This window comes from Cupressus sempervirens, chromosome 11, assembly GCF_028749045.1.
Source record: "Cupressus sempervirens isolate cs-2001-9-10 chromosome 11, ASM2874904v1, whole genome shotgun sequence".
Taxonomy (NCBI): domain Eukaryota; kingdom Viridiplantae; phylum Streptophyta; class Pinopsida; order Cupressales; family Cupressaceae; genus Cupressus; species Cupressus sempervirens.
Window position 1 is genome coordinate 301,816,989 of NC_143128.1, and position 72,089 is coordinate 301,889,077.

The 72,089-nt window shown below is 34.5% G+C and overlaps 1 protein-coding gene across 2 annotated transcripts; it reads right to left on the minus strand.

The window, feature by feature from the left end:
* Positions 1 to 316: 316 nt before the first annotated feature.
* LOC149529326 (ALA-interacting subunit 3-like) lies at positions 317 to 38,858 on the minus strand. Of its 2 annotated transcripts, XM_089809703.1 has the most exons (9): positions 38,785 to 38,858; positions 38,449 to 38,683; positions 11,824 to 11,882; positions 11,549 to 11,623; positions 11,280 to 11,402; positions 11,036 to 11,106; positions 1,905 to 2,205; positions 1,362 to 1,651; positions 317 to 846 (listed from the first exon to the last, which is right to left on the minus strand). In XM_089809703.1, exons 2-9 carry the CDS (start codon positions 38,534 to 38,536, stop codon positions 783 to 785), a joined length of 1,071 nt encoding a protein of 356 aa, XP_089665829.1. In that variant the 5' UTR covers positions 38,537 to 38,683; positions 38,785 to 38,858; the 3' UTR covers positions 317 to 782. The 2 variants fall into 2 exon arrangements, with proteins under 2 accessions (XP_089665829.1, XP_089665828.1); XM_089809702.1 differs by lacking the exon at positions 38,785 to 38,858 and having other exon boundaries at positions 38,449 to 38,737.
* Positions 38,859 to 72,089: the final 33,231 nt, after the last annotated feature.

Here is a 72,089-nt window from a genome sequence, read left to right on the forward strand (position 1 = left end):
TTACGACAACTGTGAAGGAAAACTGTCTATTTCATTATCATTAACGTTGCAAGTTTTGTCACGAAGGTTAAAAGTATACTTCTTATCACGAAATTTATTTGTTGCCCATTTTGACATACCATGCAAACATTAGTTGACCACATCATGTTGCTATTGCATATTCCTCCGCTCAACATTTCTTAACCTTGATTAAATGTTCATAAAAAGGCAACAAACAAACAAAAGAATTATTTCAAAACACTAATTACTAAAGGGAAAGAAAATACAAATTTATATGAGAAAAAACAGCATCACTCCAAAACATCTGGCCCAAATATAGTCCAAAACCAAGTAATTATAGTGTGATTTCAAAATGAAATTTCTACAACAAATAGAGCCAGGAATAACACATGTATACAATAGGGAGGGAAATAGTCTCTTGAAGCCAAAATGAAAACTTGATCCACTAAAGGCCAAGTGCAAAAGAAACAGAGCTACAAAAATCATAACAATACGAATTTTAAGAAGATTGCCCTCCTCACCACCATATTGTTAAAATGCTAGAAGCACATTACTGTATACTTCCCCTAAGCAGTTTCAACAAAGGCAGCCTCAAGGAATGTCTTTCCTTGTATAATGGAGTTCTTTTGATATGTATGAATTGAATAATAAATTTCAAGTTAACAATTAAGTGAATTCTTTTTCATAAATTGAACAGCTTCAACAAGCTTCATTATCTACAGTCATTCAGAACCCTGACCAAGATGAGAAAAAGTAGATAACAACGACTGGAAATATCCTGGTTAGCCTGACCGTGGCTCTGGGGGGTTCCTGTTCCACGATAGATATGCGGGATCGCCCAGTGGCCTGCAACCAACATGAATCAACTTGAGACTTATGATATGCCAATATTGTGCAATAGAATTACAATAAATTTGGTGGTCTTATTTTGAATTGGTGCTTGGCATCAGATTTAAGCATTGATGTTCAGTCAATTTCAATCCTCAAGCAATATGGTAAGAACAGGGCAATTGGTAGATTTGCTTGTGAAAGACAATTTACACATGGATGAAACATTTTACTAATCAATACAAACGCTACAAGCTCCAGGAGAATAAATCTTACTTCCTGTAATAGAGCTACATCAAATTAATTGAAAAAGTAACACTTAAGATAGTAGTGTGGATCATAATGATTTGCTGAATTTGATACTCTAGTGTCAGCTCAAAATTGAGACGGACGATTAAGTATATCAAGTAAATCTACTCTGCCACTAGAACAAAATAAATCATCTCAGATGCACACCACTCAGTAATGGGTATGAGGTGCTAAGAAAAAATTTATATGGGATTGCAAAAAAATTATGTGGGACTGCACATTACCTTGGTTTTATAATATGCACCAGAAAGAAGACCATCGCCAAAAAGAAGCACAAACCTCCAACAGTTAGGTAAGCTATCCCTAGAAAGTTGTTCTTCCCACCAAGGAAACTTGTGGTAGAAAGCACTAGCTTTTTCTTTCCACTAAAACTGTAGGTATTGTAGTTATTGGCCAGGTTGACTTCAATGGTGTCATTTGTATTCAGCTCAACCTCAATCTTTCCATACAGTTTTCTAAAGGTTGGAAGTGCCGCTGTTCGCATCCACACAATAAGATCCTCTTGCTCGCTTAACTGCATTGTTCAGCAAACGAGGAATAATCAGCATAAGAGCTAATTATATTCTATCTTTTATAATCAACAGAAAAGACCAAACAAAACAAAGACTAAAATAACCCATATGGATACCGCAAAGATCCACAATAATGGCTGCAGCAAAATAACAGGGTAAATAAATGTGCCCCAATATTCACAACTGCACTAAACCACCCCCCACCTGCACATTCAATTAGCACATTTCACTAAAAATAGCTAGGTAAGTACTCACAGGTTTATTTGGGTCCAGCCTACCACCTCCAATCAAAGTTCCATTTTGAAAGTTCCAAGGGAAGACATTCTTTCCAAATTTATGATTACGGTCACTTTTCCATGAAATATGCTTCTTGTTCACTGTGAGTGGTGTCCCACTTCTCGAGAAGTTGTATGTATCATTGAACAGACTCCAAGCTATGAGACCACATGGAACAATTGGAAGATCATTTCCAATTGTTGCTTCAGGTTTGCAAGAGTCTGTATCATTTGCACTCCCCCTATTCCTCAACTGCTGATCACTTCTGCTCTTAACGTACCTGAAAATGTTTATATGCATAAGTAATATTCAGATTAATTATCTGTGCAGGCAGTCCTAACAATAGCAACAGTTTATATAACTTCTCCATAATCCTAGATTCTTAGGGTTCTCAAAGCCAAACAACTGATTCTCATGGGCACATTCATTTAATGAAAAATCTTGGAAACGGGTCCCAACACCCACATCAAATTATCTGACAAAACTACAAATCTATAGACTAGACAAACTGCATGAGCAAAGCCTTATTTAGGATTTCCATTTTTTAATTCAGGGTGTCAATACTTATTGCCTATCCAGCAGGCTCTTCCACACAGTGTTAATTACAAGTTGTAATTTTCTTTATATGACCACACAAAATATGCATGTGAAGCACCAAATGTACCTATAGAAGACAGCATTGCCAAGCAACCAGTCACCTCAACATATGGGATACATGTATGTGAACAGAGACAGAAGTCTTTTTGAGCTATGGTATGTGACCAGATGTATAAGAGAACTGTATTACATTCAAAAATATTCATCATGATATATGTGGGTACCACCACAACCCATAGTTTGCTGATGACTATGCAAGTAATCATTAAATCATAGTAGCAATCATACAGAAAGCTTTCATAGGAAACTGCCTGGTAGCAGGACAAGCAATCAAATCTTACAGACAAGCAAAAGAAATGTTCTTTTAGAAAGCCACTGCCAAGGACTGCTTATTGAGATGCTAATCAAACTGCTCCCGAGTTGAACAGAGTGTTGTCATTGATGTCAAAGGTGTTGTAAATATTATCATTAATGTCAATGTATCTGGAGTTTACTGTTATATCAAATATTTTTGTCACGCTTAGTTACCAGGTTCTGCTGTTTAGGCCTGGGTCCTGGTACTGGTACAGTTCTGGTACTGGTTCTTCCTGGGTACGTCTTGGGTTCTTTGTGGGTCCTTCTATGAAGGACCTAGAGTGAACCTGGGCACCCAAGATGTACCCCAGGGCGGTAGGTCAGTTTATGTATGTATTTCTGATTTGTTCGTTAGCATGTTCTTTCTATCAGCTTTAAATACTCTCTTGCAACAGCTTGGTAATATTATTCAATCTAAAATTGTTTTTATGTAATGCCCTTAGTTTATGACAGTAGTGAACAGCAATCTACTTCGATTCATTTGAAGGTCAGGGTTTGACTTTATTTTATTTGTAGATCTAAGGACATGACTGTTCACAGATTTGTAAAAGCCAGCCAATAGTTATGTTTGTTGATCATGTTCGGATTGATGTCAATTGCTAATGCATTTAATTTGAAACTATATCAGTGATACAATTATTTTATTTATAACTTTGCTGGCCATTATTGATTTATGAGTACCACTTTTCTTTGACATTTGTAACTTCGATGTTCTAGCATACATACATGCATACATATGCAGACGAACCTGAACCCACAAGGGAGAAAAAATTGCCGTACCCACGTACCCAAACCCCATACCCATACCCGAACCAGAACTCGTATCGGCAACTTAGCAACATGCAAAGCATTTGAAGAATAGAATCAAGCAAGTTTGATAGCTCTCTTAATATTATCCTTGTGTTCTGGTATCAGTTGTTCCTGATTGTCTAGCATATTTGCGTAGGTCTGGAAGTGTCTGTGGCAGGTTCCTGAGATCAGTTGCTCAGACTGCAGAGATGTATTACGGCTTGCAGTTTGGAAGTTAAGCAAAGTGACACATCAAGTTTGTTATCCCAAGTTTCAGAGGATTTGATTCAGCCGACATAAAGTTTTAAGTGACAGAGGTCACGGTATTAGGTTGTTGACTATGCGGACATTCGAAATATACCAACACACGATTTTGCAAACCTGGAAGGTGTTATGTTAAATAACAGTAACTCGGGGATAATTACATTTAAATACATAATGGAGTTAAATTCGAAATCATTATACATAAGAGTTTAAATAACAGTGTAAATACCAGTTACAAATTGAACATTAGCAGACCTAAGACTGAATTCAAATATACAAATTTAATCACAGATCTGAAAGAACCTGGTGCACAGCTCCTTCAATGATTGCAGGATCCATGCTTAATCTTAGTTCTGAAACAAGCCTCGAATTCCTGTGTATACCCAATAGGTCTGCTTTGCTCTGTCACAGACACAAGCAAAGGAGACTCCAACTATGCTGCACAGATGATCTGCCCTACCAAGACTCCATGCCTAGAGGTGCTCCTGACGCTTGCGCAATAGATGTAATCACTGGTTAAGGAGTGGTCTGAGTTCTACTTGCAAGACCTCAATTCAGCTCCTAGACCCTATAATTGTGTTGTGCAGGAAATGGTGGAGGAATATAATATTATTCTAAGCAAGCGACTGGAGGGGGTTCCATCCCACCGAATTTGTAACCTCCAGATTTGCGTCTGATAGGTCACTGCATTCCCTTAATGTGTTTGACAAATAAACTCCTTGATTCCTCATCCTCCCATAACACTTGTATATATGCCTGAGTTGGCAAGGAGCAGCCCAACCAGGGGAACTGAATTAATACAGCCGGACAAGTCAGCCTAAAACAAAATTACTCATCTCAGACAGGTCAGCTTAAAGTGCAAATGACAAAATCATTTAGTAATTATACTAATTCAAGGAAATTATTTATCAATATAAAATCATTAGCAAAACGAGAGCCAACCTTACTCCTAATCAGGGACATCACAGTCTGCCTGTCCCAAATGTTACTTGTCCTCAAGCAACTTCAGATTTTGATGCCTCGTGATTTCCACACCTTTCCATATAGCATCGATTATGTCCTCATTGGTGACTAACTCAAGGCTCAGTATAGTGTAGTTGTCCCTTTCCCAAACACCTAAGCCCTGGTTGCCACAGTTTTTTTGCATGTTATAGCTTTTTCCTTTGCAGTACATTCCCAGCCACCTCCACTTGGTTTGGCTTAGGAGGTAATTCTTTGGGAGGTGGTGTGCTCTTATGAAAGGTTTCTTTAATAAAAATAAGCTTGGAAAATTTGTCCTTGGTCATTTGATATTCAAAATTTAGAGCTCTTTTGATAGCTTCTTGCAATGAGTTCAGGTTAAATGCCCTTATTAGACCTTTAGGAGTTCAGCAACGCCTTCCACCAAGAAGACTAGTGGTCTTCTCTCTGACACCAGAAATCATCATTGCATGCCTCTGCTACAGTCTCCCACCTTACCCTCTTGATTCAGCTGTACTAACAGCTTAAAATGAATTTCTGGAGCCTTCCTATCGATCTTTGGGTGAAGTCTTCCAAGGTGGTGATTAAATGATGCCCGTAGGTTACCGTGCAATGATACCACCACTCGTGAGCAACTCCTCCAATAATCAAGGTTGCAAATTTGATAACCTCTTCTTCAAACATTGGAATCAAGGAAAAATATGTGTCTGGTTTCTGCAACCAAGCTATTACTAAGGAGTTAACAGAGCCATCAAAAGTTGGGATAGTGATTTTTCCCAAACAGTGTTGAATGTCTTTCCTCTCTCTGTATCTTCTCCTATGCCCCCTCTGTGTCTTCATCTCATTAGAATTCAGGTCATATCTCTGCATAGGGCAATGCTTAAAGCATTGTAATCATCATTAATCCTTGTTTTCAACTTCCTGTCAGGTTGCTCTCTTACTGCTTGTTACTTCTCTTTTTCCAGGAATTTGGTCCTAAAAGTTTTTGTTTTTCGTTGAAGCTTTCTAACCACCACTCTCTTCAACTCCATATTTTATACATCTTCCAGTACTTAGTTGCTGGTTCATTCCCCTTAACAATTGAACTATGTTCATAATGGTATCACTTATTCTGATCTGGAACTCTTTGATCACAATAATGATTTTTTTACAATTTGCCTCTTCCCTATCACCCATGGCCACCTTCTTTTCGCCTTACCAGTATCTCTGATCTCTGTCACTCATTAATCCACAGGCTGGCAGAATGCCAAGCTCTAACACCACCAGAATATACCAACACAATTTTGCGAATCTAGAAGTTATTATACTAGATAATAGTAACTCAAATGTATCACTTTAAGTACCTATTGTGTAGATTTGTGCCTAAAAGGTTCCATCCCACCAATTTTGTAACCTCCAGATTTGTGCCTAAAAGGTCACCACATTTGTTTAATGCATTTGACATATAAACTCTTGCTTCTTCTTCCTCCCATAGCACCCATATATATACCGGAGTTTGCAAAGATTGGCTCAGTCAGCAAAACCAACTTATTACAGCTGGACAAGTCAGCCTGAAACAATATTTTTCGTCTAGGTCAAGTCAGCTTAAAACAATATCATTCATCTAGGACAAATTGCCCTAAAGAGCCAATAACAAAAAAAAAATTTAAATTATATTTATTTATAATATTCATTTATTTATTTAAAAACATTAGCGAAAAGAGATTCGGCCCAGCTCCTAATTCAGGACATCATAATGTTTCCAATAATGTGCTAGAGAATGCTAACCTGTGTCAGCTGGAGGAAGCAAGTTAAATAGTTAGGGACCAGTTGAATTTTTGTTTGGTAACACAGCATGTCCCTACTCCCGGTGTGACATGTTGGCTTTAAGAAAAAGCTGACTACACATTTAGTATAAGGAAAATGCTTGTGGCAACTTGAAAATGTTATAAATATATTCTAGGCAGACAAATAATTATAATTAATATTGGAATGCATATATATTGTCGATCTAGGCCCATTCCAAATGTTAATGATTAGTGCAGGTGACAAAGATTGTGCAAGTTGTTTGCTTAGGAGCAATGCAGATGTGTTGAAGTAGTGCAAAGTAAGATGCAAATCCTATTATATACACTGAAAGAGTGTAGATTAAATTGTGAGGATCCATATGATATATCTTTTGTATCTCTTTCTTAAGGTTGACGCCTCATTATCTGAGTTGGTGCTCACTTCTTGAATCAGGGTACTTTCACTCCCATGGGTTGGTGCCTGCAAATCTAGTCAGGGATCGGTGTCTCTGTCTTGAGGTGTGATTCTTGTGAGTTGGTACCAACAATTTTTTATAAGTTCTTTGCCATCTTTATGAGGCTGGAATTGGGCAGTAGATCCAAGTAGTTACACTCACTGTGGTTTGAACTTTGTCCAATCTGGATTTCAATGTATACCTGATGTTCGTATGTGTTGATGTGTGATAGTGTTATATCATTTCCATAGCTTCAACAACCTTCTTTATATATGTGCTTGACCTCCCGCACTTCAAAAAAATGCAGTTAAAAATAAACAAAAAGACCAACCAAGCTAAATATACACACAAAGTCCTATTTCCATTCGCATTTTATGATGTCACATTTTGCCTGTGCATTTTTTAAATTTACTTTTGCCAAATATTTCTGGTTCAGCATCACCAAAAAATATTCTTTTTCATGTTTTTTGACATTATCATTTCAATGAAGCTGTGGCAAAGATAAGAAAATCTGATGTTCCTTATGTGCTTTCTAGCAGGACCAAATTGAAGAACATGATCTTGGAAAATATTAGTCCCACATAAACTTATTGGAGAAGATGAATATCAATAATCATATGGTTGTAGCATAATCATGAATGGGTTAAACATCATCCACTTATCATAACCATAGTTATGCGTAAGACACATAACAGTGACTGATTGCCTAAAAAAACATGAGTTCTGATTTCATATCCTAAGAGATATCATTGAGAAGGTTGGCCCTTCAAACATAGTACAGGTGGTTACATCAACTGAGTCTACCTAAATGTTGACCCTTATGTGTATAACATGACACTAAAGAACATTAGAAGAAATGCCACCTAACCAGTCAAGGATACACGAAATCATAACCCAGTTGAACCTAAACAGATAAGGTATGGAGTACACGGACTATCTTGTGCATGAAGTACATGGAATACTTGTGCGAAAAATTGTGGGGTATATGTACATCCAGTACGTCCTGTGTTGAGCAAGGGAAATGTAATAAAAGAGTGGCGTGCAAAGAGGAATGAGGAGAGAAGAAGAATAATAATAGAAGAATTGGGTAAAGGGTTCAGAGCAACTTGTATCAAGGATGATGATGGGCAAATAAATATTTATTATTCTTAAGTATTACAATTATCTACTCATTGTTGTCTGTCTCTTGTTTGCATACGTACTATAAGACCTATTTGCCTTGATCTTTTCCTTTCTCTTTGGAGATGCTCTTGTAGGAAAAAGAAGATCGATATTAGATTCAAAGAGATTCTGACACTTCACCAGAGGCAACTTTGAACAAAGAAGTATGCTTTCATGACAAAGGGAGCAGATAGAGGATATATTTCTGTTCACTTTTGAGAAACTTTATCATATTTATTCAGAGGGAGTAGACTTTGTTGAGATGTGTCCTCTAGCGAAGTTTCTACATTATTGAAGACAAGCTCAAAGTAATGGATTGGAGCCTTTAGGGAGAGTGAGTATCAGCATATTTGATTGTTCTATTAATGAGACTATGTTATTGATCATGAGTGTTATTTCATGCCTATTAGGGACCTATGTACATCATGAGGAAGTGATGACTTCCAAATGATTATCACTTGTATTTATAAAAGTTATTGTAATGGGACGATCTTACAATAACTTAATCTTCTATTGTGATGGATATCTTACAATGTCTAAGTAGATTGTGAAAGATTATATCTTGCATGGTGGATTAATTTCCTTAAACATAACATGACTATAATGTTCCTATGGTAAGTATCATTGAGGATACATGTGCACATACCTTGTGTACATCATGAGGAAGTGACGACTTCCAAATGATTATCACCTGTATTTGTAAAAGTTATTGCAAGGTGATGATCTTACAATGACTTAATCTTCTATTGTGATGAATATCTTATGATGTCTAAGCAGATCATGATAGATTATATCTTGTATGGTGGATTAATTTTCTTCAATAGACTATGAATATAATGTTCCTATGGTAAGTATCATTGAGGATACGTGTGCACATACCTTATGAATATTTTTAGTATTTGGTGAATATCATGCAACTTGTATTCAAGAGGCCATTTACTTAGAGTACTTGGCGAATATAATGCAACTTGATATTCTAAGGCCATTACTCCTAATATCATGAGATGATATCATTATGGTGGATATCTCCTAACATCCTTAAATACACCATTTCCAAGAATATCAGATTGAGATGATATCTCTTTGTGTTGCTTGAGGGCAAGGTGTGTTATTTCCATAACAATCCTCCCTAGCTAAGAGGAAGAGTTAAAGTTGTACCTTCAATCGGATTGATTTAAACATGAGAAACATTGTTATGATTACTAGTTAAATCACTCTGATTAGTAATCATTAAACATTATATATATATATATATATAAAATTAACAATTGTCAATTACTAATCATAAATAATCTGTGTTAATGAATAGACATGTCCCCATGGGACGCGTCTCTCCTTGTCTCATCCACAAAATAAATTAAGAGCGGTCGCTGCTTTTGGAAAACACATACATTACAGGCAGTGCTATTTCGTTTGCAGCAATCAAACTTTAACACAAATGAAGGTCATCATTTGTAAGAAAGACCCCATCCTACAATTTTACTGTAAGAACTTTCAACTGCTCTTTCAGCACAGGTGAGAGAAGCTGAACAGCTGTCTACATGGCTGCATATGTATTGTATTCAAAAGAGTATATGCCAAAAGGCCTGGTAAAGTTGTTCTAGTTGACAACAAGGCGAGCAATGGCCTCATGAAGGCCCTCATTAATAAAATGTATGGCATAAAGAAAGCTTTTAATTAGTGCACACACTCTGGCATGAGACATCAAATATGTAGGCCCCCCAAATTGTTGCGAGTGCCAATCACCTGTGCCTGCCAGTTTCAAGTTCATATTGAGAGCAACTCGTCCCCATATAGCTTTATACACTCTTTTAGGGTCACAAACTGATTTCTAGGGGAGCAGAAAAGCTTACTGCTGTACACAGTGTCTGACATTTCATTAAATACAAGCAGTATACAAACAGAGTCCAGCCACATAATCGAATGTAGAGCCCAAGGCAATGCAAAAAGTCACAAAGGACCAGAATGTGCAGCCATGATTTTTTGGGTCACATTGTAATTCCACTGACATGGAGCAGTTTCAGAGATTACTATTGGATAATGATTTCATTTTCTGAGCTTGTTCCCCTCACTAAATATGCATATCTTAATTTATTATTTTGATGTTTGTCACATGTGATCCTTAGCTCATTTGTATTTTGCAACTTTCATTGATATAAATAAAACTTAAAAACCATATTATACTAATATATCATTATGGTTATTAGATGGTTGTCAGATTGATGGAATGTTATTGCAATTTCACATTATTGTATATTTTAAAAAGAAAACAGATTATTATAGCTTGCTTACTTAAGATTTTTTATTTACTTGCAATTTTAAATTTTTTATAGTATCTTCATTGCTGCCCTCAGCGATGCCGGAAATGTGGAAAACAAAATTACCATCTCTGGAATATCATTAAGAATTTAATTTAATATTTAACAATTTTGAATTCCCGAAAATAAGCAGCAAATTTTACTATCCATGAGGCCACCTCCCTGGATTGCAGCTCAAAATGTTGAGCAGCAGTTGCTAACCAAAATAAGCTAAGCAGCTGCATGGGACCTGCCCTAAGTCCTCACATCATTGGAACTCAGAGAAAATGTTAGAATGAACATTTTGTAACTACATCTACTAGAATGGCATCAGTCATGAAACATTTGGAATCTATGGAAATCCTTTTTAACATGCACCTGTTGTGGACATGGCTATTTATAAACAGTGTGAATTAGGAGAAATAAATGTATTTATCAAAAAGAAATATGTGTGAACATTCCCTCACCGGCGGTGATTCTGATAGAAGTTATCAAGCTGGTAATATACATAAATTGGAGCCTTCATATGCTTTGGTACCTGTGCATTAACAAGATCATATTAGAATATCCTCTTTCCAATTATTCAGAGGTATATGTTTACCACTATAGCACCAACAATGAAAAGCTCATATTATCCTTTTCTTGCTTGTGTGAGACTACAAAATAGAAATTATATAAAGTGAACCATAACAATCAGGCTAAACAACTTACCGTTAACGTCCTGCTGCAAGTCTTATTACGATTACTCTTGATAAATTCAACCCTAAGATCCTTGTTATCTCTCTTATCAGAAGGCACACAATCAATCTCATAACGATCCACAATTTCAACAACCTAAAATCAGAGTAGATAAATCAATGTGGTTATGAATACAGAAGACCTAAACTATCTACATTCTGCACAAATTTTCAAGAGGCAGAGACCCAAAACTAACTTCCTTGCAAAATATGATAATAAGAAACACAAAGAATACGACATACTCTATTTGATGCTATAAGAGAAATAACCCCAATAGGAATGAAGATAAGACCAACTATCATGAATGCCGAAATAACCTGCAAAGAAAACAAGCAAATTTGACACAAGTCATGGAGTGATGTGTTGTAATAGCTTTGTTATATGGTATGTACCACCATGGAAACATATAATGTTTAAGCAAAGTCAACCTTGAAATAATTTATTTAGACGACCCATATTACTGAAAACCTTAAAATGTCAAAATTTGTCCATCATTGAAAAATATTTAGAGACTTACCCATCCTGGGGTCAAAAGAGGCTTACATGCAGGAAGCTCTTGTTGAGTGAACCTAGAATCTGACAACACAAAAAGTAGAAAACCTTCATTAGGAGTAAAGTTTGTGCGAACAACCATATAAAAAGTCCAGCAAGATTGGACAGTTAAATGTTCGGTGCAAAAGTAAAGCATTCTCAAATGGCAAATGTGACATTCGAAAAGGTAGTGAATCTGTTAGCAAACTATAAAAGTAGTGTGGCTTGCAGTCACAAAAAGAAGAAATGCAAATCAAGTTTATTGCAGGAAAATTCACCATACATAAAGCCTGTGCCATAGCAGCAGAAATATTTCTAGGCAATTAATTGGCAAGCCAAAAGATAAAAAAATTTCCAATTAATCAGTAAAATATCATTTACACTTATGGAGTACTATTTCTTTAAATTGCTGTCACTAACATTTGAAAGAACATTTTAAAGACAAATATAATAGGTCAATAGTAACTAAAACATCCTCCATTGATTGACCAATTTATTGGAAAGAAACATAGATTTCCCATTTGGGCAAAACATCGGTAGCAAGGTCAAGTCACAATTAATCATAACTGTTTCCAAGTTATTGCTACTAAATTCTACCTGCCTCTTGATTTGACAATAGGGATAAGTTCTTAATTACTTTGTAAATGGCAACAGGTATAGATATAAGAAATAGTTCAATCACATTACAGCATTGTCAAATATTAGCAATCAGAATGAGTGAATGTCTAAGAGAAATCGATGTCATAATACCCCATGTTTGGCTGTCATTTTGGCCAGCAAAACCAAGGGACACATCTTTGGGATATGGGACATGTCTCCAGTACAGGACAATGGTACAAACATGCTTCCTGATGCCAGGAAACTTTGTTCGACACCTCTCATGCAGTTTCCATAATTGAGCAAAATTACTCATTAAAAAGAATTAAAATAAAAGACCAAAGTTGTTTATACATTACATACTAATTCACATAATTAGCTAAAAGATTCAGGGGTCTTGCTGTTGATCCATATCAATTTTAATTTTATTGAAAAAATGGTTTCACTTACTTGATCACCTTGCAACTGAGTAATCTGTAAAGTCATCTGGCAACAAGATTCGCTAAATACATCCCATGCTTAAGGATTTGTTTAAAAAAAAAGAAAATTAGAAAACTGAAAAGAGATTTAGTACAAGGCAAGACAATATAAAACAATGAAATCTCAGAATTGTCTCCACATACAAGCAACCCCTTCATCAGTGAGAATATAGACATATGCCAACTCTAGAAGTAGTCTAAGTGTGATTGGAGCAACTGGGATTTGTCAGTACTTAGGAGGAACTCCTAGCTTACATTTTTGTTGGGGATTGAGCATAGTCCCAAACAACGTGGGTAAGGCACTTGCAAATTGAGAAGTAATTTTGATAGCTCTAGAATACAAGTTCAATAATGTTTTCTCCCAGGCCAGCATCCACAATTAGAACTTGAATGGATCCTACACCATATTTGTCACCTGGCTGGCAAATTCCAAATTCGCCAATCACAGTACACATGTCAAGAAGCAAATAGGGAAACAGATATTCTTGCTGTAACCAAGTTTCATTTCTCAACACTTCCAAAGAATACACAACCAATGATATTGACCCTCCACACACCACAACTTGTGCAAGCATAAAAGCAATTGTCAATTAAAAAATGGAATCATCAACAAAGACCCATCTTTTCTTTCATCAAAGGCCACCTCCTTTCCAATCTGCATCCCTACATAAACACAGAAAACACATACTATTCAAAATTTAAATATTGTCTATAAAATCTAACATGAGAGATTGACATTCTACATGTCCATCTACCCTCAGCAAGCAAGCTCTCCTCTGTCATGGCGACAGGCATCTATGCTGCTTTCAACCATAATCTAATGATTAGCAACCTTATTGCATTGGATGGGACGTGACATCAATTACCCTGCTAGAATGAGGTATCAATTGCCCATCCATCATTCTTCAGCCAAGGAAACAAGATATTATTCATCACTCCCTACCTTTTTATATCATCCTTCAGCTCTTGTTTTGTAAGCATGTAGCTAAGCTTTATTGCATTGCCTCTATTGACTATACTGTTTCCTTACTTTAAGGCAATAGTTGTAAATGTTACAAGATTCAAGAAGAGTTGGCAGATTAACGGATTTCCGGATGATTAATTGATTAACAGAGGAACAAATGTGTTCCTTATAAAGAATTACAAGGACGTTGTTTCTAAAAGAAACAACATAGACTGAAGACGGAATTAGAAACAAAACTAGAGACAGGATAGGAAACATTCCTATCTGGACTGAAGAAAAAAGAGACGGGATAGGAAACATTCCTATCTAGACTGAAAGACGGACTACAGACAAGTAGTTGACTATTATAGAAAGTATAAGATATTATCTTAATACCCTTCCTTAATGGTCAACGTACGGATATCAAAACATTCTGTGATAACTGAGACCCTCCCTGGATCTACAGAATGCTGAAACCAAGAAGCTTTGCGAGAAGATTGCTATGACTCAAAATAGGTTGCATTTACAAAACTTCGTTTTTGTGGAAAAAATGGTAAAACCCAGAATCTCACGCAACCTTGCGTATTACAGACAACTTGAAATGATTTTTGAGGAGAAAATCAACAAACCCAGAATCTCACGCAACTTTGCGTATTACAGACAACTTGAAATGATTATTGAGGAGAAAATCAACAAACCCAAAGTCTCACGCAACCTTGCGTATTACAGACAACTTGAAATGATTTTTGAGGAGAAAATCAACAAACCTAGAATCTCACACAACCTTGCGTATTACAGACAACTTGAAATGATTTTTGAGGAGAAAATCAACAAACCCAGAATCTCACGCAACCTTGCGTATTACAGACAACTTGAAATGATTTTTGAGGAGAAAATCAACAAACCCATAAAAACAGAAACAAATTCAGAAGGCTCTGCTCTTGTTGGAAGTCTCATGAAGACCTTTTAGATGTGCCCAGATTTCGGCAGCTCTCTTGCCGGATGGAATCTGAGAAAGCTGGTCATCAGCTACGAATAGTTTGAGAAGCATTACTGCCTCTCGATTGTTCATATCCCATGTATCTTGATCAGGACCCGGAGAAGTCAGACACTGCGTAACACCCAGAACAAGTTGATCGGTGTTTCGATATTCGAAGATTGTGATGATGCGCTGCTTCCAGGTTCCTTAATTGCGACCATTGAATTTGGAATTATGTTTGAGCAGAATATTTGTCAAAGATGCCATGGCACGTTTTTCAATGAAAAACTGTGAAAATCTGTGACGGCACATTTTTCGAAGCAAAAATACGAATGACCTAGAAGAATCAGAGAATGACCCAGAAGAGAGCTCGAAAAGCCCAGAAAGAATCTCCTGTCGTTTTCTAGATCCACTGGCTCGAAAATCGAGGCACCCAGAAAAAACGGACGACAACCCAATTGAGCTCTTGAAAAACCCACCAAGAATCTGCAAACAAAATTTTTTTTTGACCCCAAAAATTAGGGTTTCGAAAAAAAAGGCTCTGGCTGAAAAAAGCTTGAAAAAAATTCAGATTTCTTGATAAAAATGGCGGATTTTTTCCAAGGAGAGCACAAATGATGAAGAATGCAAACAAAATGAACTAATCCTTGACCCTACAATCGCGATTTTGCTGTCAAATGAGCTGGAAAATATATGGCCACGATCTTCAGATTCATAAACCCTGGCTGAAACGTAGATGGGCACAGATAAATTTCTCAAAAAAGTAGAAATCTTGGACATGCTATAGAGAAATCCATAGAAATAATTTCAAAAAATTTAGCAGATAATTTCAAAAGAAATTATAAATTTTTCGAAAAAATCCTTATCATGGCTCTGATACCATGTTACAAGATTCAAGAAGAGTTGGCAGATTAACGGATTTCCGGATGATTCATTGATTAACAGAGGAACAAATGTGTTCCTTATAAAGAATTACAAGGACGTTGTTTCTAAAAGAAACAACGTAGACTGAAGACGGAATTAAAAAAAAAACTAGAGACAGGATAGGAAACATTCCTATCTGGACTGAAGAAAAAAGAGACGGGATAGGAAACATTCCTATCTAGACTGAAAGACGGACTACAGACAAGTAGTTGACTATTATAGAAAGTCTAAGATATTATCTTAATAGTAAAAAGGCTATCAACTTCAACAGCTTGCTACACAACAGGTTATCAAGCAGCAAAAGGTTGAAAGATTCAATCTACTACCAGGCATGAACGATTGTGGCTTCTTCTACCTACTTCAGACAACCCTCTTCACTTCACAGCAATCTGTTAAATTTGTGGCTCTCATTATATACTTATTATTGCTTTTAAAGTTTTAAGTAATGATCCAGGGTGAGGTGTGTCTTCCTCTTTTTGGCATGTCTCTCATACCAGTTTTGTTATAAACAAACAAGGCTAGAAGCATATTCTACTCCATACCCTGCAAATTCTCTGAATAAGAATTCTAGAAACTACACTAGCCTCATACAGGTCCTGATCGTAAACAGTTGATATACCCTTGAAAACATCATAACAAACTCTCTAACCAACTTTAGGAATGGATAGGCAAGCACCATAATGCCATCTCTGTGCATGGAAGAACCATCAACAATAATGTGACAAAAACCTTGGGCTGGCCAAGGACTCCCACCAGTCATGTGACCTTGAAGACTCCCTCAGATTCCAGTCTCATTCCTATCTAACTCCCATTACAGCCATTCGCGGTATTCTTTAGTCAACAAAATAGTTGCTACCACCAATTCAACGAGATCTAGCTTAACATCATATATTATCAAAGAAGACATTAAAGCTTTGGGCTAAGGACTTGGCTGTTTTCGAAGACCATACTACTACTGCAATAACTAATAGGAAAGCACTCTTCTCAAATAAGACTTCAAAGTCTTCTCCCAACAACGCCGCCAAAGCCCCCACATAACTGAATAAAATGTTTGCAGTCATCAAGCTGGTTGTAATGCAGAAGCAAACCCAGTGACAGCTACCTACTCCTTCCACTTCTGCTCTCACATCACCATGCCCCCAAGGAAAGCCTGTACTTCGGAGATTTCAAACAAGATGCCTCAAATTAATGAAACAACCTTTAGATGCTTTTAAAACAGCTGTCGTACAGGCCCACGTGAACAAAAAATACTCTACGACTTTTACCTTAGGATGATTACAAAGTTTTTCATGGACGAAGTCCAAGAGAAAGAGCCATGGATGCATGCAAGCAAGTGAAGAAGCTACGTACACACATCAAGAACTAAGAATATGATGAATGTTTTGTTGCAGGTTCAGGGAATATGGATGAGGCTTAAGTTTACAATTTTTTGTTTGAATTGATTACCATTTTTTATCAGGAAGGGGTATTTTTCCTCAGGGACCATTATATTTATCATTTTGGTACTTGATTTTTGCTTTAATGTAATTTCTCAGTTTAAGTGCTGATACTCATCTTTATTCCAGTGATAAAAATTTATTATTATTTTTAGGTCTGCAAATCTCTATCAAACTGTGACTGTCCTTTGCAGCTAGCACGGGTTTTCAAAAGAATCCACAGCTTCATATACACTAAAAACAGAAAAACTGTTAGATTACCAAAATTTGTGGAATAGTTCTTCTGTATTTCTTATTTGGTTTTTCAGTGTAGTGCAAAAGCTTTTTACCTCGTCCAAAAAAAGGCATTATATGGCAAGCTACTATTGGATAGTCAGGGAGTCTCAGATTGACCTTGGAAGTGACAACTGCAATATTATGAAAGAACAAAAACAAAGCTGACATATTCTACAGTTAGCGGAAAAGGATTGTGTGGTAGTGATATGACATCCATGTTAGTAAAGATAGAAGAGTGGTTAGGTATTCAAATGAGGACAAGATGTTCAGGGTGTATAGGATCTTGACAGGAGAGGAATTCAATAAATAAATCAATAAGTAAGCATAATGAACCCCTCAACTGATTGGGAGAGGACATCAAGCAAGTCGTTGAGCATGTCCCCTGTTTTCCACATGCATAGTTTGCATGCCTTGTATATAACTGCATGAAATAAGACATTTGGTAAATCTACCTCACATCTTTTATTAATTAAGACTCACATCTTTTATTAATTAAGGCTCAAAACCTTAATCGACCAACTCTATACATATCTCTACACGTGGCACATATCTACGTGGTGACATTTAACCTATCAACAATCATACTTACAAGACTTGGACAATTAATTAATGTTACAACTTACAAAACTTGGCCTTGACTCAGACTACGCCAACTGATTTTCTGCTTGAACTTCGAATTAGCACCCAAACTAAGCTGATTTTCTAAGGAATTCTAAGCTTTTACCAAGCACCTTCCAATATATCAACTTTGAAGACATAAAAACCTTGTTAATTAGAAGCTATTTTGGTCAAATACACAGGTATAGATTTATCAAATGAGTGCAAAAGTAAGCTTGTGAAGAACATGATATTTCAAGATACATTAATTGTCCAAGTGCTTTCGGTGTGCAAAACTCATGTATTAGATATACATAGCATTGAAAACAGAAATCACATGGAGCCATGAATTATGGTTGAAATCAGAATTCTGGAGCCATGAATTGTCTCAGCCCAACATCACTAGCTCCATGTGAGATCCTGCACTTATCTAAGACAGGTTTACAAAGCTAATACAGACATAGGAGTATTACTCAAGTTGCAAAATGCAATTCAATTATTTGGGATTCTTTAAGGAAAAAGTTGAGAGAATTGAAAATGCTGTTTCCGATCCAACATGGCTCAAAATATTTTTTGTTTTTTTGTTTTTCAAAACTATACTGTGGGTCTAAGGGCCCCTATTAGGGGTGGAGCCGCTGAAGCCCCCACTACCAAGCCCAAGCTAGTGCCTTTGGGACCATAGAAGCCTTCACGATGCATGCTACTTATCATAACTTCATCTCATTTAACCAAGCTCCAACAGTCCAAGCTCAAAGCCCTTAAACACAAGTCTAAAAACCATAAAGTAATTAAGCACTTTAATTCTCTTTTTCCCTCCATCTCTTGTGTTTTCAAATTGAATTAATGTCATTTTTTATGTTTTAGGTTTTAGTGTTTTAATACTTTAGCTTTTTCTTTCTAATTTTCCACCTTCACATCATAACTAGGATTTCATGTAAGACTCAATATCAAGAAAATGCAATGAGTACCCAATTCCTATGTCTCTAAGCCTCATTTGGAGCACCTTGCCAAAAAGACCACAATTATGACAAGTTTGAACAAGTACCATAACATTGATTGTATAAATAATAAAATGAAACATGATGCATGATTGTTCCAAATTTGAGCATAAAATTAACAACTATAATTGTTTCCACTTGAATTGTATGATACACTAAATCGATTTGTAACAAATATTTTGATTTCTTTTATAATTATCACAAAATTCTCTTTAGACATTTTAAGTTTTTACACATCATTAATGGAGAAAGTATGGTAGCATGGATTTGAATGATTGAATTATATGATTAAAATGGCATTCTATAAAAAACAAAATGATGACTCTAGATATATCAATTATGAAGCAACTATGAAAGAAAAACGTCTAAATCTTTCTATAAAAATGGAATGCACTTATATGAATCTTTTTATCATAGTCATTAGAAGACTCATGCTGCCCTGACCCTCAGTACTTGTCTCTCATACCAGAAATGTGTGAGCATCTTGAAGACTTATAAGGAGATATCTCCATACATTACGAGACTTCACATTAAGACTCTTTGCATCTGCTTTATGTCTCCCATAATAATTCCTTGAAATGAGGAAACTTCTAATATAAGTTTCTAAGATATATAATTAAATTACCAAAAAAAAACCTCTTTTTTATAGGTAATGGACCGAAGCCTAGATTAATTATTATTATTTGTGGAAGTTAATAATTATATATGTTAAGCTTGTGTAATACCCCTTGCCCAAACTGACTGATTTTAGCTCAAGGAATATTGTCAAAAACTTGTATGCTGCCTTTCAATGCTAAGAAATTTAGAATGTTCTCAAATGATATTACAATACCTCTTACAGTGAACTAATATGCAAGTGCAGTTCTTTTGGTATTTTCAATGCATATACATGGAAACTAGATATAGAATGCATACCTACAGCCAACTAACATTTTGACAAACAATTGATATACAACTAATATGGTGATCATACATGCTATTAGATGGACATTTCGTCAAACAAATGGTATGTAACATGTATCTCTTTTATTGAATTCATTCTCATGTACAATGTTGCTATGAGTTTGCCAAGACAAATGGGCTTACAATAATGACTACAGTAATGCCAAAATCTGATTCTGAATTATCACAGCAAAATCATATGCCTAAAAATTACAATGCTAACTACTAATAGTTGCAAGAGGAACTTGATAATAGTGATGCCCAAGGATGGAGGTGAATCAAGCATAAGTACTGTAGCGCAGCATCGTTCTTGCGTACTGTAGTAGCCAACAATAATTGTATTCTCCAATTTAAGCACAAACAGAACTCTTGAATTGAAGCTCTCCTGAATACCAAATTCAATGGATATTTCACCACCTCAAATGGTTGCAACACTAAAGAGTTGATCTTCTCCAATGGCTGACTGAATTCAGAAACCTTAGTTTCTTCTCCCAAATTTATATCAAATGCAATTCACAATAATCGGATGATTAACAATGAAGCTCTCCCCTCTATTTATTCTTTTCCTTCACCCTTCTAAAAGGAAATAAAATATTATTTAATTGCATTCAATAGAAGCTTCCCCCTTTCCAATATAATAATTAATTGTATTTCTAGAAAATGCACTCTCTAGAAGCTTCTCCCTTGCAATACAATAATTAATTGTGCTTCTAGAAAATTAAATGAATTAAATATAAAGTCACCTTTTTAATTTTAATTTTTTTAATGACTTTATAAGAAATAAATTTAATCAATTTCTCCTTATTTCTTCACTTAGCCTTCGAAAAATATAAAGGCTAAGAACTCCACTGAGATGCTAAAAAGATGGGGACATTACAATCCGCCCTCCTTGAAATTGCTCATCCTCAAGCAACTTCAAGTCCGGAAGCTGCAAAATTTCCTCATTCTCCCATGTTGCATCCCCTACTGGGAGGTCCTTCCATTTCACCAAATACTCCCTTATAGTACGCCGCCTCAAGTTTTTTCCCTAAAATCAATGATAGCCTCTAGCACCAATACCAATTTTCCCTCATCATCCAAGGGTGGAAGCACTGTAGAAGGAACAATATGATGTCCAAGCGCCTTCTTGAGGCGTGACACATGAAAAATGTTGTGCACCTTGCTCTTTGCGAGCATATCTAACTCATAAGCCACCTCTCCCACTTTCCTAATAATCTTGAATTGACCATAGTATCGTGGCTTAAGTTTCTCAGCACCACTCTTCTTGAGAGTGGATTGACGATAAGGCTACAACATAAGATACACCATATCTCCAACCTCAAAAGTCCACTCAGTCCTTTTCTGGTCTGCATACTACTTATGTTGATTCTGTGCCTTGGTTATATTATCCTTGGGAGTCTTAACAATGTCTTGACTCTCCTTTGACAAATCACCTGCACTGGGCACTCTACTGTCACTCAAAAGCAGATCCATAAAATTGGGTGCCTCATACCCATACAAGGCCATAAAGGGTGACATTTGAATAGACATGTGATAAGTGGTATTCTAGCAATACTCACAAAGATAAATCCACTTTACCCATGCCTTTTGTTGCCCTGCTATATAATTTTTGAGATATCCCTCAACTCATTTATTCACTATCTCTATCTGACCATCTGTCTGAGGGTGTTCACTAGTACTTAGAGTGAGCTCTATCACACACAACCTGAATAGCTCCTGCCAAAAGTGACTCATAAACCTGCTGTCTCTGTCACTCACAATGCTCTGAGGTAAGCCATGTAATCGGAATATCTCCTTGAAGAACAACTTCGCCACCTGTGCAGTAGTGTAGGTAGCAGCGATCAGAAAGAAGTGTGCAAACTTCGTAAGGCAATCCACAACCACATATATGCAGCACCTACCTTGAGCTCTAAGCAGTCCTGTGATGAAGTCCATAGAGCAACACTCCCACTTCCTATCAGGAATCAGAAGTGGCTAAAGTAAACCAGTTGGATAGGAGTGTTCCTGCTTATTTTGTTGGCAAGTGGGACACTCCCTAACATACTAAAGTACCTCTGCTTTGAGCCCTTTCCATGTGAAGCGCTCTCTAATCTGCCGGTATGTCTTGTAAAAACCAAGATGTCCTGCCATAGGTGAATCATGAAAAGATTTCAGAACCATCCTCCTCACTGTTGAGCCTAAAACCAAAAATATTCGCCCTTTGTAAATGATGAGCTCAATCACAAGGGGGTATCTACTATCCTGAATAGTTCCATCTATGAATCCAATCATCCACTCATCCTTTGCATACTCTGCAAGAATCAAGTTTCTCCAATCCTCCGATATATCTGTCAATAAGCTCAAATGGGGCCTACGGGATAAAGCATCAGCAACTACATTTTGTGTCCCCTTAAAATATGCAATATCAAAGTCACAGGACTATAACTTACTCACCCACTTCTGCTGCCTATCATTGAGATCTCGCAACCAAAAAGTGTTTTAGGCTATTATGGTCGGTTTTGATACAAAATTTGCTACCTACCAAATATTGCCTGAATTTAGCCAATGCATGCATAATGGCTAACATCTCCTTATCATTTATGTCAAAGCTCCGCTCTGGCCCTCTTAATTTCCTGCTCTCATAAGCAATAGGGTGCTTCTCCTACATAAGCACCGCTCCAATGCCCTCTCAAGAAGCATCATAGTGTAGCTCAAAAGGTTTGTTGAAATCTGGTGATGCTAGCACTGGACAAGAAGTCGTCAACTCCTTAAATTTCTCAAAACACTCCTGCGCTTCAGGAGTCCACAAGAAAGCTCCCTTTCTCATCAAATCAGTCAAGGGTGTTGCATGCCTAGAATATCCATCCACAAACCTCCTGTAGAAACCACATAATCCCAAAAAGCCCCTTAACTGTGTAAGGTTCACCGGTGAAGGCCACTCCACAATGGCATGAATCTTTTTAGGATCCATGTGTATGCCTTCTGCACTGATGATGTGAACCAAATACAACAACTCTGTCATACCCAAATCACATATCAACTCCTTTGCATACAAGGACTCTTTGTGCAATATATCCAACACCGTGTCAAGGTGAACCAAGTGCTCCTCCCAAGATCTACTGTACACCAAGATATCATCGAAGAAGACAAGTACAAATTTCCTCAACTGGGGATGGAAAACCCTATTCATTGTTGCCTAAAAAGTAGCAAGTGCGATAGTTAGCCCAAATGGCATAACTACAAACTCAAAATGGCCACAATGACATCTAAAGACTGTCTTCTCGATGTCCTACTCTCTAACTTTGCTCTGGTGATAACCTGATGTCAAATCTATTTTTGAGAAGCAAGCCCCATGAAGCTCATCTATCAACTCATCAATCCTGGGAATGGGGTACCTGTTTTTAATTATCTTCCTATTAAGCACCCTGTAATTAATGCACATCCTCAATGTCCCATCCTCCTTTACCAACACTACTAAAGAAGCAAAAGGAGAGACTTACTTGGTCTAATGTGGCCCATAGCAAGTAACTCCTTTATGATTTTTTCAATTTTATCCTTCAACCTCTTCAGATGCCTGTAAGGTGTAATCATGATGGGCTTAGCCCCCTCCTCTAACTCAATGATGTGCTCAATACCCTTGTCTGGTGGTCTACCTAGTGGAATGTCACTGAACACCTTAGAGTGTTTAACTCTAAGCTCCTAAATATCAGAAGGATGTTCAGTCTTTTGATGTCCCTCTTGTGATGATATTAACATGCACTTTGCTGCCCGCTCTACCTGATCATGTCAAATCAATCTAGCCATCTCCAGAAAGAGACCATTCTGAAATCACTGTCCCTGATTGCCTTAAGAATCTGTCTTCCCACTCACTTTAAACCTCATCTCCATCTCCTTGAGATTAAGAGTAAACTCACCAATATCGTGCAACCAACTCATCCCAAGGACTATATCTATATCTCCCATAAGCACAACATAGAAATCTGCCTTAAAGGCATAGTTATTAACTTCTGAAGGGAGTCCAATGATCTTACAATCACAATTGCGAACATAGCCATCAACTATCCTCACTCTAATTCCCCCAAACTCCTTTGTTTGTATGCCACACTTCTCCACCAACCTAGCATCAATAAAATTATGAGTGGCACTAGTATCAACCAAAGTTATAACTCGCTGTCCAGCAAGTACTCCTCTCATTAGAAATGATCCTTCCTGCTTAATACTAGAGAGACAAGCTGCCCTAAGTTGCCCATCTCCTTCCCCATCCATGGACTCCATTTTAGACAAGTTTCCAGCCTTGTCTTCCTTTTTTTACCATCTATTCCTCTATATCAGACTGCTGGTCTGAATTATCTGATTATGATTCCTCATAGTATGCCCACATAATTCAGAGCCCTTTGGTCTAAGAGGACAGTCATGGTTTGCATCATAGGGTCCTTTGCACTAGAAACATAATTTTTTCTTCCTTAAATCATTTAATGTTTCCCTGTCAAAGGGTACTGGAGTTTTATTTTTAGAATCATTTTTAAAATCAGTCCTCTCTAGTTTTTTATAAAATGGATTGTTATCCTTACTATAAGATGCTCCTTTGGACTGAAATTTGTTTGTTGGGACTGCATGTTCCATACTTCTTGTCTTTTTCATAGCTTCCTATAAAGAAATAGGATCAAATGCCTTTATCCAACCTTTCAGTGATTCGGATAGGCCCTCATTATAAAGAACTATCAATCTACACTCTGAAATGTTTGTCACCATTACTGCCAACCGCTGAAATACTCCAAGTTGTCTGTTTGTTTCAGCTATGCTAATTCTCGGAAGTAAACCTCTGGATCTTTCTTGTCAAATCTTTCAACAACCTATCCACAAAGTCCTGGTACTCTGTCACCTGATTATGCTTAAGTGTTATCATACCTTGGTACCACCAATCATGTGCTACTCCCTCCCAATGCAAAGTGGCATATCTGATATCTTCAATCTCTACCATTGGCCTCAATGCCAAGAATGTGTCAAGCTTATGAATCCAAGCTTGAGCTGTCATCTTACCACTCCCATCAAATGTAGGCATAGTAAGCTTGTAGGCATAGTAAGCTTGCTTGTAGCCCTCTTCAACTCACTATTTTGACCCCTAGGCCTCCTGTCCTGTCTAAGTGACCTGTAATGTTCTCTCCTCCGATTTACAAAGCATTCAAAGGTCATCCTCTCTCGAACTTGCGGTGCCAATAATTCCCATTCATCATTTGCAACCATAAGGATATCTGCAAATGTCTCATCCTCAACTTCCTCTGTTGGTTCTTGTATTGGTTCCTCTCTAATAAAAGTAGGATGTGTGGGCTTGTTTGTTGTTCTGGAAAGAGTTCTATGAGTTCTAGATGATCCCACTACACTCCTGTTATCCCCTTGTTCCAAATTTTGTTTGTCTTGTGGGTTCATGTGCTCAACCATGGTGGTGAGTGCTTGCAAAGCCTGAGCCATTAGCTCTTGTCCTGTAACCACTGCTCTGAAAAATTCCCTTGTTTCCTAATCCTCATTCCTATTGTCTCTTGGTAGGCTTCACTCTTACCTGTCACCCATGGTGTTTAGCTGCTTGATAAAATCTTGTTCCCTGTCAAACAAAGCTCACCTGATAGTGAAAAATCTGAGAGAGCCAACCCTAGGTGGCTTGTGATTGCTAAACCCTTAGGATCGCAGGATTTAGCTCTGATACCAATGTAATATCCCTTGCCCAAACTGATTAATTTTAGCTCAAGGAATATTGTCAAAAACTTGTATGTTGCCTTTCAATGCTAAGAAATTTAGAATGTTCACAAATGATATTACAATGCCTCTTAGAATGAACTAATATGCAAGTGCAGTTCTTTTGATATTTTCAATGCATATACATGGAAACTAGATATGGAATGCATACCTACAGCCAACTAACATTTTGAAAAACAATTGATATACAACTATTATGCTGATCATATATACTATTGGATAGACATTTCGTCAAACAAATGGTATGTAATATGTATCTCTTTTATTGAATTCATTCTCATGCACAATGTTGCTATGAGTTTGCCAAGACAAATGGCTTACAAAGATGACTACAGTAATGCCAAAATCTGATTCTGAATTATCGCAGCAAAATCATATGCCCTAAAAAAAATTACAATGTTAACTACTAATAGCTGCAAGAGGAACCTGATAATAGTGATACCCAAAGATGGAGATGAATCAAGCATATGTAATATAGTGCGGCATCATTCTTGCGTACTGTAGCAGCCAACAATAAATGTATGCTCCAATTTAAGCACAAGAGCACTCCTGAATTGAAGCTCTCCTGAATACCAAATTCACTGTATATTTCACCACCTCAAATGGTTGCAACACTGAAGAGTTGACGTTCTCGAATGGTTGACTGAAATCGAAAACCTTAGTTTCTTCTCCCAATTTTATATCAAATGCAATTCACAATAATCGGATGATTAACAATGAAGCTCTCACCTCTATTTATTCTTTTCCTTCACCCTTCTAGAAGGAAGTAAAATATTATTTAATTGCACTCTCTAGAAGCTTCCCCCTTTCCAATACAATAATTAATTGTATTTCTAGAAAATGCACTCTCTAGAAGCTTCTCCCTTGAAATACAATAATTAATTGTGCTTCTAGAAAATTAAATTAATTAAATATAAAGTCACCTTTTAATTTTAATTTTTTTAATGACTTTAAAAGAAATTAATTTAATCAATTTCTCCTTATTTCTTCACTTAGCCTTCAGAGAATGTAAAGGCTAAGAACTCCACTAAGTTGCTAAAATGATGGGGACATTACAGCTTAAGTGGATTCAAACTCAAGACCTCCCATTTGGAGCACCTTGCCTGAAAGACCACAATTATGACAAGTCTAAACAAGTACCATAACACTGATTGCATAAATAACAAAATGAACCATGATGCATGATTGTTCCAAAATGGAGCATAAAATTAACTATAATTGTTTCCCCTTGAATTGTATGATACAGTAAATCGATCTGTAACAAATATTTTGATTCCTTTTATAATTATCACAAAATTCTCTTTAGACATTTTTACACATCATTAATGGAGAAAGTATGGTAGCATGGATTCGAATAACTGAATTATATGATTAAAATGGCATTCTATAAAAAACAAAATGACGACTCTAGATATATCGATTATGAAGCAACAATGAAAGAAAAACGTCTAAATCTTTCCATAAAAAAGGAATGCACTTATATGAATCTTTTTATCATAGTTACTAGAAGACTCATACTGCCCTGACCCTAAGTACTTGTCTCTCATACCAGAAATGTGTGAGCATCTTAAAGACTTATAAGAAGATATCTCCATACATTACGAGACTTCATATTAAGATTCTTTGCATCTCCTATATGTCTCCCATAATAATTCCTTAAAATGAGGAAACTTCTAATATAAGTTTCTAAGATATATAAAAAAATTACAAAAAAAACCTTTTTTTTTATAGGTAATGGGGAAGCCTAGATTAATTATTATTATTTGTGGAAGTTAATAATTATTATATGTTAAGCTTTGAGTGGATTCGAACTCAAGACCTCCCACATAAGAGGCCCACAAAATACAGTTATGGTGTAGGCTCTTGCCTATTTACAAAAAAATCTTATAGTGCTGATATGTGGTTGATTAAGTTAAAAGAGCCATAGATGGAAAAATCATCGAGTTTTATGCTCAGCGAGTTTTTCTAGGAAAAACTCACAAAACAATGCCTAAAACTCTCATAAGTGTTTCTATCAATGCCTAAAAGGGAAAAAAACAAGAGTCATTTTTTCAGCTCAGGGGCGGGAGGATTTATACAAATATTACATTTAAATATAAATATTGTCAGGAATTTTGAGATAGGTTTCATAGGAGTTAAAATGCAGATTCTAGATTTTGGGGGGTTTCGAAAAGTTCATTTAAGTTATATTTCCTTTCTTATAATTTAAGTTATATTTCTATAAATATTGTCAGGATATTTGAGATAGGTAGCAGCTTCATCGGAGTTTAGATACAGATTCTAGATTTTTTGGGTTTTCAAAAAATTCCAAGCTTAGCCAAATTTCAGGATTCAGCATGCCTTCAAGCTTCAGCAGTGTTATCTCGCACAACCTATCCTAGCTATTTGTGATCAACTTGAAACTGGAACCTGATGGAACTCTACATTTTTTGCAATATTCAAATTCCCAAATGTCATGCTTGAAATGCTAAGGAGGGAATCTTCATATTCACTAGCTTGAAATGTGCAGGTTTGGGGATCCTTTCAGCAACCAAGGCTGGGATGTGATTAAGGGGAAATTTGCTGTGACAGGGTACAGGCACCATATTGTTCGCGTTATTGACCATTTTGTGTATCAAAGATATCTCTACATTGCTTTTTGAAATACTTGGAGTAAATGTATCTGAACTACTCAAATTGAATTAATACAAAGGGATATCTCTTTACCAGTGAAGGCTATTTGCAAAACAGATCCTGGATGCATTGCTTGTGCCGTGAGAAGCAAGTGTTATCCACTGTGATTTGACATTTGAAAATATACATTTTCAACAAGCTTCCAGTTAGCAGATATTATGATTATTGACTTTGGGACCAGCAGTACTGTTTTTCTCATTATGTTTTTCACAGAACTTTTCTTCTACGCTGGAATTTTTGTTTTTATCCATCTTACTAATAAATTGGGGGGTGGCGAGGACATTCAAGTTCATACAGAGCAGACGGCAGAGAAATATGGACAGAGCGGACCAAGAGACCAACCAGCGTAAATCAAGGAGAATATCTAGGCATCGCTATATAGTGGACAAAAGAGACGCACGACTCATGAAGGGGAATTACAAAAAAGAAAGGAAGTCATTTACCCCTAAGAGCTACGGAGAAGATTACTCTATGCACAAACACACGTCTGCAAAAATACGGTTACTTGTATCATTGAGGAATGCGCAAACCAAGGATAGAGGAGATTCACATTCATAAACTGAAGAAAAGAAAGATGAACTGTCAGCAAAATGAAATATTGATTTAGGAATTACTGTAATACAATATCAAATATGGAATTTCATTGCAGGCATACATACTTGGAGAGCAGGTGATATTTATACACAAGAAGGAATCATACATCATATCTAATCCAATAGACAGCAACAGAGTCTAATCTAGTCAGTGAAATAAATAGTCCCAGCAAATATTCTCCAAATCAAATTGAATATAATATAAACATCTGCATGTTTATGATACAGTAAGAATTGACAGGGGATCAAACACTAATTGCAACGATAGAAGAAGAGGGCCCAAATAATGTTTGCCGTTGATATTAATAATGCCAACATTCAGTATATTACAGCAGAACAGTGTTTCAGGATTACAGCATCAAGTTTTAGTCACAGTATTAACACCACAATGGAAGAGGGTATGCGAAGTATAAAGGAATGATGTCAGCTATGAGAATAGAGATGTATAGTCATACTAATAAAATATTTGTGAGACGAGAAATCTGTAAGCCAACAGTAATATGAAATTCATGACCTTTCTCATACACAACAATCACAAATAATATGATAGACTTGTTCATTCCACATGATACCAAAAAAAGAAGAAATACATTTGAGGACTACTACAACATATATAAAGACATAGGAGTTGCAAAGAAGGAAGACATGACCAATCAGTCTTAGAAGAACATACATCCAAATATAAATGCAGATAGAGGAACATGGGTTTCGAATGCCGGAAAGTTACCTTTGAAGGAGATTTTGGTGTCTTCACGCGATTCTTTCTATGCTTTGCATTTTGCTATCATAAGAGACTTTGCCGGCCATTTCTATAGAAGCCGGAGGATTATTGCGTATTGATTAATATTTGATGGACTTATATCTAACACTTCTCTGTGTTCATTGCAGGTTTAATGTACTCAAAGCATCTGAAGATGGCGTTGATTCACACAAAGCATATGGAAGAAGTTGTGCTTTGAGATGCACGTATCATATGAATCATGTTATAGCCGCTGCTTTAACATTCCAGATTATAAAACAATAATTTAATTGCCGCTTATACCAGAAGTAAAATCATATTAAAAATTCGGTATTAGTTATGAAAGGGTGCGGTGCTTGGAAAAGCAACGAGCACCCTTCACTCTCTGTAAATACAGATGTAATATCAAACAAAGGGAGACGAGGTACTCATTCATATTTTTCAAAATAATTTTCCAGCCTATGTACAAGGATATATTACATCATTTATTTGGTCGAGAAATGAACAATTGAACAAAGCTTCTGGATTTTGGATTATTGAGCAAATTTATATGCAAGTTCAAGATTGAAAATTTGCTGAAGAGAGTCTACATATAATTTTTATTTTCCGGCAAAATCTGTAAGAAGAATTTATTTAATATATTTGCATTAGAGTTTAACTTATTATTAATTGTGTCCTTTTATAAATGTCTTTTATTTATTTTTTATAAATATTTTAATATTCAGGATAATTGGATAGGATCATTATCGCATTTTAAATTCGATAAGCATAAATATTGTGAAATATTTTATTTGTTTCCATATTTATGTCTAATTTGTCTCTGTAAGAGTTAAAGTGCATTTTAGACTTATTTAAAATTGCATTTAAATAATTGATCCCTCACGTCTGAATATTAAAATTATTTATAATTTAAATATATTAGATTTTATAAAGTTTTACGTTTCAGTTGATAAATTCTGACTCTATTGCCCGTCTAATTAGGCACTGGTCTTTTCCTCTTAGTTCAAAATCCAGATGCTGGCAATTGTTTGAATTCTTGCCTTTGAAAAAATAATATATTCATATATTGCATTAATCTATATTTATCCTTTATTTAAATGTTATCTCCATCAATTTCTTTCGTTCTTAGTTCATAAATCTCAAGTTTGAAGTTATCCTATACTTCTTGCCATTTGGAAAATATTTATTGTGTTTGTGCTCTGATTGATCTGTTTTAAGTGTCTTGGATCTACGTGTTTCATCCAAGATTAGGTGCACCCGCCTCGGTCTTGTAGAGCCGGCAGAGCAGGGGATTTAGATCACATTGATTGATCCCATTAAGTTGGCCTTAACCAGTTGGATATCCCAGCATCGAGCAGGCAAGGCTCGTAGGATTCCAATCTGCGCTTTTGGGAACCAACAGAACCTAACTCATTTTCTCAAAAATCACTTGGTTTCAATACTATAATCTTGAGTCTTGAAAGACTTAGCTCAACCACTTGCTCACATCCAAGACAAGCATTACTTTCCATCATGCCAAAATTGCTCAAACTATCTAAACTCTACTTGTTTCTTTTGTAGCCTCATTTATTAGCTCATTAGATGTGTCATCTCATGGAATTTTACCAAAAAAAAAGTATTTTTAATGAAATTTAAGTTGTTTTTTAGGTCCCCAAGTTTATTTTTGGGGGTCTTGGCAAGCTTTTTCCTAGTGCGAGTTTTCCATCTATGAAAAGAGCTAAATAAATACGCAAATAAATTTCTAATTTTCTAATTTTGTTCATGTGGTGGAAAATTTCCTTACAAAATCCTACACAATAATATAAAACAAAACCAATAATAATGCTTAAGATAAGATATACACATTCATTGATTTTTAATCATCGGCTTAAAATATAGCCATCTCTTGGTTGCCCCCATACTATGTTTTTATAAATAATGGTATTCCCCTTCTAGTTTCTTTGTCACCTAAAAGTGCTTATGGTTCAAAATATTCTTTCCTATCATAATTACAATTATCAAATCTCAATATAAGCAATCAATTTTAATAGTTTGAAATGTATTTTTATTTTTATTTTTAAAGCATTTCAGTATTAGATGTTATTTAAAGACATCTGTTCTTAAAGATTTACCATGAGATAATCCATCATCTAACACATATATTTTGTGCGAACAGAAAGGAGGCAATATTTTGGCCAATGATAACAAAATTATGATTACTAGAAGTCCTAGTTTCTGTTTTGAAAGAAAAAAAAAACATTTTTTAATGAATCTTTAATCTTACAAGGAAAATGTGTTTGTCCAATGTCTTAGAATATATAGTCCACCAATATAACTAAGAAGGGGGGGTTGCGGGGGGGTAAATCAGTTATCCAACTAATATCACAATTACCAACCTTATTAAACTTTAACCATATGAGCAATAGAATCTGAAACCACAACAAGATACTCATACACACAATAACACCAGATGTGTTAACTAGGGAAACCCTTGGTTCGAGGGAAAACCCCGGTGGGGATGGTACCCACAAGATGATGTACTACTATAAAAATTCCTTGTTAGAGCATGGACACTGTAAGGAGTTTATGAATACATTTAGTATATATTTGTCCCTATTAGGAGACTTTGAGTCCCTATAAGGAGAATCCAACCGTGTTAGGAGTTGTGGAAGGCGGTTGGACCCACTGCACAAACAGCTTGAAGGGCAAGACCAATGAACCCATTGTCCAAATGATCTCTGTATTATTCCTTGTAGAATAATATAAATGAAATGTACTTCCTTCCTTTTCTTCTATCTTGTCAACCGAACTTCTACTCCTTCTGATCTTGTAACCAGATCACAAAACTCGCATCCAATAATCCCTTGGATCACTTACACGCATTTACCAAATACTCTGCTCATTTTCGCACTTTGCACTTCATACAACAATCACCACATTTTACAATCAACGAAAACATCTTTCCTTTATACCATATCTTCAAAATAATTCCTTGAGTCGGCCTTAAGGCTTTCCAAATTAATTATAGTAAGATAATTAATTAATTACAATGACAATTGCAATGTCGGCTCATAGTCTATACAAAACTTCACACGTGTGATTCTAGGGCTTGCGCAATCACTGACGTGACCAACAGACTGTCCTCTATCACTACCTAACTTTGCATCTTCTCATTACATCTCAGATGAAAGATAGTGAACAAACATTAGGAATTGCTTTCCCAATACTGTTTCTGAACTCCTCTTTGTAAATTAGGTACAACTTTTGTACATCTTTGACTTAGACTCTTCGCACTCGACTACGTCATCAGGACAGAGTAGAACATGTCCATGATTGCACATCAACAAACAATCAAAACATTGTTTGTACCATTAAGATCTTTGTCTGCTCTATCTGCTACTCAGCCAGTCTCTACAGAAACCATGCTAAGTTGACATCAATGACAAACGCAGTCATGAATGCAACATGTCAATACTCTCCAATGCTCATGATACTCACCCAAAGTATTGTCATCAACATTCATGCTAACACAATGGATGAACTTGAGTGCTAAAGCATTAGGGGCTTGCATAATTGGTTGCCATGTTCCTAGTGCAACTAAAAATTTATAATTTTGGGGGGCGTTTAATTTTTTCATTAAAAATGTGGCTCCATTTAGTTTTATTTTTTATTATATAATTATAGTTATTTTCTAAAGTAATTTTAAATTTAATTGATTCCTCTTGTTAATACATTCAAAATGAGCCTACACTTGTGAAAAAACTATAAAAAGCTCCCAATACTATGCCTTGTGGCTCCAAATGTCAAAATTCCTATTTCAAAAGATTTGTAATGCTCGAAAAATAAGCATTTGTAACTTAACAATGCAAAAATGCTCAAAACTTAGGGAATCAAAACCAGATTAGTTCAAAATGCTCATAAAGGGAGCACATACAACTTGGAGGTTTTGAATGCTCCGAAAACGAGCATACAAAACAAAAAGATTGTGGATGCTCAAAATACGAGCAGGCATTGTGAATGCCCAAAAAGCTAACCACTATAACCGTTAAGAAGAAGTGCTCAGATAAGTCAAATACACAACCTTTGAAGAGTTAGCATTGTTGAAATCCTAAGCACTTCTAACCCACAAGCTCAACATACCTATCTGGGCATTCAAGAAACTCTTTCGAGAAAAGATAACCATAATTATCTGTGGCAAAGCTCTAATGGATGCAGGTAAGCAAGAACCACATGAAAAAATGTCTGATATGATTGCAATCTTTATAAGAAGAAAGTGTTAAAGAGATGTTGAGTTCATTGAGAGTTGCAAAGTCCAAATCTTATAATATGCACAGACAAACTCAAGATTTATGACAGAAATGTTCAGTGTGCATGAGATCTGTGGGAACATCAACTTGGCATACAAGTTGTTTAGCTGGATACCTTGTGAAGATTGTGAGCTGTGAAATGATCAGTGCAAGGTCTTTCTATTGAAGTATAGTTGAAGTGTTTAACAGAAGGCTTCAAAGAGATGCTGCACCAGGAAATTAACTAGGATGATTTCTTGATGTGCATATGAAATGTATTGCCTGCCACCTACAGGACAAGATGTCTGAGAGAAATCTATAATAATTGCACAGATGTAAAGATACATTTATAATTACAAAAAATGCAGTTGCCAAGTTACAAAATTAATAACACTGTTGAAAGAAGGCATTGGGATATTCAAGCAAATGTAGTTGGAAAAACTCCAACAGACCGTTCGGCGAAATTTGGAATCATGAACATCACCATCACATGAAAAATGTTTTGATAGAATGTCGCCAAGAAAGATCACCAATGGAAAAACATGTGATTGCTGCAGGATCCCATAGGGTAGATATTTACAAGGTTTAAAATCAGCCCAACAAATGCAATTGGAAACCATATAATACAAGTCTTGGTGACTTTTGACAACATCCTTCCTACCGTACCGGAGTCTAATAACAGCAGAGATATATGAAAAAGGTCACTGTGAAAGTTCAAGAAAATACCGAACCCACGCCATTTGGATACTCTCAGTGTGGAATGAACTTCACCAAAGCATAATGAAGTCGACTTTTAGTTCATACAACTAATCAGACAGTTGTAATAAGGAAGAAAGAAACATGTAGGAGCAAAGATGATCCACTTGAATTGTTTGACCAAATACCTAAGAGGGATGTCATCGCGGGGCTCAAAGTAATTGCAGAGATGCGCATGTGGTGATTGCATGACATAAGAAAAAAAAAATTGTTGAAAAGGCTTTAGAAAATTCACAATCTTTCCACCAATCATATTTCTTCCACAACAAAATTCTCACAGTGAAAGCCAAGACATAGCACGTCAATTGTTTGACCAAAATACTTCAAAAAGGATGACATCATGAGAAATGAAATGAACTAATGGTGGGCAGCAAGAATAGAAGCTCTCCAGCTATTGCATCGACAGGTGTAAAGCCAAATTTTACAACATTTACCTGCATTCCTCTTGCTTGAACCAAAACAGCATCCATGAATGTGCCATGAACATCCATCAAAGCTTATTGATGAAAAAAAAAAATTGTCAAATATTATCATTGGAATGTGTCGGTAGACATACATTCACCATATGGAAACTCAGACAACACATATGAACTGTTAAATAAGCCACCTCAAAGAAATGTCATCTCAGTTGCAATAAGCGCAGGTTATGAACAGTTTGGTTTTGTTGAAAAGGTTTTAGAAACTTTCAATTCAATGCAACCAACAATTACAAAGCCAAACTATACAACGGTCAACCATAGCAGATTTCCTCCTGTCTGCCAATTTGGAAGCTTCAAAACAACATATGTGCATCCATCAAAGCAGATCAAGTGGATTTTTATCAGATTTTGTAGATGCAAGTGTGCTAGCAGATGTAAATGCACAGTGTGGGCATACATAGAAAGGCTATCAACTACAGAATGCCTCAATGAATTATCATTCCATGGAATGAAACAAAATGATTGCAAGAATAGGATAAAAAGGGCTATGTTTATAAGCTTCAAAACTATGCAGCAAATTGAACCTTTGACAGTGTCCTCTTTTATCTATGACAAATGAAAGCTTTAGAAACAGTTATAAATGCCCATCAAAAAATGATGTAGAGAATTACACCAATATTATAATTGAAGTTGCTCTCATGCAAATATGTGGACTCATAATCACATGCCATTATTGTTTTATCAAATTCCACAAAGGTCAAGTCCGAAATGATGAAAGAAAATGGTTGCAGAATGAGCACAATGTGGTTCACAGAAATGTGGTCTTTCAGCACATTACAATTGTGTGAAAGAAAAATCAATTTGTTGTTGAAGGCCTGCCAAAATTTCAAGTAATGTAACTGGGAGGTCTAAAGTCGAATTGTTTGACCATGCACCACTATTATTACCATTTTGAGAAGCTTGAGTATAGGGATTTTGTTGAATCATATGTCAATGTTCTCATAGACACACAATACCATCTATTCTACCAGTCCATCAGTCATCCTCAAAATATATTTTCTCAAGAAATGCAATGAAACAATGGTAAGATGGATCTATTGAAAAGGTTCTGGAAACTTCAAAGAATGTACGGCTAGAAGGCATAGAGCCTAGAGGTTATACCAAAACCCTTTTTGCCCTCCTTCCCACCTGCTCGAAAAGGAAGTTTCAAACTGATTATGGACATGGATCAAAGCAGGGTAGAAAGGGCATTTTTGTCAAATATTATAGCTGAAAAATACATTGTAAACATTCTTGCACATGATGCCATTCAAACTGTGGTAATTATGTGAATATGTCTTCTTTAACCATAGAGATTGAGTGCAGATATGTGCTGAGGAGATTTATTTTGAAATCCAAGATTTGACTTCTGCTGTCATGACACTCTATATACAAAATTTGTATAAATCAATTTAGAAAACATGATTTATTCAGTGGAACACTTTGGAGAAATATCATCCCATAGAATGAATAGATTGATACATCACACATAAAATGCGCATATTTCAGTATGATGGAATTTTACAAAGACAATTGACAGAGATAGAAGATGGCAATGAAGGATGTTCGGCGGATTCAATTAGAGTGTGCTCCCTTGAAGAAAATATTCTAGACAAATGAATACTGCTATATCAATGATCAATACACCAAGCTAAATGCTAGAGCATGAGAGGAATCTGTTGCTTACATCATCAAGATCAATTATTCAACCTTCTTCTCATAATTTACAATTTTCAAGTTAGATTTCTATAATAGTGACTTTTGGTAACTCTGGTCAAAGTTAGGAAGCTGACCATTTTTACCCAAAGTTTGTGAAGCTCATAACCTTGATCAAATCCCGCCAAAATAAGTTTGTTACTAACCTGGAGAAGGTAGTTATCAGGAAGATGCCTATAAATACAAGGCTTTGCAACGTAAAAAGGGGGGAACTTTTTGGCACTTTAATTCCATATTATGTACAATGGTTTTGAGTTTGTAAATTCTCAAAAGATAATAAAGAGTGCATTTTTCCGTATGTCTAGATGTTCTTCTGAATTATGGTCACTAATTTCTCGTATGTTAAATTAGTAATTCTTTTATACATCTATGTGGATCATTTCTATTTTGTGTAATTGGTGCAGTGAAACACATTCATCTCCCGGTATCATGATGTGAATTAGGATAGTGTATCATTTCGTATGTCAGGGTCTGCTATCCATTTTCTGTCATCTTTGCGTTTTGAGCAATATATCCCCTTTGTAATCACTATCCATTCTAAAATCTCTTTTGGTATTCGTATGTTATCACTGGGATTTCTTCTGTTTATATTTCTATGATTTTATGCTTTCTCCTTTATGTACTTTCAGGTTAAAAGTACACAAAAATACTAAATACCCACATCATACGAGTCAACTGACCCTCTCAAGCGCAGAGGAAGATTGCAATCTGATAGTGATTGATTGCAGTCTATCCAGCTGTCGGAATAGCTGTCACTGCCCATAAGGCAAACAGGGTCACTCATAAAGAAGCACTTACAGTGACAAATCTGTTTACCAACAATAATTGAGATGTATATTCAAGTCCCCACAAAATGAAATGTTGAAATCGGGAAATATTCCGGATCAAGAAAAAAAAAAGTTGGAAGAGGTTTAACTACGAAGTCCAGCAACCCCAAATCAAATGGCCTTGAGTCGTCCTGTCATCTAAACTCGTGACAAATCAAAAGAAAGGCATTTTCTTTTAGACAAAAAATCATTAAACGTTAATTATCAAAAAAAGTAGAATTTGATATAGCTATTAAGTGATAGCAAAGTTATCTGTGGAGACATAAAAGCTGCATGAAACTGGGAAAATTGCCCATCAAACTCGTGCGTTTGTGAGTCTCCATTTGAATCTACAGAAAGCACATCTCTCCGCAGTTAAGCTAAATATATGTCTAAACTCCCAAATTAGCAGCTCCTATATTGGCCAGAAAGCCACCGAGATAAAAATGCAAAAGGGTTCTCACACAGAGAAGTAAAAAGGGTACAAATTCGGACAAACCGTAAGAGCGTACAGACGAAACCTACTATTTCACCATTGAAAGGTCTGATTAATTTATTTTTTTTAATTTATAAAAAAATTGCAGGGAGAGAACAAAACTTACATTTACGATCCTACAGTTGAAACCTGGTACTTCTCCACTGGAAGGTCTGACTAATTTTTTCTTTAGTTTATAAAAAAAATGCAAGTAGGTAATAAAACTTACACTTAGGTCTCTTGGAATGTCGCCTGGGTGCAGCGGCTCCATCGCCTCCGCCAGATGCAGCAGATGTGGTCGCTCCGTTCGAATTCATCGAGTCTCTACCAAATCTTCCCCAATTTTGTCCAGGCCTTCGCCAAATTGTTTGAATGGGTTCTCTCTGTTTTACAAATTGTTTGAGATGGGCTCTCGTTTTTGTGTGCAAGGCCAAATTGTCCTTCCAGTATTTTCAAAACTGTGGCTGATATAAAAACAGAATTGTGAATCCTCGGAACATTAGGAAAACAAATGTGATAAATTTCAGTCGAACCGAAATAATATTAAAGGAAGTTCCCCATCCACCTTGTTTGACTGAGATTGTCAATACAGCCGATCAGGTCGTCATTCCCCACGCGGAAACTGGTGCAGTCGGTAATCCTTCATTTGGCTGGACTCGCCGGTTATAAACACGGTCCCTTTTGTCTTCCTTTACCTTTATGTTCGACAATCTTTTTAAAAAACAAATCAAAATATTTAGCATTTCATTATTCTCGTATATCCAAGAATTAATGGTAGCTTCCTCTGTTTCGCATCCGTGGAAAGAAAAATTTTAACTCGCTTTGCATTCTTTTTGAGTTTTGACTTTGATGACGCCAAAGTTTCTAGAATTTCAGTTGTGGAAAACTGGCTAAGGCAGGGGTGGCTAAGGCAGGGGTGGTATGGGAGGGGTTTGGGCTCTATTTTTGTGGAGCGGGTGGCTCTATGGTAATATTTTAGAGGGGCTTAAGCTTGAATTAGAATCTTTCCTACAAAATAGGAGCCCCGGATTTTTAGCCCTCTCAATTTGAATGGGTAAAAATGGAGTGGGGCAGCTTAGGAAAGATTTCTGCCATTTGTCAATCCTACTCATCATTTTCCCACCTATAATGAAATAATCTCACTAAACAAATTTATGAAGAAATATTTTTTTAAAATTTTCCAAAATTCATGAGACAATCATCTTCCTTGAATTTAGGGGCTAACTTTTAGAGCGGATTCACATATAAATCCCTAAGATCGCTTCCTTTTTTAAATATGCCTAAAAAATCTCAGTGGCACCCACTCTACTTTTAAGGAAGTGGGTACCCATGGGACCCCAACATAAGAATACCTAGTGCTTCGTAATATTATTATTATATTTTTATATTATACTAACACTTGTACTTGTAAGAGGTTCAAGGGATAAGCTGATAGATTATTTTATGAATATTATCATTGTATGAAATTGCATAGATCACTAAAGGATTCAACATAATTTTCTTATGAAATATGAGATTGTTGGTCATGAAACAATATTGGTTAGGATGGTCCAAAAGTGTTTAACAACAAAGGTATTTGTGAAGGTGAATAGTAGTTTATCAATATAAGTGTAAATTGTCATTATAAGCATGCATAATGTTTGATAAATGTAATCTATGTAAGTAAAAGTAAGTGTGCCAAATTTGATAGTACAATATTTTTGTATGGGTATAACTTACCAATGCCTACTTATTTTGATCTAAGTATCACGTGTTATAATTCAAGATCGAAGACAAATTGTAGACGATTATTTGAAAGTAGGTCTTTGCTTAAAATCCTCAACCTACCGAAACGATTGCAATCCAAGCAAGAAATATGCTACAAATTTCCATTTGAACTTTTCTACCATGGAATACATAGATCTACAAAGGCAAAAAATTTCAATGACAAGGAAATTTTCAGATTCACATGAGGAATAAACCCACCCCCAGGAACTTGATCTACGCTACTCAAAAAAGCGGTTGGTCCTTGTACATTTTCTCTATCGTGAGGATACTCTTAACTCATCTAAGGTGGAATGTTATAGGAGCCTTCCTATTAAAAAGATTTGGATTACAAAATTAGAGGAGAGAGGGCTTGTTTACTCAAGAGATGGGCATTGATCGACCAATCGCTACTACTTCATCATCACAAAAAAAGGACTTTACTAAGAACATTACCTATTATGATGTCAAGGTAAGTGTCAAATGATCGTGGAAAATGATAGGTGTTGACTAAATAAGATGATCAAAGGTTGGGCTTTATAATGGTTTGGTAATTTAACAATTTAAGTTTGTGAAAGAATTATGATTTCCTTCTAGTTGAATTTTTTTAAAATTATGAAAAAATCTTAAAATCACAAACCTAACCTTATTAATTCTTTATTAATTAAATAAAACAAATGAAATGTAATATTTTTCCATAATACCTAACACTAAACACCATAGATATGTTGTAAACAATGAAGAAAGATCCCAACACTAATCAACATAAATATGTAAAAAATGGAGAAAGATTAGAACAATGTGTAGTCTATTGATAGAAACTCCATTACATATTTCTAAGAATAGGTTACCAATTTTTATTCCAATAAGAGATCTCGGGCGATAATTAAATATACACCACTGCAAATATTACAACACAAGAGAATGTCTATAAATTTGACTCAAACCTCTGTACATTACACAGATGCGATAAATTTGAAGCACAAACAATGAAGTTTGACATAGTAAAGAGACAACAAGGTACATATAGATATGGCCAAGTTGGACCTATCTACGTAGATCAATTAGAGATCACGCAAAGAAAAACATAGCCAAATGCCATTTTCAAAACAAACAAACCACATTTTTAGTTGTTTTGTACCTCAGTGGATTCGAGCACCTTTTGCTTCGACGTATTCCATTTGGGCTTCAATCCACACTCCTGCATGACTTGCTTGCACTTACCAACTATGTGAAATGCCTCCCACATCATATCTTCCTAGTGTTCTAATGTCCATTCTTTAAAGCTCCTTACCAGAATGCTAAGCAATTGCTCTAAGCAATCAGCAATAACATCTATCAAGTAGATATGTAATTCTTCAATATTGATGGGATCCTATCTTTCAAGTCATTTTCATACTCTATACATGTAACTCGATACAATTTCATTCCAATCCTTTGAATCCTGTGGTCCCTCATAAATAAGCCCATCTACTCTTTTAATGTCTTGATCAATTTCATCGACTTGTAGCAACTTGTGGTCTCTCAGCTACTTCTTGGCTTCTTTCAATAATTCTTGAGAGACATTTATGGCATTATTGTGGATGCCTCGTGCACTCTCTCAAGTTTTTTAAATTCGTTGTCGGCAACCATACTCACCAGATCAGCCTCAAAGTTGAAAACTTGAGTCACATCAATATTGTTGGGTTATTATGTACTTGAACTCTCCACAAAGCTCATTAAGTCCCAAGCTTGCTTGTAAGGTTTTGTAGCCTCTTTATTCTGATCATCTCCTTCTAGTTGTTCGATGATGATTATGAGCAACAATATTGTTGTCATCTTCCACCAACTCTCATTCATTGCAGGAAAATAATCCTTTACTAGCTTTACAGGTGGCAAATCTTCATCGGGCTTAAGTACAAATCTTTCCAGTCCCTCACCTCTCTCCCCTACTATGTGAGACTTTATTTCCCTAAAGCTTGCACCCTTTCTCCTATAGTTGTTGCATGTAGTCTACAATATTGAATACACTATGCAAGTTTTCATTCACATATGCTCTTTTTTTAATTTTGCAAAAGCTACGATCTTTTTTTTTTTTTTAGTAGTTGGACCTGTGTCGCAGTGGATACATAAAGATAGGAGTATTAGGAAATGAGTGGTTTTCTTTGGCGTTAGAAAATTGAGATGAAAAAGGGGGATAACACATCATTATACCACTTACACAGTTGTGCTTTGTTGCTGATTAACACAAGATGCATTTTCATATCTCCCCTGTGTAGAAGTGTGGAGGAAATGAGGGAATTGTGGAAGAATTGAGAGGAGAAATTGATGGTGCCATGAGGCCTGCCTTCCTTCCGATCACCATTTTTTTTTCTGCCTTAGCATTTAATTTAAGATGCATCATGATCAATCAAACTTACAGAAGGAAAAAACCATTCCTAGCTTTTTCATTAAACAATAAATAGAAAACCAACACAAATGTTCTTTTACATGCTAAGTTGTCATAAATGAAGAATCTTAAGACTTAGTCATTTGCGAAATATTTGAATGAGCAGAAGGATAATGAGGAGCTGAATAAGGCACAGATGGTGGAGAATAGGACATGATGTGGAAAATCTCACTCGGAGTTCGTAAGATTGAGTCATTAGCGCACTCAGTCTTAAAAAACTATTTGTAAATGGTAGGGAATGTGATAAACAAATACATTCTAATTTTTTGCGTGAGACAGATGACTGTGCATGAGACAAAAAAATGCATTTATTTGGAGCATTCGCTCCATAAGAGAAGCCTATCGGCTTAAAAATACATTGAACCAAATCAGAAAAAAAAACTTAAAAGTGTTATCAAGATAAATTAGAAATTAAATAAGATATAAATAATATTTAATCCTTAACTTAAAAATTCTATTTACATTAAACATAAAACACTTTCTACAATCTCTATTCATTCTCAATATAAAAATAGCAAAAAATATAAATAAACTAAAACAAAAATAATAATAGTCACACATTAACATAAAATCCTTTTTAGAGACTCTATTCATTTTTATCCAATATAAAAATAGCATAACATATAATTAAACTAAAACAAAAATATTAAGAGAGAATAATTATAGACATGCATCTGGCCATACACTCACTTACTACTGAATGTAAAACCGCTTTAAACCAAATTAGATAAAAACTTAAACACAAGATGAATTAGTCATGCAATTTAATTAATAATAATAATAACAATAAAAAAATAGAGAGTCCAAGTTTTGTTTTAAAAAAAAATTCCCTACCCTAGTTTCTATAATTATGAGTAAACTCGCTTTGCTATATTTAGTTTCATACCCTGAATTGTGTTCTTGTACTGAAAAATGCCTATGTCACATAGGACCAGTCTACTCCGGACACTTATTCACCGACGTCATCCACATAAGCAAAAAAGAGCCAATGTCTCAAGAGAGTACATGGAGAGCACGGAAAGAAGATGAGATGTGGAACATGTAGGGCAAGAACCGATAAATGATGTGGCAGAGAAAGGATATAAAGAGCGACATGGACATGCTCGCCATGTTTGTCTCGACTAGCCCTAAATTCTACTAAGCTGCTCTTCGTTCGACATGTGTCGACGAACTTATGTTGGCGAGGGAATATAAAAGCAACAGAGGAGGAAAAAAGGACAGAATGAAAGGGAAAACTGATTGTGATTGTTGTTGTCATAAATAGAAAACCAACACAAATGTTTTTTTACATGCTAAGTTGTCATAAATGAAGAATCTTAAGACTTAGTCATTTGTGAAATATTTGAATGAGCACAAGGATAACGAGGAGGTAAATAAGGCACAAATGGTGGAGAATCACACATGATGTGGAGAATCCCACTCGGCATTCGTAAGACTGAGTCAATAGCAAACTTAGTCTTAAACAACTATTTGTAAATGGTAGGGAATGCGATAAACAAATACATTCTAATTTATTGTGTGAGACAAATGATTGTGCATGAGACAAAAAAAATGTATTTATTTTGGAGTGTTCGCTCCATAGAAGAAGCCTATCGGCTTAATTATTGTTTAATTATTATAGGCAATATTATTGCATTTACTATTTACTTCTACTTATATGAAATTTTTAATTTATAAAATGAATGAAATTATTTTACCTTAATTTAATTGGCTAATTATTTGAGGTGTTATAGGCAAATTTCTACGAATCACTACCAAGACAATATTCTTGATGCATAAATAAGAACCATCTAATATAATATAAATATAAGAACTTTTCAATAAAATAAAAATGTTAATACATAAATATAATTAAGCTATAATAAATTAGATATTATTTTAAATTCTAAAGATTTTTTATATTAAAGGTATGTTTTTGAAATAAGAAGTGACAAAAAACAAGGGGGTCGGCCCTTACAACCAAAAAGTTGGTTACCAACACATTACCAGCAGAGACCAACAGAGGACATTAACGAAATAAACTAAAGTTCCACTTAACCACAGTAATACTTATGCATGTTACTAACCGGCATAATATTATGAACAAAACCATCTAAACTATAGTAGAAGTCTATTATGTCTATCATAGTAAAGGTATGTTATTTTTATAATATTCCAGTATTAAATAATTTTTAAAAATAGATTGATAATTGTCTTACTAAATTCAAAACTAGATTTTTATGATTTAAAATATTAATTAATCTATATTAAATATTATCATTCCTTAGGCAAAAGTCTACAATGCAACGGTAACTTGCAAGCCTCTTATGTGGGAGGTCTTGGGTTCGAATCTACCTTTATTTATTTAACATATAATAATAATTAATTCCAACAAATAATAATAATTAATCTAGGCTTTGGTTGTTTACCGATAAAAAAAATGTATCATTCCAATCAAATTAATTGATTCCATATTATAATTATTTAAATTAATTTAATATTATATCTAATTAAACTATTACTTACGGCAAATACAAGTCACTATGTAGCACTTGTTTTTATAACTTTTAAGTTTTATGTTGTTTCATTTTGGGGGTTTAAAATTGTTAGGAATTGGATCTTTTCTTTTTTCTATTTGACATTTGTTTTAATTAAATTGTTGCATTTTTAAGAAATTGCTTGGGTTTTTGTTGAATAAGGATCATGGATGGACCAAAAACTATATGAATAGTAAAGGGAAGGGCTTGAAGATGAGGAGGATGAATTGGCTATTATTGGGATCATCAAGGAAAACTTGGCCTTAGTGACAGTTGAGGAGCTACATATTGATAATGCAGGCTTTTCCGTGCACCTAAACTATGGTCCCCTAGTGCTCTAGTTTGGCAAAAGCCTCAACGAGATTAAAGGCAAGTAATGTCCAATGTTGATGGGTATTTGTTCTTAATGGTTGTGTCCATATAGAGGACATCTAAAATATTATAGTATACTATATAGATTGGTTTTAATGGGGTTGGAGTGGCAAAAAATGTTGATTCCTTTGTTGGCTTGTTCCAATGAATGGGGCTTTTGTCATAATATGGGTTTTCTTTTTACTCTTGGGTGGGTGGGTGGGATAATGATTCCCTTGTAGACACCTACTTTGTGTATAGGGTGATAGTAGCTGTTGGGTTGGCCTTATTTGGACACTCATTTTCCTCTTCAAAGCATAGGGGTAACACATTTTATGATTAAAATTATGGGTTCTATGTGTTAGCAATTATTACCTACCAAAACAAAAGGAAGTGATATGGTATACTGATAAATAAAAAAGTGTATATTGTACATTTTAATATATATTTGGCATAATCATATTTCATCATATTGTTATTGCCTTTTAACATTTCATTTCTTGATTTCTACGTATATTTGGCATCATCTTAGAATACATTTATATATGGGGACTTGATCTAGGTGACTTTTCTAGACATAGATCTAAATGTTGAACATTTGAACTTTAAAAGTTAATTAAATCATGTTAACTCTCTCATACTAGTTGTTATGAGTTGACTTTCTATGTTTAGGATGATGTATGTGCTTGATCATTATATTAAAAGATATTCATTATAAAAAATTAGAATGGTGTTAGATATCTAGGAGTTATGAAAGGTTTTGTCATAAAGCCTTAAGAGTGTAGCATTGCAAATCATATAAGCATTACTTTAACATGAATCATCCTAAATGTTTTACGCACATGTTTTTTGCCTTAAACCTTTTGTCCAAACCCATATAATTGATACATTGTTGATCTAGCTCGGGCGAACATGACCCACATGATCCAACAAATTTTCCAAAGGTGTTCATGAAAATTGTCTATCCTTGCACATATTATACATCAAAGTCAAGGAAAGAAATTTTGACATATCATATTCTATTGAGAAAAATCCACAGGTTATAATTAAGGTTTGCACATTTAATTGCATAAAAATTATTGGTGTAAATAAGTATTTATTATTTACACTTTACTTGAGTTTACTTAGGATAATGCATTTCATATTAGTTGTCATGTAGACACCTAGGAGTTCAAATTTTTGTATTAGTTGTCATGTAGACACACAGGAGTTTGCATTCTATTTGAGCACATATTTTTTCACACCTCCTCTTTGTGTGATACACCTTTGTAATCTTATCCTCTCATTGTAGCACACACTTTCATGCACAATGGAGGATAATCCACTTTTGATGGAATGTGCTTAGTTGTTAGGCTTACCTCTTACATGCTTCTAATTATCTTTCTTTCCTTTATATGCAGGTACATCTATGATGTATTCATCCATTATCTTTTGATCATTGTTGAGATTCTCATTTTATCATCTCTTGTCTTTCTTGTGCTATCTCCTAAGCTTCTAGATCTTGGCATTATATTCATTACCTTTGGAAAATTCTTACATGGTATCAAATCCATAGGAGTCTTCATTTGTTGTCCATTAGAGACCTTCATTGTCTTACATCTTGGAGGGACACATTTCAAATCCAGGATCAGTATTCTTGTGGGAGGGAGCAAGAACTAACCTTGCTATTACATATGGGTAGTTGTTTCGGTGAATTTTGACTATAACTTTTCCTACCTTGGGAAAATGTCAAATCTGAGGCAAAAAAAATTCCAAATCAAAATCTTAAGGCCCAATTTGCAATTTGGTATGATTCTGGACATTATTGTATTTTGAATCTGAAATAATTAAGTTTCTGTCATTTATTTTCATTACTGGAATTATTATCAATTTTTGGATCTGCAATTTATTGTTTATCATTAGAATTGTTTTTTTGTAAAAATTTGGCCTATTAGGGTATTGGGTTACAATTAGATTGTGCAGGGTGTAGGGTGCAAGGTATGGGTCGTCAAACCTTGACCCTACTTAGATCAGTAGTCATATTGGGTAGATTGAAGCATGCATACAAATATTCATTCATACCTAAGGTGACTTCACATAACACGGGTTCAATATATTTTGATGACCATTCACCGAGTTACTCTCTATGGGTAGCATTATTTAAATAACAAAATTTACTACTGTGTGGTGAATGTGGGATTAATTGTAATGCCTACTCCTAGTTGACTTTTCTTATTATGTTGTTGAATTCTTTTAGGCCAATTTTATGATTAGCGGTACTTGTTTACCAAATTTGATTAGATGTTATTTCATATTTAGTTGATGTACTTGATGAGCTACTTGATACTTAGTTATTTCATGTGTTCATGATTATGCTTTAGATGATGATACAAGTATGTTCATATAGTGATTTCGGTTATTTCATGATGATAGTTAGATGAATGATTTATATGCAGTTTTTATGGTTACTTACCCCATACTTGCATGTGTATGGTGTGCGTGTATGTTTTATTGTATGTTTGACATTTATGATGTGGTTGAGGGAGGGAGTCATAATCACTTGCTAGTCGAGGTCTACACGATGCACCACTTCTTTCCATTGTATGTTTAGTTTAGATTATATGTGTATGTACATGCTTGGATTTTATGCAGATTACAGGTATTAGGCATTGATGTAATGCCCTATCAGGGAACCCAAAAGAAAATAACCTAAAGTTTCACTAAGTTTGCCAAACTTTTTTTTTAAAGATAATAACTTAACAACAACAGATATAATATAGTAGAACCAATAACATACACATAAACACATACCATGAAACATATTACATTTCTTAAGGGTCTCATGACGTTGAATCACATTTAAATTTAATTAAAACTAAAACCAATATATAACAAATATTCATTAAAGAATAACTACAAGTACAAATCCATTTAAATAATATATAGTTATCTTGAACATCACTTGGCAATAATCATAATGCACAATCATCTACTGTATAAGTCACATGGTATGAAAGGTTGAAAGAATATACATCATAAAATAGATTACATTGTCTCGTAAGACCTATGAAATCAAATACAATACAATTAGAGTATAACTATCCATCATAGTACACAAGAACATAATGAAAGGAAATGCAGAACAGGGAACTCCAACAATGACATCAAACTATTGGGTCTCAATGGTAAAAGTAAAAAGGCACTACCACCTAACCTCATGGTAACCTAAATGTTCCACTCCCACTGCGCTGAGGAGATAGTCTCAAGTCCCAAAAAGAATATCAATCCCAAAAGTCAAATCCAACATCAAGGTTAAGGAAAACCTAAAAGCAATCTATTTCAAAGGTACCAAGACACAAATGACATCTAAAACTAGAGGCAATAATGACAAATAAGATATCTGCTATGTAAGTGGGAAAGTTTCATTGCATGAGTCAATTCTAAGGTTATCCTAGCAGCCTCACTGGACACTAGCCCCCTTGTGACTCTATGTGGCACTAGTATCCTTTCTTACTAATAAGGTATGCTAATGAAGCAAGGTCATAACCAAGCATTCTCTCTACTCTCATCCTAGCTTGTACTAGCACTTAAGGCATGGGTGAGGAAAAACAATGACTCTTTTTAATTCATTTTACTCTCATTTAATGAAATTGTATCACTTATTAAAATAACCTATAATGGGTTGTCCAAATAACCTCTTTAGGGTTCTGATCTCCATTGCAAGCCACTTCCCAACATGACACGCAAATAACCTACCCTAAGCTCAATAAAGCAGAAGGTCTCATACAACCATAAACCACACATTAGTTCTTAAACAAGCAACCAAAATATCACTGGTCAAAATCATAGATTTTACCAATACAAACATCCTAACTAGATTGATCCAAAATCAAGTACACATGTACAAAACATGATATCACCAAAAATAATAACTCTCGGCCTCTGGTAGACATCCCTGTTGGTGTAAATAAGTATTTACTCTTAGTTAAGTTTACTTAGGTTAATGCATTATTTTATTATTTTATTTTGTGAGACACTTAGGAGTTTGTGTACTCTCATGAGTTGTCATGTTGACAACACAAAAGTACACAACTCTATTTCAGTACATGGTGTCTACAACACTGGAGTTTGCATCATTCATTGAGTTGTCATGTAGACAACACAGTTATTCACACTCTTAATTTAGCACATGTTGTGTACACCACTGATTTGTGTGCTACACCATTGTAGGCTTATCCTCACATCATAGCACTTACTTCTGTGCTTAAAGGGGGATAACCCATATCTGGTGGACATGTGTCTAGTTGTATGACTTATCATGATGTTGACTTCTATGCATTTTAGAAGCTCTCCAAAGGCCTTTATATACAAACACTCCTAGTGTACTCTCATATGGCATATTGAATGAATATATCATCATTCTGATCATACTCTCTCTTTGGTCTGCTGTTGTGCTTGTGTTTGAGTTCCTTGGTCTTGGGTGAATTCTGGCCTAAGCCAAATTCTTACAATCCCAAAACTGGTCAACACTCTAAGTCAACCCCAAACCTAACACACTAGAAAACACACAATTGGCAGTGTAGTTTCATAGTTTTGTTTGGTTTTGAAAACATACAGTTTGATAAAATAGCACGGTTAAAGTTTACATTTCATTGTAAGTTTTTTATTTGATAAAGTTTTACAAATTTCCCATATAACTGAACCCATTTAATAATTCAATTAGTATTTACTTAAATCAACATTAGATTTAAAAATAATAATCCAATTATAATCTGGTTGGTCTTGTTAGAGTAAATTATTATTATTTACACTTTTACTTAAGTTTACTTAGGTTAATGCATTTATTTAATAGTTGTAGTCTAGGAGTTGTTGACAACACGAGAGTTTGTTCCTATCTAAGTCATACTTATCCTCTCACCTTGATTGAGGTCATTCGACCTTTTGTGGATGTATGCTTAGTTGTCATTCTTATCTCCTAGCATCTTTTAGCTTGTTCTAGAAGTCTCCTTGAGGCCTTTATATTCGGGCTCTCTCATTGTATTTCTCAACTCATTTTTCAAGGCATGTTGTATTGCAATACATTTTTCTTTGTTTACAATATCTTCTCTCTCAGTTTGTTTAGTTTTTTCGAGCTCCATCTCTTCCTTCTTCGATTTCTCTTCAGCAATTTATTTGCATGTAGGTGATCTTAGCAAGCTGTGAAGTTGGCTTTCATCAACTTCTACATGGTATTAGAGCCTCCTAGCTACTTCTTGGCTGAAGGATTTTTGAAGCCGTGATTTGGAAACAGAAAGCCTAGTTTGTTTGTGCATTTTTCTTCAATCAAGAGGAAGAGCATTTTTTTGGAGTACTTTAGGCCTAAACGGACACTACCATTGAGTTCAGAAGGCCCGTTACAGTTAAGATCCATATAAAATTTATCAATTTTGGAGAAAGTTGATCTGGGAGGCAAAAAGTTTTTGCCTGGAGGCCGTACAGACCCGAAAAAATATTTATTACACATCTTTTTATTTAAAAAATTATAGCACCATGCAGCCATCATTGCACCACCCCTGTGCTGTCGTCACGCCATTGGCGCTTGGCCTAGATGCCACTACTGCCATCGCCACTTGGCTAGTTTGTCATGCTCCCGGTGGTGCCCCCAATCTCCACCACCTTTATGGCCACCTCTGCTAGGGCTCCTCCGCTCTGCCGCTGCCCACCTGCAACCCCTGCACCACTCGACAAATGTGCATAGTTGGACCTGTCCATGGGTGCCACGTTGGCACTTGCCACATGGCCCTTGCCATGTGAGCTTGCCACATCAGCTTCCTACCACGTGGCAGTCTCTTTTTGCCATGATGGTTGTCGAGTCATCAAATTTAATCGCATGAATTCTTGACATCAACATGATGTCAACCCTGCATTAGCACTCTTGCAAGCACTCCAGTCCATTTTTAATCTACTCGTGATTTTTTAGCCATAACTTGAGCATACAGAGGTATTTTTTCAATCTGAAAGAAGCGCCAGAAAGTTGGTTTCGAGATGGAGACATTGGTGCAGGTATTTTCAGGTTTTGATGTAGTTTTACTGCCCTTTTTTTTAGTCAAATTCTAAAGTTCTATTTTTCACTCCAGCAAGCATATCTTTTGCGTCCCATATCTATTTTTTGAAAATGTTATATATTTTTGGAAAGCTGGTTTTGTCAATTTTTCAGAAATGTTGTCATTTCCTTCAAATTCTACCCCATGCTCTTTCTATCATGTTTTTGGCATTTTTGATCTATGGTGGATATCTTGGGTGTTCCAGGTCTGAGGATCATTTTCATGGCATGTGATCTTTTGTTTTGGGCTATATTATCTTTTGTATCAACTTTTTTCCTTTTTTGATCATTGTTGATATCATTTGTAAGCATCTTTATGCAAATGCACTGAGATAAAGTGCCACTCTTGCATTCTAGGTTCATGAACATTGTTTTGAGATAGTTGTACTCGCACTATTTTATAAAGCATCATGGGGGGTTAGTTATTGCTATTTTGTGCCCTCTTCCTTTGTTAAGTGAGTGTCCCTTCCATGACATTAGCCCCATGAATGTGTTAGTGACACATGCCTTTATAGGTGTTTGTACCTCTTACTCTCTCTCGTTGTTCTTGGTTCTTTCTGTAGAGGATTTTGGCCCACTTTCTCAGTTGCTTGTCACCTCACTCCATCTGCATTAAGGGGGGTTATTCTATTGTTCTAATGCTTCCTTAGTTCAATGGTTCGATAGTGTGAGCTATGTATTCAGTATTTGGTCCTATATATTGGGTGATTGCAGTGGTTGGCTACCTATGCATTTCGATGAGATAGATCATCTACCATATAGACACTCTTACTTCGTGCTTTCTATTTTCCATGGAGGTTCTACAGATCAGTAGTTTTTTCTGATAGAGTTTGCGACTTCTTCATGCTTCAATGATGCTCTTCATGATCACTCTTTGTTCTTATTTTCTAAGAAATTCCTCTAGTTAGAGGCTTCTTTGATCCTTCACTAGATTTTTAGTTACCTCTTTTTTGGGGAGGTTTTTTCCCATGAGGTTTTCTCTCTTTCCCTATTTTCAAAGGTTACATTTCTTTGCATTGTACATGGGTACCTAATATGGCCTCATTGCCGAGACCCATTCTGCATTTCATCTTAGCTTTTTGTAAGCTTAAGTGCATTCCCCTAAGTTGCACTTAAGGGGGGGTGTTAGAGTAAATTATTATTATTTATGCTTTTACTTAAGTTTACTTAAGTTAATGCATTCATTTAATAGTTGTAGTCTAGGAGTTGTTGACAACATGGGAGTTTGTTCCTATCTAAGTCATACTTATCCTCTCACCTTGATCAAGGACATTCCACTTATTGTGGACGTATGCTTAGTTGTCATTCTTATCTCCTATCATCTTCTAGCTTGTTCTAGAAGTCTCCTTGAGGCCTTTATATTTGGGATCTCTCATTGTATTTCTCAACTCATTTTTCAAGGCATATTGTATAGCAATACATTTTCTTTGTTTGCAATATCTTCTTTCTCAGTCTGTTTAGTTTTTCCAAGCTCCATCTCTTCTTTCTTTGGTTTCTCTTCAGTAATTTATTTGCATGTAGGTGATCTTGGCAAGCTATGAAGCTAGCTTTCATCCACTTCTACAGGTCTAAAACATAAAACCATCTCTGAACTTGTAATTAAATAACGATCATTAATTACCATAGTCATTAAATAATAATACAATAAAAGAAATTATCTAAGCTCATGCAATAAGATCTAATATTCATTCAATTAATTAAATATAATTTAAAACATTCTTGATCACATTAAAAAAAAAACAATTTAAAACTATATTAAAACATATTTATTAATTATTTTGCTCTACGAATATGGTGAAAAAATTAAAAACGTACCCAACGCCTAATCATCACAAACCAAACCACTTTGTGACCCAACAGAAGAAATCGCATACTTTCTTGAAGACAAGTATCAATTCAAAGCCCTGTCATCTCCAAGCAAAGGGAAAGTAAACAAGAAAAATATAGGAACTAGTAAATTTGAAAACATGGTTAGGCAACACAAACAACGACAGGTGGAAATTCTTGAAAAGCAAAATTGTGAAGATGAAAAAGGGTGGGAGATTGTGCAAAAAAGAAAGAAACAACCACAATCTTTACAAAAAGAAAGCTCAGATAAATTACAATTCCAAAAGGATTTCTTCTGGAAAACAAAGTATGCTCCGTTACTAGAACAAAACCCTAGTCCAAAGAAGGGTACAATTCTGACCCAGATCAAGCAATTAGAAAAGCCAAAAATTATTTCAAAAGCTAATCGCATTCCATTAGGGCCTGCACCAGAGAGCATGCCCAAAACAAAGGGGTTTGCTAATTCATGGAAGATTACGAGTGGTTTCAAAACTCAGTAGGAATTACCCTACCAAGAAAAAGAAGTTTACATTTTGCCACATCAAAAGAATCAGTTGGTAATAGAAAATCAAGAGGAAATCAAAAACCCTAAACAAAGAATTCCAATCAAGAACCTAGACAGCAAAGAAATAATAATCAGCAATCCACATAGTGAAGGAAGATGGAAGGATTATGAAGAAAAAGGAATATACATGTATTGGAACAGGCTGCCAAATAAAAGAAACAAGCTAGCACGCATCATATCCAAAAAATGGAGCAAGCAGGTAGGTAACCTAATCCTCTTTGTAGATAAAATTTGGTTTATTATATGTCAAAACCCTAAAGATAAAGAAGAAATTCTAAAATTTGATAACTTATTCTACAAAGGACATCATATTAATTTTTTTAGCTTAGAAGCCAAACTTTAATAAAAACCACATTAAAAACATAAAATCAATCAAATGGATGCGAAGCTCAGAAATTCCATCAGAATTAATGGAAAGTAACATCATAAAGAAAATTAGTGAATCAATAGGATCTTTGATAGGTTTTGAAGATAATACAGATAAAACAAACATAATAAGAATATTGGTAAAATTAGATCTGAGCAACGTAGTCAACAGAAAAATCATCACTAATAGATCAATCTACAATATATCATTTAAAGAATATTCAAGAATCATAGATAAAATTAAGAATCCAAACTTAACTAAATCACATATCAAAAATCACATTAAGGACAACATAAGTTCAAGAAAGAACAAAGGGGAAAAGAAAACGTAGGAAGAAGAGATAAATGGAGTATCGAAGAATAACAGAGAGGGCCAGAGAGGAGAAGAAGAGATCAAAAGCAATGAAGATGGAAATCTTGAAAATGGTAAAGCAGGAAATCAAGAGGAAATGGATTTAGATGGTTCAATGGGGAAAGACGAGATAGACAATATAAGCTGCCAGCATTCTCTCAATAAATTAAAAAAATGTAGGGATTGTCAATCAAAAAAGAAACAATAGAAGAAATGGAACCCAATATCAAAAAGTTAAATAAGCTATCCCATAAAATCCTATTGATTCAAAATGATCTTATTATAATTAATGACTTAAAGAGATATTTCTAAAAAGCAAGTTGGAAAGTTTCTAGTGTTGAGTTCTTTTGGGAAACTTCCATGTTTTCTAAAGTGGAATTTTATGAAAACTTTTTCCAACAAAAAGCTTATAAATGAGAGCTCTTTAGCTTATTGGCAAAAGAAGTTCACAAGGAACATAAAGGGAAAAGAATAGTAATTTTAGAAACAGGGGAACTGTCAAATAAAGGAAATCAACAGATAGAGGATCTAAGGAAAGATCAGGCTAGAAAGCAAGAAGAAAACACAGAACCAAGAACAGTTGAAGGAAGGGAGCAGATATCTGAAAGTTTACAAGGAAAATAGTATCAATAAGAAAACACAGTACAAGAGGCTATTATCCCACTAGCAGATTCAGCACATTGGAGCAACATAACCATCAGGAAAAAAGGAAAAAAGAAAAGTTACAAATTCTGGCAAACTCTTAATGATGGAAAGGATATGTTTGCACTAAATAAAGAAGAACTGGAACTAGAATCAGAAATAAGAGAAGCACCCACAGAATGGACAAATATATTAATTGAAGAGCAAATTATGTGGAATGAATCAGAGGACATCCCTATTGAGGAGAAGAATAACATAGAGGACAAAGATATGGAAAAAGATCAAGAACTGGTAAGTAAGGAATATCATATTAATAAACTGATTATCAAATAAATTGTTACAGAAGATAAACAAGAAAATGAGGATTCAGAGATAGTAGGAAAAGTAATAAATGACCAGAACTTGGAAAGAATAGGCATTGCAGTGGATCAGGAAGGAATGAAGACTCCAAATTGTGGAAAAATAAAATAGAAGCAAGGAAGGAAATCACTGAAAGAACTCAGAGAGGCAACTGGGTAGGTAAAGGAACAAACTAAGATTCTCGATATTCTACAAAATGGGAAGGGGAAGAGCCAATGAGAATCACAACCTAGAATGCTAAGGGCCTAAATGCTCCTAGCAATACGCACTTACTAAAGTGCAATCTCACCTTGTTTGATTTTGATATAATGCTAATACAAGAAACTAAATTAAATAAAGAAGAAGGAATAAAAATGAGTCAGAAATTGGGGAAATGGAAGTCAGAATTCTATCAGTCTCGGGGCACATCAGGAGGGCTTGGGGTTATATGGAATCCACGACAAACTAGTATTGAAATAATAACTGCCAAAACTAACTGGATGGGATGCAGAGCTGTCAGTAATAAGACAAACTTGCAGATAATTCTAATAAATGTTTATGGACCTATCCAGTCAACAGACAAAGCAGCGGTTTGGAATGACATCAGTACTTTTATTAATTCTAAACCCCAAGAGATTTTCATCCTAGGGGGAGATTTCAAACACAGTATTAAAAAAGGAGGAAAAATCCAAAGGAAGTACTACAGTATCCAAAGCCATGGGAGAATTTAAAAATTGGATCCAAAAGGACTCCCTCATGGATATGCCCACCAAAAATGGAGTATACACATGGAATAACAGAATGAAAGGTTTTTGTTTTATAGTAGAACGTTTGGATAGATTTCTTATAAAAGGTGAGTTCAATTCAATGGACAGTATAGTAAGTGAAAAAACATTTCCAATGGTAGGTTCAGACCATTTCCCAGTAAAATTGGAAATTAAAGAGTAGCAAAAACCAAGCAGGAACCCCTTTAAATGTGAGAAAATGTGGTTCATGGATAAGTCTTTTATGGAGCAGATAAAAGGATGGTGGAAAGAGGAATAGTTCGAGGGATCCAAAATGTATTGCTTTGTATCTAAATTAAAAAGTGTGAAAGAAAAAATCTTAAAATGGAACAAAACTCATTTCAAAAATATTTTTAAAGAAAAACTAGACATTAAAGGAAAAATTAGTAACCTTAACAAAGAAATCATTATGAAAGGTATGAATAATGAAGCTTATCAACTAGAAAAAGAATACTTATTAAAACAAGAAGAGATACTAGCTAAAGAAGAAATCTTCTAGAGACAAAAATCCAGGGAAAAATGGTTACAAGAAGGAGATCGTAATACAAAATTATTTCATAACAATACTATTTTAAACAGAAACCATATTAATATATCCAAGATTAAGAATCCAGAGGTGGGGGGGCCGGGGGGGCGCAAACTGAAAACCCAAAAAAGATAGCAGATATCTTTGTCCAATATTACAAGGAGACTCTTAACAATTACGACTCATCAAATAAAATTGCTCAAGAAGATATGTTAAAGTATATTCCTAAGCTGATAATAGAAGAGGATAATAAAATCTTAAACAAACCATTCACTCACCAAGAAGTTAAAGCTGCGCTCTTTAATACTAATCTAGATAAATCACCAGGACCTGATGACTTCCAAGCTTTCTTCTTCCAGCAATGCTAGGACATAATAGGAGAAGAATTATGGAAAGCTCTGGAAGCTACTCGGAATGGAGGGTCAATACTAATAGAAATCAATCATATGTTTTTAACACTTATTCCCAAAAAAATGAAAGTTTAGCACCTAGGGATTTCAGACCAATTGCCCTATGTAACACTATTTATAAAATTTTCTCAAAAATCTTGGCAAACCACCTTAAAAGATTTCTCCCAAAGCTCTTATCGGAAGAACAAATAGGCTTTGTCCCAGGAAGATCTATACTAGACGAAATATCTATTATGCAAAAAACTATACACTGCAATTAAAAATAACGAAGCCTACATGTTTCTTAAACTTGATATTCAAAAAGTATATGATAAAGTAGACTTGAGATTTTTATGTAAAACCTTGGAATCATTTGGCTTCTCGAAACAATGGATAAATATCATCTTTCAATGTATATCTACTCCTAAATTTTCACTTCTTATCAATGGTACCCTAGAAGGGTTCTTCAATACCTCTAGAGGCATTAGACAAGGTGACCCAATCTCACCATTCTTATTCATCATTATGGCAGAAACATTCGGAAGGGCAATCAAAGTAGTGCAAGCAGAAAACAAAATCAAGGGAGTTAAAGTAACTAAAGATGTAGAAAATACAACTCATCAACAATTTGTTGATGATACTATGCTAGCAGGAACATGTACTTTGGATGAGGCAGATCAAATGAAGCATATCTTAGAAACATATACCAAGGCTCCAATGCAAGTCATTAATGCTAAGAAATCAAAAATCTTTTTCTTAAATACTTCTGAAGAACTAGAGGATCAAATATGCAATAAGTTTGGGTTCAAAAAAGGGACCCTACCATTTAAGTATCTAGGAATGTACTTGGATAAAGGTAACAAAACTAATCTTGGATGGGAACGAACTCTCGAGAAAATAGATAATCAAACAAAATCGTGGAAAGGAAGATGGCTGACCAAGGCCAGGAAAACTACAAAAATCAAGGCTATTTTATCAGCAATTCCAACCTATCAACTCTCCTACTTGCAATTACCCAAGAATATCAACCTCAAAATGGAAAAGAAACTTCGTGATTTTTTTTGGAATGGACTAGAGGACAAGAAAAAAGAAACCTTAATCAGCTGAAGTAACATTTGCAAACCTAAAGAAAATGGGGGGCTAGGAATCAAGAATCTAGAATGGCAGAACGAAGCACTATGAGCCAAACAAGTCTGAGAATCATATTTAACAAATATCTCAAACCCTCAGATAGTACATCATTATTCAGAATAAAAGAACCTCCCAAAGGTTCTGGGGGTTGGAACTTCCTAATCCAAAGCCGAAATTTGATCTCAAAATATCTTACATGGGACATAGGGAAAGGTGATAAAGCTTTATTTTGGGAAGACTCTTGGAATGGATATCCCCCACTTATCAATTCTGACATAAACCCTGAAGAAATTTCTCTCCTCAAGGAAACTTGGGGAACCAAAGTAGAAAACTACATAGAGGAATTTGAATATGAATTAGGTAAGATATGGAAATGGAAAATAATTGCTAATTGTGGGCTTAATCAAACATATAAATAAAATTTGGAAAACATCTTAAAAAGCTGACCAATTTCATTCAAAAATAGGGAAGACAAACTAATTTGGGTAGCGTCTAAAGATAGAATTTACAAAGTCAAAGAAGGCTATAGAATGATTACAAATTCCCAGAGATGGGAAGTCAACACACTTCCGCTAAAACTATATTGGGACCCAACAGGACTCCCCAAAGCTAGGATCTTCCTATGGGTTGCCATGCAAAAGAGAATTCTAATTGCAGATAGAATTAAGAAAATGAGAGTTGAAGGACTAACAAGATGTATATTATGCAAAGATAATGAAGAAAATGTAGAGCATCTCCTATATGAATGTAAATTTTCTCAGGAATGCTGGAGGTGGACCCAATGCAAACTGAAATGGTCTGCCCCTCTAGCTGGCAAATGGTTAGACCACCTCTTGGGTTGGCCTAAAGATACATCAAATAATGTATATGGAAGATTGTGGAATATTTCCCTAGCAATTTTAGCATGGGAAATATGGAAAGAAAGAAATCGATGTATCTTTCAAAACCAAAGTCTAGATGAGCAAGCTTTCTTTGCAAAATTAGAAGTAGCCATCCTAGAAGTTATGAATAGTGACCTAAGGAAGAGACCCAGAGAGGAAGGAACATTTTTAGAATGGGATGCAGAGATCAAAAAATCATGGCCATTGCTAATTAATCCTGCTCTATATTATAAAAAACATAACAATCTAGCTAAGCAAACCTGTAAGTGGGAACCCCCACCACCCAGATGGAAGAAATTGAATTTTGATGGGGCTTCAAGAGGAAATCCTGGCAAGGCAGGCATAGGATTTATTATAAGGGATGAATCTAGAAATTGGGTAGCAAAGAGATCAAACTCATTAGGAATATCAACTAACAACGTAGTAGAACTCGAAGCAGTAGAAGAAGGAATTAAGCTATGTACTAGCCTCAATGTCAAAAGGATCATGATTGAAGGGGATTCTCAGATTATAATTAACGCCCTTAGAAAAGGAGAAACTCCAAACTAGATAATGAATAATAAACTTGAAACAATTATCAATCTATTAATTTTTTTTGAAGAAGTAAGATTCTTGCACATATACAGAGAAGGCAACAAGGATGCAAATAAACTAGCTAATAAAGGAACAGATGGGGAAAATTCATTAATATATAATCAAAGTATATGTATCCCATAGTAGTAGACTTCTAATTATGAATGTATCCCTCCCGTTAGTAATCATTAAACATCACCTAGGCTCTACACCGTATTAAGGCATACCATTCACTAGTGTTACATATCTTTGCCATTATGATTTTGAGAGGAAAATCTGCGCACATATAGGTGTCCTTGTCATGATTCAGGCATCTAGATCTTTTCGATTCATATATATTTATATCTACGAAATTAATTTCTCCTCATCTTAGTTTTCAATTAGAGCTCTATTATTTTGGATCCATGGACACCAACATATGTCTTTTTCATGCTTTTGAAAGCCGAGCTATGGCTTTCTGTGGCCCAATAAAGCAAGAAAGGTGGAATCAGCTATTCAAGCCTATTGATGACATGAGTTGTGTTGTTGTTAGTCGAGCATTTGGAGAAGGGACATTTAACTATGACTACTCATAGAGGACCAACAACGATGTCATAGGGCTCTAGGTAGGATGTTTAGCGAGGGCAGGGGTGGAAAAATGAGATATTATTAGCTTAACCCATAATGTCTTTGATCCCAACTGGCTAGTAGGGTTGGAAATTGCAGTAGCCAACATAGACACTAGGCTTCAAATTTCACTCCCGAAGGCTTATATGGAGCTTGAGTTGGATAGTTCATAACTTGCAAGAAGCCCAAGACAACCATGTTTGGTGATAAGGGACAACATATAGTTTTCTAACGAGTGGCCCAAAATGGAAGCAAGTATAAACTTCCTACTCAGGTGGAGAGGAATTATTGAAGACTTGGGCACAAATTGGCTCTTAAATTAACTTAGGACCTTTAACACATATATCCATCCAAATGTAGACCTCACCAATTTGGAAAATGTGGAGTTCTGCTTACCTAATTATGACCGATCGAGCAAAGGAAGGACAACTTATGAATTTATGCCTGGTGCAAATGCCGCTAATCTGCAGGAGGCTTTGGAGATAATCATGGTATTTAAGAAAAATGTTTGACAAAATGTAGTATCTGGGCTATTTTGATAGTTAAAAACAAATCATATAGTAAAGAAAATAGTATCTATAATAAGTATAGGAACCATATTTTAGTTATTAGTTGGTTAAATAGGTTTATATCTAGATTAGCTAATAATAAGGGCACATTTTCAAAGATGCCCTTATCTCATATCGAATAGCAGCATGTATATTTTGAAATGTATATACTTAAATCAATGTATATGAAGATAATATGAATATACAGTTCAGTTGTTCAATCTGGTTTTGAGTCTCTATATTTGGATGTGATAGTCACTCTGTCATTGATCTTGGGTTCTTGTTGTTTACATGATTGGCCTCTCTGTTCTCTCCACAATTTGTGAAATTAGCATAGTATTTTAACTAATCATATTTAAATGTGGGAAATATATGAAATCAATCAATTAATTTATGCCTGCATACTTTTAATGATTTCCCAATTTTCACCATCATTTACAAGTGCATTGAAATATCACATGTATCTGCCTTTTGTTGGAAATTGCTTCCTCTAGATTTTTAAAAAAAGATTAAGATTAAACACTTTATTTCACTAACCCCTAACACTTCTTGTTGTTTTATTATGTGATGTTACATTAACAGGTTCTTAGCCGTAAGTAATCCAATTGATTATAGAGATGTCTGAAGTAATATTGATGTAAAAATTGGGAGAAGATGTAAGATTTATTGAGACTGGGGTATGCCCCTTTTATAAATGTATAATATAGGACTATTGTCCTAAGCAAGGCTAGAGGTTTTCTTTCTCTGTTCTTTCCTACCAGTGTCTGTCAGAATGGAGGAACTCTTGTAATACATTTTTGTCATTAATAAAATATAACAAGGCTTAGGTCATTTATCGATAATTTTTTTTTAATAAAAATAAATAAATTATTAATTATTAAAATATTAATATAATTAAAAAAACTATTTAAAACAAATATTAAATAAGTGTTTAAAGACTCATCATGTAATGCCCCACAAAGGGGTCCAAAAGAACTATCTAAAGTTTTACTAAGTTTGCCAAACATTTAAAAAAAGAAAAAAGAAAAACATGTACAACAATCATAAAGTAGTGGAAGCAATAACATATAACCATACATAAGCAAACATAACATATTACATTCCTTAAGGATCCCAAGACATTGAGTCACATTTAATTTTAATCAATACTTAGTCTAATAAATAACACATCCACATGAAAGAATAATTACAAGTCTAATTCATTTAAATAATATACATTTGTTCTAAATGCCACTTGGCATTAATTTGGAATGCACAATCATCCATTGTACATGTCACAAGGTATGAAAGACTAAAATAATATACATTTATAAAATAGATTACATCATCCCTTTCGGATCCATGAAATTAAATACAATACAATAAGTAAAATCATCCATCACATAGATATAACCATCCCTCATAAAAATATAATCATCCATCATAATACACAAGGATAGAATGAAAAGAAATGCAGACAAGGAACTCCAACCACAACATCAACGAACAACTCTCAAAGGTAAAAGTAAAAAGCACTACCACCAACCTCGTGGTAACCTAAAAAGGTCCACTCCTACTATGCTGAGGAGATAGTCTCAGGTCCCAAATAGGATATCAATCCCAAAAATCAAAAGAAATATCCAGGTCAAGGGAAAAATCTAAAAGTAATCTAACTCAAAGGTTCCAAGATAAATCAACATCTAGACCCAAAGGCAAACACAGACACATAATAAATCTATATTGCTAGTGGACAAGTGTCATCACACAAACCAACTCTAGTGTTACCTGACTAGTCTTTTAATCCTTTGGCCTCCTAGTGACTCTATATGGCACTAGTATCCTTTTGTACTGACAAAGCATACTAACAATGCATGGTCACAACCAAACATCCTCTCTACTCTCATCCTAGTTTGTACTAGCACTCAAGGCATGGGCAAAGAAAGACAAGACTCTTATTAGGTTCATTTTACTCTCATTTAGTGTAATGTTTTCACTTATTAACTACTTACAATGGGTTACCCTGGCAGCCATTTTGGGTCCCAACCTCCATTGAAAGCCACTTCCCAACTTAACATATAGATTACCAACCCTAGGCTCATAAAAGTACAAATCAAAGAATCACAATTTTCACCTTAGTCCTATACAAGTGACTGGAAAACATCAAAATATAATTCACAATAACCCCTCAGTTCTTTACAAGCAACTGGAAAACATCAAAAGATAATTCACAATAACTCCTCAATTCTTTACAAGCAATTGGAAAACATCCCAAAAATAATTGATCAATGACTCAAAAAGGTTAAGTCAAATATGTCATAACATTTCTCATGTTTCCACACAAGAACACTAAAAGCAATAACGAAAATTTTTAGACTCATCATAGAGCATACCAGACACATTACCATGGTTGAGTTTAAAAGATCATAATCAAATCATCATAATATCACAAACACAAAACTCCCAAGCCTTTGGTAACATCCTAAGGCTGGTCAAAGCTAAGTCAAACCCTGAAACCCAAATCATAAGACAATATATAGATAACAGTGTAGTTTCATAGTTTGGTTTGATTTTGAAAACACATAGTTGAGTTAACAGTAAGGTTAAAGTTTTCATTTCAATGCAAGTTTTTGAAAATATGAAGTTTACATTTTACCCTTAACTATATAACCCATTTCTTGAATTTGAACAAAATGCACAATTACCCTTACTTGATTATAAGTCAATTATCCCAAAATAATTTAAGGGTAATTATTTATTAAATTATTAAAATAATAGTTGTTGATTTCAAATAAAATAATTATAGTTTTATTAAAATCAATATTATTAATAATAATAAAATAAATTTAGAACTTCATTAAATAATTTCCATTATTAATTAAACTTAATTAAACTAAATTTAATTAAATTAATTAATAATTATATAAAAATAACTATATTAACATTCGTTAATTATTTATTAAATTAATAAATATTAATAAAAATTGATAATAAATGATAATTAAATTAAATATTTTTAATATTTAATAAAACAATTTTTAAAAAAATATATATACAAACATTTTTTTGAAGGCCCGCCGACCTTTTTCCCTACAACAGTAGGTTTTACTACTACCGCAGACAACAATATCACTACTGTTGCGAGCAACAGTATGACTTGTTGTTGAAGCTTTAAAGGCTACGACAGAGGTCGGGGGGGTGTCATGGGAATTGATGGCCCACCTCTGCCCTCTCAATTATATGTTGGAAATCTAATTGAAAAGATCATTATGAGAAGAAGATTGATTGAAAGAGGGAGATTTTTATTAAAAGAATGTTTTCAATCATTGTTTTGTCATTGATGTTGAACCTGCTATTTGTAGGAATGACAATTGCTTATAAGATCCAAGTACTATCACACAGTTGATTGATGAAGAGGATTTAATTAACAAGATGTAACAAGAGTACCTAAGGGAAAGGTTGAGTTATGGTTTTGTAATGAAGTACAAGGACCAGCTAAAACAATGGTTAAAATGATGTATTGATAACATACTCAAAGATACAAAGGTTGGCCACTCTAAGAAACACTAGAAGTATAAGATGGAACAAGGTTGACTACAAAGCTTAAACTAAGTTCATTAGTTTAAGCCGAGCAAATTCTTAGTTGGAGTCGAGCAAATGTAAAATCTAGTGTGTGCCAAGTGAAATTCAGGTGCCGAGTGAAGTTCAAGTACCAAGCAAAGTAACAGGTGCCAAGCATCAGAAAATCTTAGTAGGTGCTGAGTAAACTTTAGGTGCCAAGCATCAGTAAAACACAGTTGATGCTGAGTAACATAGTATGTGTTGAGCATCAGAACTCAATAGTGTCGAGCTGCTACATTATTGGAAATGACAAAGATTTGCCAGATCTGATCCAACAAAGTTGTTACCTTGAATTTTGTGAACTAGTTGGAGGATAAGGATGATGAGCTAGTGGCACATAATTCTATGTAAACCATTTTTGAGTGAATTCAAGAGGATTCTTCATGATGTTTCTAGAAGAAACAAAATATGGGTTAGATTCAATGAATCCTACCTAATCCATACGAATTGAAATTAAAGGAGGGAAGAATTGAGCGGGAAAAGAAATTCTAGACTTCTATTTAAGAAGTCATATACCAAGAAGCAAGAGCTACTAGTGTGCCAAATTGTGAAATAGTTGAAGGGGTGTCAAGAAGAAGGCATCTAGGAGAAGGACGAATAGAGCACAGAGACTCGGCTTCAACAAGTGGTCAGAAAGAGAGGATTGCACTGGTACATTGAGCATGGAGACTCAAGGAGACTAGGCTTGAAAGAAGGGCAAGCTGTCAGAGTTGTAGAGACTAAAATCTAGACAATGTTATGAGCTGAGAAGTGATATGAGATCTGCAAGTTGAGTTATATTCTATAATCAGGTCAAAACCCCTTATTGTTACTCTTTAGCAATTGTATCAGTTAGGATAGAAGAAAATCCCATGGACTTAGGTTGGTCTAATAGCCATTTGTAAAACCTATAACAGGGTGGCATTCCAAGTGAATGTTCTAAAGTCCTCTAACCAGACCCACTTCTAATAGGGTGCTTAAATCTTTTAGCCAGGTCACATTTAACAGTGTGTTGTAGCCTTTAACAGGGTAGGCCTTTCACAGGGCATCACTTCAAAAGAGTGAGAATTGAGTAGCATGTTATTGGTGGTTTTTCTCAAATTGGGTTTCCACGTAAATCACTATGTTATGTGTTGATCTTCTTATGTGTTAAGCTTGCATTTTGATTTACAGTAACTTTTTGAATAGGACAGTTAAAGCTTGGATGAACAAATAGTTAAATGGGCACACTTTGCTTGATGAAAATTTTTGAATAGAAAATTTGGACCTTGAATAACTGATTCACCCACCTCTCAGTAATTGTAAAGCATTTCTAACATTATATATATATATATATACATATATGTATGTATATACATATATACATACATATGCATTATATACATATACATATATGTATGTATATACATATATACATACATACATTATATATATACATACATGTATGTATATATGTATACATGTATGTATATATGTATACATACATATATCTATATATATATACATATATGTATATATATATATATATATACATATATGTACATACATACATACATACATACATACATACATATATACATACATACATACATACATACATACATACATATGCACACACACACACACACACACACACACACACATTCAAAACATCATTTTAAAAAAGATTTGGTACATTTTGTTTTAAAAACAATTTCATCACAATTTGAATTTTTATTTTATATATTTTTTATAAGAGATTCTAACAATACTTTGATAGGGAAAATATGGCAAACTTGTCAAATTTATATACTAAAATTTTGATTTCATTTCAAACCCTTCCTGATTAGAATACTAATTTCTTTTGTCTATAGAATGAGGGTTTCTAATTGCTTTTTCAATCCTAATATATAGATGGAATTTCGATACGAATATCAATAGATTCAGAATGAAAGATTGAAAGATTTATACAAATGAAATTTGGAAAATAGAGTTCAACAATCACGAAGAAGACATAATTATTAAATAACATAATTTAACTGGGTGAAGAAAACACAAGACTCTACCTGGTTTTGATGCTAAATTCGCAAACACCCAAATATTGTGAGAGAAATTTCTTCTCTCAAAACCTTCTCTCTAAAAATTCCTTCTCTGAAATTCTTGGTTCTCCCAAAACTTTTATTTTTGGAAAATGAACTCTGAATTGTTGATAACTAGTTCTCAACTAAATTTAGGGCAGTGATTGTGCAATCACCCGAGGGAACTCCTTGATCACAACCCTTTGACTCTTTATTATCTTTTCTTTTATGTTTTCATGCATGCTTTTGCAATATAAAATATCTTTATTAAATTTACTTACTTTCTCTTTTTAATTAATTTATTATATTTTAATCTCATGCATAAACTTTATGAAATTTAATTAAAATAAACTTTATTAAATAATCATTTACTTTCTCTTATTAATTTTTGAAGTGTTTTTAATATAACATTTATTAACTTAAGTAATAATAATATTTAGCATTTACTTAAAATGGATCTCCTAAATATTTTATTATTAAATTAAATAAATATTATTATTACGCTCTCAAATTAGACTATAATTTTCTCTTTAAACTTAATTCTTTTTATGTAATTAATTTCCCAATTAATTAAATATGATTAAATATTGAAAATAGCATAATAATTTTCCATTAAATTAAATCATTAATTAATCTTTTAATTTGACTTAATTAATAGAAAAATCACTAAAGACCTACAAGACGAAATATGAAACCCATCATAAAATACCACATACAAGATCAAACTCTAGGGTTATAATCACGAATTTACGTCATACAATGCATTTAGAAGGGTGATCATCTCAGATACTTGTCCTAATTTTCTAGGACAAATGGGTTTAAATGTTAGGATTTGGACTCAAGAATTCATCTCCCCTCTCTTACCATTGAGATATTGCGATAGGGTAAGCTCTTTCTGGCAATTCAGGGAAGTCGATACTTGGTACTTGCAATCTACACAAAATCCACATATCTACAAACACATATATTCTAAACTAAATAGGCAATGATAGGAAGTGGTGCATTGTGTAGATCTCGACTAGCAGGTTACTACGACTCCCTTCCTTAACCACATCAGAAACGTCATACATAAAGGAAACATAAATGCACACCATACACATGCAGTATGGGGTAAGTATCCATAAGAAAACACATATAATAATCCATCTAACATCATCAAATAACTGAAATCACTGTAATAATCATCATCAAGGTATAATTATAAATACATGAAGTAACTGGTACCAAAGTAGTCTCATCATATAATCAACTAAGTATGAAATAATATCCAATAACTTGAAAAATAATGCTACTAATCATCAAGCATAAACATAAACTGGCTTAAAAGAGTTCGACGATAATCACTGTATGTAAACTATGTCATCAAGGAAAACAACCACAAACTTATCCAAAAAGGTACAGAATAATCCATTCATGGGCCTCATGAATGGAGTATTCCGTACCTTTTTGGATAAGTTTGTGGTTGTTTTCCTTGATGACATTGTACTTCCCTTATTAAAGCCAAACACTTTCCCACATATCCTCTATGTTGATCAAGACTCCTTCACGCAGACCAAGAATTTGCAAGGAGAGTTAATGAAAAGTAAATCACCTTTTTTGATAAAAAAAAAGGGCTCCATACCAAATTCGCATGGGTGGGAACATGAGTTGTTAAAAGACTCATGTCACATCAAGTGTTAAACTAAGGAAATCTTTTTTTTTTCAAAGTCTTAAACTTTAAACTTTTCAAACCATGACGCCCCCCACCCCTTCATAAATACATCATGTCAATTGCTATAAATGCAACGGGGGTCAAGGAAGGTAAGAGTTATGTAATAAAGTTAAGTAGATGAGTTTTAAGATTTTTTGGAAATATGTTTTATGCATTTTTTTATTAAAATTGATTTATTCAATTTTTTTATTTTTATTTTTAATATTTTTTATTCAAAAATAATAATTAGAAGAATCTTTAAAGATTCTTTGCTCAAAGGAGGGGATTTAATTTTTTTTCTCTGATACAAAAAGTAGAGAGTTTACACTCTTGGAATGCAAAAAAATTTCTAAGTGTAGATTTTTGTTTTGATGCAATTTTTTTTCTAAGTGTTATTTATTTATTTTCTTTCTCAAGGGGGATTTAGATTTTATTTTCCTAACTAGTTTAATTTACCAAAGGGAGATACTTCTTTTTTTTGAATGTTTTATTTAAAATAGATTAGGGTTTTAAACTAAATTTGTAATTAGAATAAAGTTTAATTTTGGACGAAATGTTAAAATTAATTAGTTTTTTTTTCAATTGTTTCAAAATAAATAGATATGTAATCATTTCAATTATTAATCGAAGAATTTAAATATACTATTCATTAATATCTTAAAATGAAATAAAGCAAACGTCAAAATCATTCTAATAACAAATGTTCAAATTTAACGATCTTTTTCTATCCGTTGATAATAAACCTTAATGGAGAATCAAGTCATTGATAGGAATACCCGTTGTTGTCTTGCAATATATATATATATCTGTGCATTAACTATGTTAACTTATCAAAGTAGTGGATTTAAGTATTATTAACTTTAAAAATAAATAAATTACGTGTGTTTTTAATGCTCGGGGTATTTTTGGGCATGACATACTAGGGGCAAGCACTACACATCAGCTTGTACTTTACTGTCGTAGTAGTCTACTACGACCGTAATAGAATATCGTTACATTAGTAGAAGTACCTGCTATTGTTGCATCAATTTTGCTGCTGCATGTGCAATAGTTTCTGTCACCAATGGGAGAGAAGAGGAGGGGAGGTGGGGTGTGGTGGTCTACCTCCCACTCACAAATTTTTTTTATTTTATTTTTATTTCTATGTTTATCAAAACAAACAAATCCTCCCCCCCCCCTCCCCTTCCCCTTTCATTCAATTTAATTTTTTTCTCTAAAATATGTGATAAGATTATCATAGTAAAAATATTTACTGTGGTAATTTTATTAACATATAAATTTTTAAAAAGGAATTCCTTAAATAATTTGATAGGAGAAAAACAAATAAATTAATCAAATCTATATAAATAATCCTAAAATTTCTTCCAAACCCTATTCATATCAAAATATGATTCTCTTAAAGTTTTACGACAAGGGTTTCCAATTATCAATTCATATACAGATAATCTCAAAATAGAGAACCATGAAATTTACAACAATGGTTTCAACCCAAATTAAAACTCTAAAAACAGATTCATCCAAAGACGAAGAAGATAGAAATTCAAGGAATGGAAAACTACTGTACAATTAAACCCACAAGATCCTACCTATATCTGATGCTAAAATGATAGATGCATGGAACTCGCAAGCAATTTCCCCCTTCTTATGAAAACCTTCTTCTTGAAAATTGCTCCTCCAAAACTTAGTTCTTGAGAAATGAACTCTAAATCTCTAATAAAGAGTTTTCTCCCAATTTAGGGCTTTAATTGTACAATCACGTGAAAACCCTTTTTCTTAATTACTTTATTATATTTTAATTTTCATGTGCAATCTTTTTGCAATTTTAATTAAAATATCTTTTTATTAAATCAATTCATTTCTTTCTTTAATTAATTCTCGGGACGTTTATGATAAAATATTTATTAATTTAAATAATAATAATATTTAGAGTTTATTATAAAAATGAAACTCCTAAATATGTTACTATTAAATTAAATAATGTGATTATGCCAAAATTAGAACTTTAGCTATTTCTTTAAATCTAATTCTTTTATTTAATTAATTTCTTTATTAATTAAATATAATTAAGTATTGAATTTTCCTTATAAAATTTTCATTAAATTAAATCATTCAATACTCTTCTAATTTGATTTAGTTATAACAAAAAATCATCACAGACCCACAAACTAAATATGAAAACCCATAATAAAGTACAAAATACTAGATCAAGCTCAAGGGTCAAAATCATGGATTTATGTCACTTGACAAATTTGAAAGGGTAGACAACTTAGATACTTGTCCTCCTTTCTAGGAAAATTGGCTTAAGGTTAGGATTTAGACTCAAGAATTATCTACCCTCTTTTACCATTGAGATATTGTGATAGGGTATGCTCATCCTGACAATTCAGGAAAGTCGATACCCGGTACCTACAATCTGCATAAAATTCACACATGTACATACAGGTATAATCTAAACTAACATGCAATGGCAAGAAGTCGTGCATCATGTAGATCATGACTATTAGATGACTACGACTCCCTCCCTCAACCACATCAAAAACATCATACAAAAAGTAAAACATACAAGTACACCATACAAATACAAGTATGGGGTAAGTATCCATAGAAAACACATATAGATAATCCATCTAACTAATATCATGAAATAACTAGAATCATTGTATGCAATTCTCATCATTAAAGAATAATCACGCATACATGAAAAAACCAGTACCAAAGTAATCTCATCATATAATCAACTCAGTATGAAACAACATCCAACAGTTTAGAAATCAAACACCACTAATCATCATGTATAATCATAAAGCTGGCCTAAAAGAGTTTGACAATAATAACTAAAAGGTAAACTAGGGGTAGGCACTACATCCACCCCCTAGACTTAGGCTTACTCATGGAAGTCTATAAACAAGTAGGGGTATAAATCCTGTAAATCAGATGCATCCTCCCATGTAGTTGACGACTCATCAGTAGGGTCCCATTGGACCCTTACGTACTCTATGGTTCAACCCCTGAGGTTCAAAGCTTGTTGCTACAGAATGCAAATTGATTCCAAAGCCAACTTCCCATCCTCTACTTGTAGCACATTCCAATCAAGAACATGTACCACATTTGGAATATATTGTCTAAGTATAGAAACATGGAAAACATCATGAACACAAGCTAGGCTAGGTGACAATACAAGATGGTAGGCAACTATGCCTATCCTATCAAGAATTTCAAACAACCTTACAAAATTGTTAATCTCAGATTGATTTTGACAAATGAGTGACACTATACTTAAGTAATTGAATTTGTTCATGCCGAACAAGTAATACATGTCGAGCATAGTTGTCAGATAGTATATGTTAAGCGATCGATATTTAGTGTGAGCCGAGTAACTAGTAAGTGTCGAGTCACTCAAGTGTTGAGCAGATGATATATGTCAAGCTATTCAAATGTTGAGTGATCAGTGGATGTCAAGTCATTTAGAGGCCAAGTTACAACATTGAAGTTGTAGTTGATGCTGAGCATCAAGGACTTTAATTGCTGAGTTACACAATTTTGACATAGTTATTTGTAATGGCAGAAACTTCTATGTAAAACATTTTTGGCTAGACTCAAGGATTGATTTAAGATCTTTGTTGATAAGGATGAATCTTAATTGTGAATCCCTATGCATTACATGCATCCAATCAGAAAAAGGGAAGGTTTAAGAGACAATATGGGTGAATCACAATCATTGATTCATACCTAACCCTAAGTCACCTAGGTCTTCTTAAGGAAGACAAATCCTAAACTTTCAATAGAATTCTACAGAGAATTGAAGTGAGTTTGCATGCGCAAATAGAGCATTCATGGTTATTAAAGTGTTATGTATTGAGTTACATTGCAAAATCAGTTAAAGGAGAACAAATGAAAGGAATTAGAGGATAACAAAGA

Coding starts and splice junctions, on each gene's coding strand:
- LOC149529326 (XM_089809703.1), bottom strand. CDS start 38,536: ATGAATTCGAACGGAGCGACCACATCTGCTGCATCTGGCGGAGGCGAT. Junction 11,403..11,548: donor CTCTTATAGCATCAAATAGA/GTATGTCGTATT, acceptor CTCTGATTTTAG/GTTGTTGAAATTGTGGATCG. Junction 2,206..11,035: donor TTCTATCAGAATCACCGCCG/GTGAGGGAATGT, acceptor AAACATTTTCAG/GTACGTTAAGAGCAGAAGTG.